The sequence below is a fragment of the Vombatus ursinus genome, unplaced genomic scaffold (assembly GCF_900497805.2).
Source record: "Vombatus ursinus unplaced genomic scaffold, bare-nosed wombat genome assembly UNPS02015255.1, whole genome shotgun sequence".
In the NCBI taxonomy this organism is placed as follows: Eukaryota; Metazoa; Chordata; class Mammalia; order Diprotodontia; family Vombatidae; genus Vombatus; species Vombatus ursinus.
In genome coordinates, this window is record NW_020955033.1 from 22,431,615 (window position 1) to 22,503,703 (window position 72,089).

The 72,089-nt window shown below is 37.2% G+C and overlaps 2 protein-coding genes across 3 annotated transcripts in view; one reads left to right on the forward strand and one right to left on the reverse strand.

Annotated features, from left to right (window-relative positions):
• Window positions 1–15,032: 15,032 nt before the first annotated feature.
• On the reverse strand, window positions 15,033–39,819 carry LOC114031699 (protein IMPACT-like). The gene is made up of 11 exons (XM_027846852.1): window positions 39,709–39,819; window positions 39,011–39,139; window positions 37,136–37,188; window positions 35,753–35,815; window positions 26,450–26,535; window positions 23,821–23,943; window positions 22,912–23,009; window positions 21,773–21,846; window positions 20,206–20,296; window positions 18,837–18,971; window positions 15,033–16,656 (listed from the first exon to the last, which is right to left on the reverse strand). The coding sequence occupies exons 1-11, from the start codon at window positions 39,742–39,744 to the stop codon at window positions 16,582–16,584; spliced, it is 963 nt and encodes a 320-aa protein (XP_027702653.1). The 5' UTR covers window positions 39,745–39,819; the 3' UTR covers window positions 15,033–16,581.
• Window positions 39,820–62,527: 22,708 nt separating this feature from the next.
• The window catches only part of LOC114031829 (oxysterol-binding protein-related protein 1), a 305,142-nt gene continuing 295,580 nt past the window's right edge, over window positions 62,528–72,089 (forward strand). The window contains exon 1 of one of the 2 annotated variants that reach the window (XM_027846969.1): window positions 62,528–62,626. The gene's annotated coding sequence lies outside the window, so the exon portion shown is untranslated. Of the gene's footprint in view, window positions 62,627–62,876; window positions 62,952–72,089 lie in introns of those variants that run through there. The other variant, XM_027846970.1, reaches the window with a different exon arrangement.

Genomic DNA, 72,089 nt, shown 5'->3' on the forward strand with positions numbered 1-72,089 from the left:
AAGTGAAATGATGTAAGGTAAGGCTGGAAAGGAAGCATGGAGCTAGATTGACCTATTTTTACTTTATCCTAGAGGCAGCACGTGGCTTAACGTTTTTGAGTAGGAATGGACACTGCCAGACATGGACCTTAATATTATTTTGGGAATTGTGTGAGGAATGGAATTGTATTGTAGGAATTGTAAAGAGGAAAGTATGGGTGCAGAAAGGCCAATGAGGGAACTATTAATAATCCAGGTAAGAGGTGATGAGAACCTCAATTGGAATAGTAACTGTATGAATGGAGAGAACTGGGAGTTATCTCACAGAAGGCCAACAATAATGATTATATTAATTAAAATAATAGCTAATATTTATATAGTGCTTTAAGGTTTACAAAGCATTTTATAGATGTTATCTCACTTGATCCTCACAACCACCCTGTGATATAGACACTATCATTATCCTCATTTTTCAAATGAGGAAATTCAATTAACCAGACTTGATCAATAATTGCATATGGGCAGGTGAGGGAAAGGGAAAAGTTAAAGATGACTCTAACTCTACAAACCTGGAAGACTAGATAGATGTTAGTGGCCTCAAAAGAAATAGAAGACAGAAATATAAAAACATAGGAGGAAGATCCAATTGGATGGGGTTGAAGGGGGGAAAAGATGATTTCTGTTTTGGACATACTGCTGAGTTTGAAATAACAGCAGTATACCCAGAGGGAGATAGTCGTCAGACAATTAGTGATGTAGGACTACAGTTCATGAGTGAGGTAAGAGCTGGACTTTGGAGTCGACTCCATAACTAAATCCAAGGGAGCCAATAAAGTTATGATGGGAGAGAATGTAGAGAACTATTAGTGATCAGAACAGGACCTTAGGAGACACACATCCAGAGATGATGGGAGATGAATGATGAACCCATCAAGAAAACTTAGAGGAGTGGTCAGATAGAACAAGAACCAGGAGAGAAAAGAATCACAGAAGTCAAGGAAGAAAGAGTATCCAAGAGGAGAAGGTAACCAGCAATGTAAAAAGCTACAAAGAAGTCAAGGAGAATTAAGACTGAAAAAAAAGACTACTGGATTTAGTAGTTAAAAATAACTAGTAACCTTTTGGAGTTGATAGCCAACTCAACTCAACAAATATGTACTCATTAAAATGCCTCCTTCTGAGAAGCCCTACAACTTCCACTCACAAAGTGGGTCCCTAGCAGACTACCACAGTGTTCATTCTGTGACTCCATGCTCATGAGCTCATTGTTCATAGAACACATATCAGGACATATACTTTTAACAGTTAGATAAGTGGTTGTTGTTGTCCTTCATTCTCGAAGAGGACCGAAATGACATCACTATGCCAGAGTCAAGTTTTAGTGTGTATGGCAGTGGCTGATCAGACCAATACGAGCTCAGGACGTTCTACCACAGGTTGGGCACAAATAGTCCACGTGAACCTTTGGGGTGGATTCTCTAAGTTTGAATATCTTGTGTTTCTCTTGAGCTACCTCAATACTGCTTTGCTCATAGAGCACAGCACATTTTCTGATGGGGGCTCACCATGCTGAGCGGTCCTGTGCCAGTGTCTCCCAAGTCACACAATCAGTTCCAAAGTTCTTAAGAGAGACCTTGAATGTCCTTGTACTGTTTCTTCTGACCACCATGTGAATGTTTGCCCTGTGTGAGTTCTCCATAAAACAGTCTTTTTGACAAGTGTACGTTTTGCATTAGAACAAAGTGGTCAACCCATCAGAGTAGATAAGTGGAATAAGTAGCTCAAAGCAAAGTCACCTACTGAGATGTCATTGTAAGAACAACAGTTACAAAATATTCCCTCCATAAACCTAACGTACACTCTCCCACAAATACACATAGAATCAGTGTCAGCAATGCAATAAACACCTTTAGAAAGAAGGGAAGGTAATCTGGATCCCAGTAGATTACAACAAGGATAAGGTGCTGTAGACGACTGGAGGAATCTCAAAGGAAGAGAGCTTACAGAATGTTAACAGCAAAAGGAGGGTCTGGAAATGGTCACGGGAAGCAGGGAGCAAGCAGATTTCTCCTGGTCTAGTGTGTTGGAGAATATAAAAGTAGCAACCTCAGTGGAAAAATCTATTGGAGAAGACTGGAGGGGATGGAATTAAGGGTGAATGTAGAGGGGTTTGCTTTGCCAAGAAGGGCTACCTCTTCATTAGATACAGGTGAAGGAGGAGATACTGAGTGAAGATGTCTGAGGAACATGAAAAAAGAGGAAACTCTAGGTAAATGGTCTCCATTCTTTCAATGAAGTACGAATCATGGACCTAAGCTGAGAGGGTTGAGGGATGGTTTGCAACAGAAAGCTTCAGTAGTTATTTTCATGGTGAAGATACTAATCATCTCCATTAGTCTCTTATATGTGATAAAGTAAAAAATGATGTGTTTAACTTTAAGTGGTTTTCTGTAGCTCAAATCTATAAATATTGGCTTGTGGCAAAATCAATGAAATCAAACTAAGCTGCTTCTAAGAAAAACACTCTATAAAGAATCCCAGGCTGGTTTTAAATAAATAAGCCTTTGAAAACAATATGAAATTTCATTTGAACCCCCCTTGGCACAACTTAAAAGAATATGAAGCATAATAAACGAATATGTATTGTTACTTGACAAACATTATGTTCACAAATGAAATTCCTTGCAAACTATTCCAAGCTAATCATCCGAATAGAAAGTCTCCAAACTAAATGATCAGCCTAGACCTAGAAGGGACCTCAGAGATCCTCCAGTCTCATCAATTTTACAGATGAGAAAACTGAGGCCCAGAGAGGCTGAGGCTTGCCCACATTCTCAGAGATGGTATGTCAGAGGTCTTTCACTTAAGAGCCATCAATTTTCCCACTGTACCACACTGCTTCAAGTCCTTGGATACTTCAAACTATAACATATGTAGATAGATTAGATAGATACATAGATAGATTTACACACATGCATACATACACATATACATACACTTACTATAAGATATACGTCCTAAACTGAATTATGTAGGACTATGTGGTTTTTGAATGTATATATGCAGAATGAGTCTCATTAAAAGAGCTTATTGGCAAACTAATTTGAAAGACATGATGCCACCAGCAAAAGACACACAGAAACTCTGCTATGAACCTCTATTCCTGCTTGATCTTATTTGGTTAACATTCATTTTATAGAGTATTATTCAATACAGCCAGACTGTATTGTGACATGACTGTTCCCACGTTTGAGGGCACATACTATCTGCTTCTAAACTGGCCTTTAAAATATTTTGGGGGGCAGACAGGTGGTGCAGTGGATAGAGCACTAGCCGTGGAGTCAGGAGGACCCGAGTTCAAATCTGGCCTCATACACTTGACACTTACTAGCTGTGTGACCCTGTGAAAGTCACTTAACCCCATTGCCTAGCAAAAACAAACCAAAAAAATGGGGTTTTTTTGTATTTAATAAATATTTCAAATTATATTCTTTACAGTATAGACCTGATCATAAAAAAATTATTTTGGGGAAACTAAAAAATTCCATTTATCTAAAACTCTTCAGAACTACAAAAGGATACTGATATTTTAATACTATTTTAAAACTAATTTAATACTATTTTGTACCATGGCCAAATTTGGAACTTTACCTAGTCATTTTGTTTGTATTTTTGTGTGCGGGCATTATATATACAGGGCATAATGGACAGAGTTGAAGTCGAAATGACATGATTCAAATCTCACTTCTAACATTAGCTGTGTAATCATGAACAAGTTATCCACTATGAGCCTTCAAATGACTTACTGAAGTCTTAGTTATAAACTAGCTTGCCACCAAGCTAGCTTGTCCAATGTGGTCTGATCAGGGGTGAAGGAAGAGAACATTACAGAAAACTCCTAGCCTAAGTTGTAAGCTAACTTACCTACTGAGTTATAGGCAAGTTTCAATATGTACTGATAGAAGAAATTCTCATACTTAAAAAAATCAAATCTTTGATGTGCTGATCAATCAAATAACTAATCAACAAGTATTTATTAAGAATCTATAATGTCAGGCATTTGGCACTTGGGATACAAAAACAAAAAATTAAAGAATCCTTGAGAGGGTGAAGAGAGGGGGTGCCATGGAAGGCTTCAGTAGAAGTGTAAGATGGGGGACACAGAAGTAAATGTTGGTTTATCTGAAAATAATCCAAGAGGATTTTTTTCCCTTTTTTTTCTTCCCTCCTCCCACCTCCACTGCCCTAGAGATGACTACAATTAGACACAAATATGAATGTATATGTGTATATATATATATATACATACATATATGTAAAATCATTCTATACATACTTCTATTTATCAGGTCTTTCTCTGGATGCAGATAGCATCTTCCTTTATAGATCCTTTGTAGTTCATTTGGGTATTCATAATAGTCAAAATGACAATTGCTCAAAGTTGTTCCTAAAATAATAATTACTGTATACAATATCCTCTTGTTTCTACTCATTTTGCTCTTCATTAATTTGTGCAAATCTATGTTTTTCTAAAATCAATGAGCTCATCATTTCTTATAGCACAGTAGTATTCTATCATGATCATATACCACAACTTATATGTTTCAAAGCTCAATATGAGTTGATAGTATAATATGATAGCCAAAAAGTTCATGGGATCTTAATTTGCTTTAATAGAGTCATTGGTCCCACTGTACTCTGCCCTGACCAGAACACATCTGGAATATTGTATTCTGTTCTAGGCACTGCACTTTAGGAAGGGCATGGATAAGCTGAAGAACGTCCAGACAATAGAAAACAGAATAGTGAAGGGCTTTAAGATCATGCCACATGAGGATCAATGAAAAGAACTAGGAACATTTAACTCAAAAACTAAGGAAGAACATGATAGTTGTCTTTTAAAAACATAGAGAGGACTGTAACATGGAAGAGAGATTCAATTTGTTCTGCTTGGCCTCAGAGAGCTGAATTAGAAATAATGGGTGGAAATTGCAAAGAAACTAATTTGGGCTTGATATAAGGAGGAAAAAACCACCAGTCTAGAACTGATGTCAGAGTAATGGGATGCCCTAGTTAATATCAATTTGTTAATTAACACATTGGAGGCTTTGTCTTAGAGGAGACTCTTGTTTGATGCAGATTGGACTAGATACCCTCTGTGGACCCTTCTAACTTTCAGCTTCTGTGATTCTACATCACAATTCCACATGAATGATACTCCCCAAACTCAATTTTTCTCATTTAAAAAGGTCCTTAACTTTTTTTTTTAACAACTGAATCCTAAAGAACACACCTGTCCCTTCACTGAACTTATGAAGAACAAAATTACAGAACACATCATGAACTGCAGACAAAAACCATATTTAATATTTGTAACCTTAACATTTTTTAATTCAATTTGCTTCAGAGAGACCCTTTAAAGCAGCTCTGTTCAGAGTACTCTTGCTGAAAGAGCCTTGACTCACAAATCAAGACTCTTGTTCGTCAGGTTCCTAGCTATGAAATTTTCTGTCTTTGACTTAGGATATAGCATCTAAAGTAACACAGAATCACATATTCCAATTTTAACAAAATTTAGGAGACAAATATGTTCTTGTGAAAACTTACACATATCTGTTACCTTTATAATATACATGTCAAATCAATCATTCATCTATGTGAAGGAGTGAATGATGCTAGAGCCATGGGGGAATTTCAGATCTTATTAATACTTTTATTTAAAAAGGCTAATGATGGAACATCAACAACTACCGAACTATATGACTGCTTTCCCATTTATATATACTCTTTATCAGAACTACCTATACATGAATTGAGGACATTTTTGATGTGTCATCCTATCATAGAAGGAGAAAAGTGTAAAGAGTGGTTAGTGCCACAGAGATGCCCTGGGAAAGAATTAAGGGGTCAAGAGAAAGGAGGTCAGTGTGGACAGAGAGCAGGGTTTTAGTGAGGGAAGGCAGAGGGAGAGGTAGAAAGCCAATAGACTATGGTCAGATAAGGGGATTTTTGAACACAGAAGTGGTACATTTGTGAGTAATGGCAAGTTCAAGGGAATGATCATCTTTTGTGGGGCTAGGCATGAAGCAATGGTGAAGCATCACAGGTAGAGAGTTCCACTTCTAAGTCTGCAATTTCAGGATGGTGGCTAGGTGGTACAGCGGGTAAGAATCAGGAAAACCTGAATTCAAATCCTGCCTCAAATGCTCACTAGCTATGTGACCCTAGGCAAGTCACTTAATCTACCATTTTTCTCAGTTTTCTCATCTGCAGAATGGTGGTGATAATAGCACTTATGACCCAGGGTTACTGTGAGGATCAAATGACCTAGCATATGTATAGCACTTTGCAAACCTTAACACACTACATAAATGCTAGCTATTATTATTATTATCTGGAGAAATTAAGAAAGGCCTCGAGTATATTGGATGGACTTGTGGGAGAACATGGACAACAGTCAGACTAGACGGACAAGCATGGATGGGTTGTGATCTGAAAATTGGAGGAAACAACAAACTGATGAGGTCAAGAATCACATGAGCACGTTCTCATGTCTACCATTTCCTTAACTGAGATGCTATTACAAAATGGCATGCTACCACATATATTTATTTGATTTCATTAAAATTGACTACACTTTCCACCCATGACCAGACTTTGCTAACAATAATAGTAATTAAATAATTAGGTCTTGAAGCTATTGTCCACAGACCTCTAGGTCACTCCCCTTCTTTCCTCAACGAGATAGGTATATGGCTCACAGTTTTTATCTCCTCTCTAACTCCTGCCCTCATACTAGGAGACTTCAACACACATACTAACTCTGCCTTGAACACCCTGCCCACTCAGTTCCTCAATCTACTCCTCCACCCCACCTCAGCCACACACAAAGAGGTCATACCCTTAATTTTGCCATTACCCACAAATGTACCACTTCTGTGTTCAAAAATCTCCTTATCCGACCATAATCTATTGGCTTCCACCTCTTCCTCTGCCTTACATCACCAAACCCTACTCTTTGTCCACATTGTGACCTCCAATTTTTTTATTTTCCTTGCAATAGATACTCTCTACTCTTTTCCCCTTGGTGAACCAATCCAACTTTAAACTGTCCTCTTGAGTCCCTAGCTCCCTTATCATTTCACTGATTTCAGCCTGGCAAACCTCAGTCTTGGATCACTCCCGTTGCCTCTGGCCTCTACTCCTACACATGTGATACTGAACTAAGAAAATCATGCAACCAATCTGACTGGGTCCACTATAAACTCATGTTAGATAACCGCAAGTGAGCCCTCATTGCTATTAGACAATCCTTCTACACCTGCCTCATCAATTCACTATCTCACTATCCACAGTGGCTCTTCCAAACCTTCTCATTCCTCCTCTCACAGCATTCTGTCCCCCAACTTTCTCAGCTGAGAACCTTGCTTTATATTTCACAGAAAAAAACTGAGACCATTCACTAAGCCCACTGAATAATTCTTAAAGTTCAAATCCACTATACTCTTATAAAACAAAACTTATCACCAAATGACACTGTTTATAATTTAGATGAGTGAATATTTTAATCATAAATCAGTACATAGAAACCATGTGCAACAACAGCTTTGTTTTTGGTAAAAGAGGAAAATCCCACTGAGTTAGATCATTTAGAGCCTTGATGGATAGAAGTTACTTCTAAGAAATCAAGTTAGGTGAAAAATACTTATTATACTCCAGTAACCTAGTAATTTAATCTTCTTGGAGAGCAGAATCAAAGAATTTCAAATGTAGCAGGTACCTCAGAGGACATTTAGTCCAACCTGTAACTGACAGCACTCCTCTCTACAACTTCTCCAACAAATATTCAGATAGCCTCTTCTTGAAAACCTCCAATACTAAGTGCCTACTATGTGTCCCACACAGTGCTAAGTGTTTTGTTTTTGTTTTTCAAGTTACTGTTAATAGAACATCAGAACTCCTACATCAGGTCAGCCCCATTTCCAAGCCAGGGTCCATGCTCTGCTCAATGATGTTCCCTCAATATTGAGGGAGGTCCTCCAAAGCACTCCTAATTTTCTTTAATGACACAAGAGACCTATCTTTCACGCATTTACCTAAACTATTCCTGATCCTCAATTACATGTGTGAGTAGGACCACTTCCAGACAGTAGCAAATTTCTTAAGCTTGCCCTGTGTTGTGCTAAAGGGTACTTGTTTTTAATTGCTCCATTCCAGCTTTTAAAGGAGTCTACTCTTCTGACAATTCTGGAGAACAAATTCATGTGCACCCTTCACAGTTTTACAGATTTTAACTGCCATATTTTTAACTTTGCTCTCCAACCTGAAGAACACTAATTTTTCTATTAAACCAATATTCTTTTCTAGTTCTGTCATGCCTTTCTCAAGCCATGGCAATGAGAAACAAAGAGGATACTGTCCATGTATGGACAAATCGGTTTTTTTTCCAGATTATCTCATTTGATCCTCACGACCCCAAGAGATAGCTGCTATCTAATCCTAATTTTACCACTGAGGAAACTGAGTCACCCAACGTTTAAGTGACGTGCTCTGAATCACACAGCTAGTAACTGTCTGAGGATGCATTTGAACCAGATCTTCTCTCTACCTTGCCACTTACCTGTCTTCCACTTGGGATCAAGTAGAAGTCTCTTCCACATGAAAGCCTTCTACGAACCTGAAAAAAACGATCATGAGTTTCCTAAGTCTTTTCTTCTCCAAGGTTAAATATCCTGTCTCTTCAATCAGTTCTCATGTTGAAGGTGACTTGATTTTAAATGTCCTTAAAGTGAGACACCCAGAATGGAACATATTTCAGATGGAGCCTGACCAGGACAGAGTAAGGAAGGGGGAAGGGAATTTATTAAGCACCTCATATGTATGTCAGGCACTCTACGAAGCACTTTACAAATATTATCCCACTTGGTAGATCAGAATTATAACACCAATTATCCAGACCTTATTAATCCAGCCTAAGATAGTGTTCTTTTTTTGGCTGCCATGTACTGTTAACTGTTGTTGATCTCACTGTCTACTAATACTCCCACAGCTTTTTTCAAACAAACGGCTGACCAGCTATAGATCCTCTTTTCTCTACTTTCGAAGCTCATCCCTTTAGCCTAAGTATAGCACTTCAGATTTATCTTTATTCAATTACATATTAGGTTTGGCCCGACAGCCTAGCCCGTTGGATCCAGAGCATACTGTAACGTATTAGCTAATCCTCCCAACTTCATGTCATCCTTAAATTTGGTTTACCGTGTGTTGGGCACTGTACTAAGCACTGGGGATATAAAGAAAGGCTGCCCTCAAGCAGCTCACAATATAATGTAGAGACAAGATAAGACATACACAGGATAACTTGGAGGTAATCTCATAAGGAAGGCACTAGCATAAAGGAGGACTAATGAAGGCGTCTTGCAGAAGGTGAGAATTTATCTGAGACCTGAAGGAAAAGTAAGAAAAAGACAAAGGAGCAGCATTAGCATATACCTTCTCTCCTACAGCAGTGATAAAAATTCTGAATAACATAGGGCCAAAGACATCTAGATGCCTTGAACGTTGGCACTATGGACTTCCCCTCCAATATCACATCACTTCGTTTATCAATATAATTGGATCCAGTCATTTAGTCTTAAATTCACCTTCCTACCCATACTATTATCTTACCTACATTTCTCCATCTCTTCCACAAGGTTAACATCATTATCACAGCAGCTAACATTTAGACAGCACCTACTGTATGCTAGTCACTGTGCTAAGTGCTTTATAATTATCTCCTTTGATCCTCACAACCACCCTGGGAGGTAGCTGCTATTATTATCCCCATTTTGCAGATGAAGGAGTTGAGGAAAACAGAGGTTGTTACTTACCCAGGGTCACACAGCTAGTTTGATGTCTGAGGCAAGATTTGAACTCGGGTCTTTCTGAATAGATTCTGATGCTATACCACCTAGCTGCTCCTAGCAAATCTGTCAGAACTTGTCAAATGCCTCACTGAAATTCAGATGTGTTATGCCTACAGCTTTGCCCTGATCTAACAGTCCAGCTGTATTCAATCATTTCAGTCACATCCAACTCTGATTCATGACTCCATTTGGGTTTTCTTGGCAAAAATACTGGAGTGGTTTGCCATTTCCTTCTCTAACTCATTTTACAAAGTAAGGCAAACAAGGCTAAATGACTTGCCTAGGGTCACACAGCGAGTATGTGTCTGAGACCAGATCTGAACTCAGGAATATGGGTCTTCTTGACTCCAGGCCTGGTACTCCATCTACTATACAATCTAGCTGCCCAGCAGTCTAGTAACATTTCCAAAAAACCCCAAAAAACTACAGTTACTATAGCAGGATGTTTTGAATAAATCTATTCTGGTTCTTAGTGAGTCTTCCCTTTCTGACTCTTCTTAAACCACTACAAAAATACATCCATTTCCTGACAGTAAGTCAAGCTCATCAGCCTGACCTGCAGATCATCTGCCAGTTTCCATTTTTTCTGGCACCTCTCCCTTTCTCCAGTTTTTCAAAGACTGCTGACAACAGGTGAGTGATCACATCCTTACTGTAATGTTTATACAGACCAGGTGACTCAAGCAAAACAAGGACTACTCTCTTATCATCCCTTCACTTATCTTAGATCTTAATTACTTTTTAACTTTTTTTTTTTTAAATTTCCTACCTTGCCCAACGTGGAGCTCATTCTCCTTGGCAAGGGAAACAGATACAAAATAGCGGAGTCCTTCTGCCTTCCCTCAGTCACCTAGTAACACAGTTCTGTCCACTCTAATCATCTTTTTTTTTTTAATCTCCTTGCTCATTTACATAGCTACAAAAAAATATTCCTTTTTTGGTGCCCTCGCACTCATTTGGTGCCTCAGCTCATTTTAAGCTTTAGTATTCCAGGCAATGATCTAACATGTCACTAGTCTTGTTTTTATGTTGGTATTTGCTCTCTTGGTTCCATATTCTGTACAAACCTGTTCCACCTCTTGGTCAATGAGTTCCCTGCGCATTAACATCAAGCATTTTAAGTAGCTCTTCCTCTTTTCTTCCTCATTGGAAGGGTTTCGTTTGTGATGTCTGTGATGTCGGACTTTCACCTGGAGAACTTCCCAACCCTCTTTGGGACTATTTTGCCTGTAGGCAATGGGATCATATCTTTCCTATGACCTTTTTGAAAACCTCTCCCAAATCTAAAGCATACATCAGGTCTGGGTCTCCCCTTCCTTTCATTAATCATAATCTTTCTTTTTTTGCATGTGTGAGGCAAGTGGGGTTAAGTGACTTCCCCAGAGTCACGCAGCTAGTGAGTGTTATGTGTCTGAGGTCGCATTTGAACTCAGGTCCTCCTGACTCCAGGGCTGGTGCTCTATCCACTGTGCGACTTACCTGCCCCCATCAATCATAATCTACAAAACACACCTGACCCATCTTGTGGGTCAGAACCACATCCATAACAGCAGTTTCTTTTGTTTGCTCTACCTTTTAAAGAATGAAACTATCATCAAGCTAAGTCGAGAATGCATGAGCCACTCTGCTTTTAGCAGGGAAAGAGCCCCAACAGATGTCCCAGTAGTCAGCCAGAGGTGGAGATGAATGAATTTAGAGTTGAGAGGGACTTGAAAGGTCATCTAGTTCCACCCCTTCATTTTACAAATGAGGAAACTGAGGCCCAAATGGATTAAGTGATGTTCCCAAGGTCACCCAACTAGTTAGTGGCAGAGCTGAATTCAGACCTAGATTCTATGACTCCAAGTTCCAGTCCCTCCCTCTCTTCCTACTACACCATGCTGCTTCCCATCATCATCACTTTGTGTCAGGTACACAGCCTTTTTCTGAACACATATCCATTTCCTCCTTCCGGCTGGATAATCTGTCCTATACTCCCACTACAATATCTCTTCTCCTTCTGCCTCACCATATCCTCACCTAAATGTTCTCTACCATGCTTCTCCCTCATACTATGTAATGAGACAGAAAAATTGCTCATATCCTATGACCCAATAATTCTATTCTGAAGAGTATACTCCAAGAAAATAACCTAAAAAGAAAGATAATTAATTTGTATAAAGATCAGAGAACTTTATACAGAGAAGACTGAGTTCAAGTTACACCTGGCTACATAATTCTAAGCAAGTCATAACCTTCTCGGTACCCCAAAAGAATTCTTGAAGAAATTGTAGAGCAAGCACCAAACTTCAGATATTTTTATCAGGACTTTCCATAACAATGAAATCACAAATCCAATCTAGAATGAAGTTAATATTGTTAAAAATTTTAAATGTATTTAAGGGTTTTTTTTTCAACTGTAAAAGAAAGCACTATATTAAAAATAGGCTATATCACACCCTTTATGAAGATAAGGTCAAAATGGGCACATGATTTAGACCAGCGCTTCTTAAACTGTACCCACAGTTTAAGAAGTGCTGAAGGGGTCACGAGTGGGAAAAGTTTAAGATGCCCTGATTTAGACATAAATGGTGATACAATAAGCAAATGGTGATACAGCAAGGAATAGTTTGCCTGTCAGATCAATGGAAAAGGAAAGAATTTATGAACAAACAAGACTGACATTATGAAATGCAAAATGGATAATTTTGATTACACTAAGTTAAAAAGGTTTTACACAAACAAAACCAATACAACCAAGATTAGAAGGAAAGCAGAAAGCTGGGAAAATTTTTACAGCCAGTATCTCTGATAAAGGCCTCATTTCTACAGTGAGAAGTATATCAGATTACAAGTTGTTCCCCATTTGATAAATGGTCAAAGGATATGAATAGGCAGTTTTCAGATGAAGAAATTAAAGCTATCTCTAGTCATATGAAAAACATGCTCTAAGTCACTACTGATTAGAGAAATACAATTACAACAACTCTGAGGTAACCACCTCACACCTATCAGATTGGCTAATATGACAGAAAAGGAAAATTATAAATGTTGGAGATGTAGGAAAATTTGAACACTAATGCATTACTGGTGGAGTTGTGAACTGATCCAACCATTTTGGAGAGCAATGCAGAAGTATGCCCAAAGGGCTATAAAACCGTGCATACTCTTTGATCCAGCAATACCACTTCTTGGTCTGTATCCCAAAGAGATCATAAAAAAAAAGGACCCACATGTACAAAAATATTTATAGCAGCTCTTTTTGTGGTGGAGGGGATGCCCATCAATTGGGGAATGGCTTAACAAGTTGTGGTATACGAATGTAATGGAATACTATTGTGCTATAAGAAATGAGCAGGCAGATTTCAGAAAAACCCGGAAAAAACCATGAACTGATGATGAGTGAAGTGGTCAGAACCAGAACGTTGAACACTGTTAACAGCAACATCGTGCGATAACTATGATAGATTTACCTCATCTTAGCAAGACAATTCCAAGACTCATGATGGAAAATGCTTATCACATCCAGAGAAAGAAGTATGGAGTATGAATGAGGAGGGAAGCATGCTATTTTCACTTTTTTTGTTTTTTCTTTCTCATGGTTTTTCCCTTTTGTTCTGATTCTTCTTTCACAATATGACTAATGTGGAAATATATTTAACATGATTGTATATGTATAACCTATATCAGATTACTTGCTGTCTTGGGGAGGGGGGAGGAAAGGGAGGGAGAAAAATTTTTAACACAAAACCTTACAAAAATGAAATGCTGAAAACGATCTTAATTGGAAAAAATAAAATACTATTAAGAAAAAAAAAGGCTACAGTAAGTAGGTAGACAGATTAAATTCTAAATTAAACAATCCTTTGAGTTTCTCTTCCTATTTTCCCCAAATGGACTTTCAACAAAGATTTTGTAATTTCCCTTTTTTTTATGGTGTCAATCTTTACTGCCTGACTCTACCTACTGCCACTGAAATATTTTACTGTTTTTCTATCACTCCCAGCTACTACCTAAATTATTCCCACTGCAGATATAGAAGATAAAGTGATGATAACTTCCTCTTCTTCCAAATCCCTCTGATATTCTTTCCAGGATTTTCAACAACCTAATAGTGGCATAAGGAAGCCACCATTTTCCTCACCCATAGATAGAGACAGAGATCTATGTAAGATACGTATATCATACATAAGATATATCTTTCTCCTTATCTCTCTATATTGCATTCTATACAATCTCATGGTTCACTGGTAAAAGGAACAAAAGTGAACCTCTCCAAGAACAGGGCAGAAGAAGGTGCCAGAGTTCACTTCTTTCATCTCCAGTTTTTTCAGAATTGCCTCCCAATCTCTCCTTTGCCTCATCTGCTGTTTCCGCTTCAAGGAAAATTAAGGGTAGATATTTTACTATCTCTGACAATGCTCTTTCTCATTAGCATAAGTGATTAAGAGTCATTTATTTGTTATCATATTTCAAAGGCCTTGAGTTACTGTCAAAAAGGTAACATAAACTGAAAGCTTATAAACCAGGGAAGAAATTTTAAAATTTAATGATAAGTAATACTAAGATTGATATTTATTCCTTTTATTCCGATAAGAAAAAAACAGACGAAGCACTTATGTTCCCAGATGAATGGGCAACTGATTATGTATTTCTTAGGTAAGCACTATAGATGGACAATTAGCTGAGCCCAGAAGCAAAAAGGAAGAGGAAAGTGGGCTGGACTAAACTTGAGAAAACATAAAGTACTTTCAATGATATCCAGATGCTCCCTGACACACACAAAAAAATCGCTGTTTCAACATCAGTATTTTCCTAGTAATGCTGTATGTTTTTGAATTTAAATTGCAGGTGATTCAAAGGACAAAGTACACAGTTTCTCCCTTGGCTACGGTGTGTTACCAAAAATGACTTGCATGTAGGAAGTTTTATAAAAAACATAATCAAGCACACTCATAACCAGAAAAGGAGGTGGTCATGTAGCAAAAGCAAGGGATAACAGACAGTCCAAATGTTGCACTTGTTGAGTTGTTCAATCATTGCAATCACGCCCAACTCTTCATGACCCCATTTGGGGTTTTCTTGGCAAAAATACTAGAGTGGTTTACCATTTCCTTCTTTAGTTCATTTTACAAATGAGGAACTGAGGTAAATAGGGTTAAGTGACTTGCCCAGGGTCACACAGCTGATAAGTGTCTGAGGTCAGATATGAACTCGGGTCTTCCTGACTCTAGGCCCGGCACTCCATCTACTGAGACACTTAGCTGTCCTGCAATATTGAACTAGCATCCATAAACTATTACAAGATCAAGAGCAAGGTTTCTTAACCCTTTTTGTGTCATGGAACCCTTTGACAGTCTGGTAAAGCCCATAGATCCTTTCTCAAAATAATGTTTTTAAATATATAAAATACTTAGGACTGATTACCAAGGTTTTAACTAGTTATACTTAAATAAAGATGTAATTTTTTTCCCTTTTAAATTTTAGTGGACCCCCAGAAATCTAAGAACCCCTTTTATAGAGGAAGGTGTTCAGTGTATTAGGCTAGGAATTTACTGAATGAAATAAACAATGGTACATGTGAGGAAGTCATGGATGGGTTGCTATTTGCCCCACGGATAGAACACCTATATACTTATGGAATCACAAATCCAACAAAGCAGTGACATTTCCAGTCAAAAAGATTTGCTCTTTTTCTATCCAAGACCTTGTCTAACCTCAATGTATGGAATCTTAGTAAATTATTAACTAAATATTTTATTTTGTATCCAAGCAGAGAAAAGGACAGTACATTGAATGCCACTGATGAAAACTACAGATTACTTATGGGTACCAGATCCATTTCAACCCTACCTAGCCCATTCACTAGGGGCTATCTTCTAGGGTACTCTAAATTTCATAATGAAAACTATAAAGAAAATACTTTTAGATTTTAAAAAGAAATAGAATGCTGCATTTTCATGTCCCATTAGGAAAAAAGGCCTGCTCATAGTGCACTTTTACTGCTTTACATTACTGGTACAAAAACCAAGATGTAGATCTGAAATGTCTTCTATGAATTTCAATACCACAGATTCTCTACCAAGTCTGTTATGACATCTACATAATTCATTTTAAGTTAAACAAATGATCACTTCTAGTATTTTTCTACTGATAGATATTAGCTGAGTTTTCACTAAATGTACACTATTCAGAAATGCACACTCGAACTAAAGTGAGCTTTCTGAACTACAATTAAAAAAAAAAAAAAGGTAGCTCTCCAGGAGCTCATTCAAACTTTCTGTAAAGTATTGTAAAACACAATATTCATTTAACTCAACAAGAATCCAGGTGACAAGACATCAAGTATTTAAACTCTCCAAAGATAGTTTCCGCCACATAAGAAAGGCACTTGACATGTAATTTCAAAAGGACAGGTAATTCACTTGATACTTAGAGCAACTGCTACCTTCCCAAAATTAAAAGCAGTGATGATTAGGTCTGATTAATTCTTCTGAATCATCCTCAAATACATAAGAGTACACAAGTTATTCATTTTTGAGCAATTGGCACAATCAAGAAATAAGTGAAAATCCTGGCTGGCATCCATGTCATGCTTCCTTGAACTCCTGGGTTAAGTAGTCATAAAGTATGTCTTTCAATGATCTTCCCTACAGAAAGTATTTCTGAATGATTAATGATACAATCAGAACAAAAGTATCTAAAAGCTAAATTTTCAAGTATAATGTTCACTCTTCTTCTTGTCTTTTCTTACTCTTTTGCTCTTTCCCAGCTGCTTGGATGATTCCTCCTGAAAAAGGCAAAAATCAACATGGTCTTCTTCAACAAAGAAGATGGATCAAGGGCATAGTAAATACATAATTTTTCAGAATGCTAATGTGCTTAATTTTCTTCTATAATAAAAGGAAAACTCACAGGTAAAATACAAATAAGAAAAAAAAATTAACTGGCTCAAGCATTTTTTCCATGACTAATTGAAATAACCAAATTTCCTCCAGAATACATTGTTTTACAAAAAAACATAATACTGAAGGATCATAGAGGTAATCATGGTTAGGTCAAAACCAAAAAAGTTTTAATGAAAATCAATTATGAAGATGGTAGTGATGGTGACAACAGAGATAAAAATATAAAAACCCCACAAACTCCTCACACCTCCCTTTCAAGTGGAACGTCCATGAAAAGAATTATCACTGATTATCTACCATTGATAATCTTTCACAAGCATCTATAAGATCACATTTTTGTGTTCTTAAAAATATTTAAAATCGAGTTATACTTCCAAGAAGATATTTTCTAGATTCCACAACATTTTCCAAGAATTTTTGTTGATTACCCTAATATGTAACAAGCTTTAGTAGGAATAATAAGGTTTTCAGAGCCATAGGAAAAAATACAGTAGTAATAAGTGATTAGTGAACTTGTTCAATATGTACTAGTTAAACTGTAAAATGGCATAACTCCAACAAAAAAGTCATATTGGTACGTTTAGATTAGTAAGTTATTGCCAGGAGACATGAATTCTACAATAAAGTAGTTCATATTTGTGTACTGTCAGAAGGGTACTGAATACTGTTTTGAGGATAATAGGATAATCTTTAATTGTGGATCTTAGTTGTTCCTACTTTCTCTTCTCTGTTCAGGGAAGAGGGAGGATAGATAATCAGTTAAATGAGTAATTCATTAATATGACAATATGACTATAGCATCATAAGTTCCCCAGCAAACAAGGGGCTTTCTGTGTGGCTGATAGTCAGCCTTGGATTGTAGAAGGGACCAAAAAGCTTGGGCCAGAGAAATGAGGAGACCAATCCAAATTTAGCAGAGGGTGTTCTGGGAACCAAAGATTTTACAATTGTGTGGAAATCACAAGCAAGATTAATCTTCCCAACCTAAAAATGATGATGAAGACAAAGCTAAGCCTAAGCAATTTTAGTCAGAGGTCAGAAAACTTGGACACTGTCTGGTGTGGTGATTAGTAGTTTTCTTTTACTTCCAAAAGTTATTTTTATGTACTTTTAATTATCTTATCCTGCTGAATTATTTCTGAATCCGTACATTCTCTTTTCTCTTGTACATCACCTTAGAAAATGCACTCTAGTGGTTTGGAATGTGTTTTAACAGGAAATAGACAGTCAGGAGGGAATATACTCAGTTGTAATTACAGGAGCAGAAAAAGGTGGTTAAATATAAGGTGCAGCAAATCTCTGAACCCAGGGATTAAGAAGTTTCAAGAGGTTGTATTCCTTGGCCGTGAGGTGGCAGTCAGTGATCAGGAAAGATGTAGCAAGTAGTGAATAATGAAAAGCCCTAGAGGTAGAGCTCTAAAGGAAAGTCTTCTAGACCAATTCCAAGATGGGGAACAGGGATACACCAGAAGTTGGCTGAAATCATCAAGGCTTGACAACCAGGGCTTCATCTTTTATATGTAGCAGTATCCCATTTGCAAGACCAGTGTGACCAAAAGGAAAGTAAGCTTATGAAAACAGAAAGGGATTATTTGTAGGTACACACCTATTTTGGGCAGATATAGTGTTATCACATCCCTCCACACAAAAAGGCAAGTTGCTATAGGAAAAACAAAAAGAGCTTGTTCCAGGAAAAAAGGTAGCTCCAAGTGACATAGTTAAATCCAGATTCTGAAGGTGGAAGGGACTTTAGCTATTACCTGGTCCACTCCCTCACTGACCAATAAGAAAAGTAAAACTCAAAAGGGTGGTGAATTGCTCAAGGTCACTCTTCTAGTTAATGGTAAAAGTGTAACACAGTAAGCTTCACTCTAAGCAAAGGCACATTCCACTATACCACACCACTTTTGATTCTACACTTAAAGAATTTGTGACCACAAAGGGCCTGAGAACCACACAAAATAAAATACATGGCTTAAAGGTTTCAATTCTCTGACTGTGCTTTTTTCAAACCTCACAGGACATGATAAGATATCTTTAGATACTATCAATAACAACTTACCGGTGAATTTGTATAGTTCTCTTCCACTAGTATGTTTCTGGCACAGTTGTTGATGTGTTTAAAGCGATCTGGTCCAAGTAAAATACCGCCATACCAGCGTGATACCACCACCAAAACATTCCGTACGTTTAAAATCTGTATTTTTAAAAACATATAATTATTTGTTATTAGGATGGATCTGTGATTTCATCAGTGCAGGGCACTCCTCAGTGTAGAAACTACCTTTAACAATGCAAACTGAAAAGTGTCCTTCAATCTATAGTTTTAAGAGAGTTCACTAAAGCCCCTGACCTAGTAAATGACTTGCCTAGGGTCATACTGCTAGCATATGTCCACAATGCACTTCAAATTCATTCTTCTTGACTTTGAAGTTCCAGCTCTCTATCCACTACAGCAGACTGCCTCTCAATTATTTATACATTTACATACATAAATACATGCTTTAAAGAAAAAAAAAACTGTTCATATAAAATACAGCATGACAGTATTTAGAAGTTAACTTTTGCAGGCATAACATTGGGAGTGGAGAGATGATCAGATTAGCAATCAAAGAGACCTGTAGTCAGGATACAGAATTATGCAATTTTTGAGCTAGAAGGGGTATTAAATTTGAGCTAGAAAGAGAGCATCTGGCCAACCTCCTCATTTTACAGATAATGAAAATGAGGCCCAGAAAGGTTAATTCAATTCAGTTCAAATAAAAAAAACAAAACACTTATGAAATTTATTAAATTCAAAAATTTTGTTCTATAAAACTATTTAAAAGGAAAAAGGACAGATTATCAGTCTTAAAAGGACAAAGGACAGCTACATCAAAAATGCTTTTAAAATCCTGAGTGTTCATCTTTCTTCACAGAATATTCAGAAAACATATTAATATTCATTTTTTCTCTGCCAAATTTTTATGAAACATAAAAACTTTGATTTTTCCCAAGCTGAGCATAAGACACATTTTCAAATTGTTATAAAATGCCAAGTTTTTCAGTTCACTCAAGGTTCTGAACAGAGTTCTATAACTTTTTCATTGAAACTGAGGAAACGAAAAACTTTAGATTTTAAAAAGAGGAAGCAGCAGTAGAGTTGGTAAATTGCACACAGAGCATCAGTTCCAGCTGCATGAACGGATTTCAAAGCAATTCTGAGAATAAGTTTTAGTTTTCTGTCCCTATTAGAGCGGTAATGTATTCTTCCTCTTTTTATCAAGTTATAGGGAACAAAAATATAACTCAATCTATGTAAAAAAAAAAAACTTCACTCAAAGGTTAGACTAGAGATGGAGTAGACTGATTTGCTTTTATCTCAATACATCTTTTCTAGTACTGAGAATACTGAAAGTACAGCGCTCAGAAAGGTTTTCTCTTATTTCTACCTGCATAAGGTGAAGGAGACGTCCACCTGCTGCTGTTTCCCCATCATCTTCACAGTCCTGCAAGAAAGTCTGCCTATCTTCACAATATATTCTGCAAACATATATACTACTGTTAAACTCTAGAGCCCCCAAATATCATTTTCAACAAGATTAAATAATTACTGCAATACTGGCTAATGTTTCCAAGGTTTCCAAATTAGTTTGTAAATAATTTTACCTGGAGCCCTAAATTGGATTACTCACTTCGCACTGTTTCTTATTAGTAATCTATTTAGCATATTTTTAGGGATAATCCCTCTGCTAAAGTATAACTATGATGCCTTATTGTAGCATGGAGAAATCCTTAGATTTTCAAGGTTATGCCCATGGAATACAAGCTGTCAGGTCCTGCTAAGATGTTAAGGTTTTAAGTACAAGCTCATTCAAGGTCCATAACCAATTTAAGATCCAATTCAGAGAGGATCATCAGCTAAAAGCTGGTTTCCAGGTGGCAAGCTTTCTTGGACAGACAACTCCTGAAGACTATCTGCTAAAGCCTCAAGGAGCTGTGATATGCAAACACAGAAAGGATACCCACAATGATGAAAAAGCAGGATAAGGTAGATACTAAAAGGTACCTCCTTTAGGCTAATGAAGCTACTGTTACCTTCAAAAACATAAGATACCACTCCTGATCTTTCCTGCTTCTCATAACCACATGTAACTTTAGAAAAGTCTACTGAGAACACAGCTGATTAGAAGCAACAAATTAAAAGGAAAGAATTGGGTATACTGACAGCAGCAAGAAGTGATAGCTGACAGTTCTACAATCAATCTACAAAAAAAGACACTAAAACTCAAAAAGCATACAGTGTCAGTCTAACACTGCCATATGAAACTAGTTCTTGAAGTAGCATGGCACAGTGGAGAGAGTGCTGGACATGCAGGAGACTTGAGTTCAAACCTTGCTAGCTTACTAGCTACATGACTACAGGCAGGACGCTTGAACTCTGTGCACTTCGGGAAAATCTCAAAGACTACAAAAGTACTGATATGGTGGCAGTTCCAACACAGATGAAATCACAGGTTTCCAATAAACCAATATTTATAGCTCATAATCATAATGAAGATATTAAATCATCAAATAGAGGTTAAATGGTATTTGGTAAGTTCTACTTAAGGAGTCAAGGAAGTATGCAATATATTTAGAAAGATTTCCAACAAAAATTATGTAAAACAAATCCCGGTTTTTCATACAACTTTCAAATCTGAGGTTGTTAAGCAAACCAGAGAGATGAGAGTAAACCTTCAACAATATGGTAAACAACTCTTCCAACCGCCTCATTCCTTAAAGGTTATAGACAGATAAGATTTTACTGTCCTAGTCTGTTCATTTGGATTTTGATGATTGAAATTCTGGTTTGTTTGCAATTTCATTTACTTCATACACAGATGATTCTGTTTCAGATCTGTGGTAGTTTGCCTGGCTTTCAAAAACAAAAAACAAAAAACAAAACAAAAAAGAAATGCCCTTAATGATCTACCCCCTTTCACCAATTATATGTGTTATGTTCTGGTTATGACTCACCTGTAAGCATAGATATTGTGGGTGGCATTGGCTATTTTCTTATTTTCATATAATTTGGCAAGAACCATTTTTACCTTGAAAATAAAAATGATTATTTTTTACCTCATACAAGAATAATTGTAAATGCTATATAAACAAACGAGGAAACAAGTTCATCTTAAAGTATTTTACTGTAGTCTGTCATGCTAATAAAAGTATTCAATGTTTAGAGGTAGTCTTTCATCATTTTGACATTATTTTTCTACTAACTCAGATACTTTACTTGAGATTTCAACCAGGCAGGATCTCACAGGACTTTAGATTAAAATATTCTCTATTCTGTTTTTATTGGGTATGGAAAGAAGGTTAGTACTATTGTCTGGAATGGAGAAGTTGAGGTTGGTATCTTCGATTCCATCTCTGAAGTCAAATCAAATGAAATCAACATATTTATTGGACACCTACAAGCGGAAAACACGACACAGTACAAATTTTACTCATAATAATAATATTATTACTATGGCTAGTATTTATATAGTACTTTACACAACAACCGTGGGAGGTAGGTATTATTATTATTATCATTCCCCACTTTACAGATGAAACTAAGGCAGACAGGTTAAATGAGTCGCCCAAGGTTACCCAAGCTAATAAGTGTCTGTGGCCAGTTTTTAATTCAGGTCTTCCTGGACAGGGCACTGAACCCTATTATACTAAGGCTTGAAGAGACTGTAATTTGCCTAAGTAGAAGCAATAGCTCGAGATGAAAATACAGAATGCTTTGAAACAATAAACTCTACAGAGTACTATGTTATATGGCTTTTTAACAATGCACATAAAGTGTTTTCCAAATTAGAAGACATTTAAGAGCAAGGTTTAGATAAGGAGCCAAAGACAAGCAAATCTAAATGATTAAGGTATCTTTGACAAGTGCATAAATACATAAATATATGTGTGTATATGTGTGTGTGTGTGTGTGTGTGTATATGGATATATAGCATGAGTCAAAAATAATCTTAAGGTAGGAAAAATGGATTAAAAATGTGCCATCTAATAGGAAAGCTATTAAATAAAAAGTAAAAATAAAGATTAGAGTTAAATTTCATTCTAATTACTTTGGCATAAAAAAGGAAATATCAATTTTAATACTGTATCCTTACCTGCTTAAGGCAAACTACAGGAGCTAAATGTGCTTGAAAAGTGCTTCTCCGGTCAGTGATTGGAACTCCATGCTTGATTGGTGGTACTTCTTCTACATCTATATGGTGAAAACATGGCTGGCTTTATTTTCTTCAATAAGTACTTAGTTTCAACTTCTAAGAAATACTACAGGGCTGGGGGGACCTTAATTAACACTAAATTCCACCTCACTTTCCAAACTCTTTCCTCTTTCTTCGAGTCCCCATACAACATCTATTCTCCACATTGACCACAGACTAACTGTTGTCTACTTCACTGAGAATGAGACCATATAAAAATTCATTTAAACTTGTCTATTCGTTAGTAGTTCTACTAATTTTTCCCAAATTATTCCTATCTAAATTTTCAAATAAAAGCTAAAAAAGACTTATTATGGAAACTATAGATTTTCAAACAAATTTTAAAATATAACTTTGGAAACTGATGCAAATAACAGTAAACCACTATTAAGACAGTTGTTTAATTGAAATAAGAATTTAAGACAAAAAATTAATGAGACGGCAAAAATATTACATTGTAATGAATTAATGTAAAACCAGCCTGCCAAGTTAAGAATAATAAAGTTCCTAAAAATGCTTAGCTCTGAGATTCTCAAATTTCTGGAGTTTTGATACTATCCTGCTACAATTTTTTTTACTTCATAACCCTTCTCACTCCTTCAAAGTGCTAGTGAGCTTCCGTTTCCTAATCTGTAAAATGGGAACAACAACAGTACCTACTTTGTAGAATTGTCGTAAAGTTCAAATGAAATAATGTATATTAAGTATTTTACAAAACAATAAATCACTATATAAATGTCAGTTATGATGATGGGGATAATGATGCAATGGATCTACTTTCCAAAAAACTTAATATTCATGCCAATATACCTGACTGGCTTTCAGTGATAACAAAATCCAGGGCTTCAATTCTATTTTTTGATTGACAATCAAAAAGATAATCATCTTCACAGTCAACATCTTCCTCTTCAGTTTTCTTGTTTATGTCTGGGCCTAGGTGGATACATACAAGACATTAAAATTCTTAGTTTCCAATGATTAGTCAGTAAATGTGCATAACAGGCTTAGCTGAAACTAACTCAAGTGTGTGGCCTACACATGAAAATCAACAAGAGCTATCCAGGCTCTTCTTCTCATAAATTATTCCTCTTATTCTACAAAGTAATTTCTGTATTTTCCAACAAAATCTCCAAAACAAGCTCATTACAGAAAATAATTTTTTTTTCCAAATGAAATCCAAATAAATTTTAAAATATCATTATGGAAACATGGACAGATAAGAGTAAACCTTTACTTAAAGAACTGCTAATGAAGTAGAATTTAGGTAAAAGCCTTATGGAACTGTAAAAATATTTTAAGACAGCTAAGTTAAGATTAAGGCAATTCCCAAAGGATGCTAGATCAGTGGTTCTCAACCTTTCTTCAATTTTTAGATTTTACTGTTGTGTTTTTATTTTACAACCATTTCCCACTGCTAACAAAAAGTGTGATATAGCACAATCCTAACAATTAAATTTAAATTAATTTTTTTTACTTTGAGAACTTTGAATCACTTGCTAGGATAACTAGAAATGTTTTATAACATTACAGGGGGAAATTTTGAAAGAGTATGAAAAAGTCAAAAGTAATATTCATATCAATAGGACAGCCTTAAGTTAATCATACATTTTTCTTAAAAGTACTAAAAATATGTGCACCTATAGCTATGATGTGAATACTTATTATTAGCACTAATGGCTGAAATACTTAGAATAATTACCTCATCTTTTTTTTTCCTTTTCGTAGCACATAACCATCATGCTAAGGCTGGCTCTGTTACTGATTTTCTGTGGAATTTATATTTGAACTGTTACTTACATAATTACTCATTGCAACCCTCAACCCAACTAAAAATAATTCTACCAGTTGCTACAAGGTTATAAATTTCATTACAAAATCATATTAAAGAATTTTCCAGTTTATATGAGCTTATTTCGGTCAGCAGAAAAAAGACTGGAAAAGTGGTTCTAGTTAAGGCATTAGAAATTGACAATGTTAACACATATTAAAGATTCAAATACAGTATTCCATAAAATATATATCTGTAATGTCAATTATATTACTTGAAATTAGTCACTATAGTTTTCCAAAGTTCTTTTTCTAGAAATAGGAAACTGATTTGAGCTGACACAAGATCACACATCTAGAGATGGAAGGGATCTCAAACACCATCTAGTCTAACCCCCTCTTATACTGATGAGGAAACTGCATTTAAATGATTTGCCTAAAGTCATACAGGCAGTTTGTGGCAAAGGTGGGATTTAAACCCAGGGCCTCTGACTCCATGGCCACTGTGTTCTTTTCACTGTAGCATGATGAGTTTAGTATTTCCAAAAGCATGGTCCTTGGAGTTCTATAGTTCCTAGAGAGCTAAATAGGGCTTTTCTTAAAATAAAACAAACAAAAAATAATGGTAGTTTTATGAGATTCCAATAAGTAGAGTGGGATGACTACTTTATGGAAGCTTTGTTCCTGATCAAGAGCAAGCTATAAAGAAAGCTGACCAATGTGAAGAGAATGATAGAGTGAGGTGAGAAGAAAAGATAAGCACTGAGAATAACATTATTTATATAGTACTTTCAGGTCTATAAGCATTGGCAATAATAACATTTCTATAATGCTTTCAGTTTACAAAATGTTTGACATACATCATCTTATTTAAGCCTTCCAACAACCCTGTGAGGTAGAAACCATGTGATTTGCCCAGTGTCACAAAGCAAATCAGTACCTAAGGCAGGATGTGAACTCAGATCTTCCTGACTTCAAGTGCAGGGCTTCATGATTACTATTCTGCTGCTTATCAGATGCAACAACAATGGCAAGGCTATAGTAAGGTGGGGGCCAGGGGATTCCAAGGATCCCACCCTGCCTTGCCCTGAGATCTTAGACTCTGACAACCTTTCCCTCCCACTCTTCCCCTTTCAATAATTACTATCTTTTTTGCTTCCATCAATATTTTTCAACCCCCAAGTTTTCCAAACCCAAATTATTTTAAGCAACACTGCTAGAGTCTTCTGTTCTTTCACACAATACCTAAGTCCAAAAAATCACATTCAAGTATTTTGACGGAACTGAGGAAAATCTAACAGGCTCAAATTACCAATCAACAATGATAAGGTACATAAAACAAACCTTAAAATGCTACACAAATGTCAGTTTTTGTTGTTTTTATTAGTAGTCAAAAGATACGCAATTTATAGCATGTTCTGTAAAGTGCCTATCAAATTGATGAAATATGAAACTGTATACGGCTAGAAATAATCATAGGAACACGTGTGTGTGTGTGTGTGTGTGTAAGTAGCATAGGAAATGGCATAAGCAGATAAGTTTCCCAATAGAAACTTCTCTCCTAATTCTTAAGTTGTAATTCAGACAGTCATCCTTCTGTGTTTGGAGGCCTATGTGAATTTTTAGTCACTATTACATTAAAAACAAACTGAAGTCAAATTTTAAATCCTACCTGATTCTGATAGCTGAGATTTTTCTATTAGAATTTCTCGAATTTTCTCCACCCACAAATAAAGAATACTTTCACCAATGTTCTGTCTGAAAAAAAAATCCAAAACAAAAAAGTAAGCCAATTATTTCAAAATACTTCCTTCTCATATTCAAGAAAATTATTTGAGCACATCTAATCCTAACAGTCTGTAGGTGTTTTACAATCTATAGTAACAAGACTTCCATACAATGGCTTATGTGGGTATTATGTAATCTTTGCTTCAGAAATAAACATGTAAAGTGTATTATTTTAGAATTCTGACATTTAGATGTTATAGCCCTTTTACAAAGTAGACAAAGAGATGGAGTTAAGTGAAGAGATCTGAGTTTAGGACTTGATTATTCACAAATGTGAAGAACTATGCTTAACTGCTGAGTAATTAATTACTACCATCTACTTATCAGAAGTTTTAGAGTATCACTATTAAATTAAAATTACTGCAGATTTTTCAACCTTTTTGACAGACTTTCAACATCTTTCAAAGAGGCAATTAGATAGAGCACTGGGACTGAAGTCAGGAAGGCTTGAGTTCAAATCCAACCTCAGACATGTACTAGCTGTGGGACCTTGGGCAAGTCATTGAGCTCAGTTTCCTCAACTGTAAAATGAGGAAAATAATAGCACCTACTTCCCTGTGTTATGAGAATTAAATGAGATGACAGCTGTAAAGCACCTGACACATAGTAGGTACTTAATAAATGCTAGCTATAATTATTATTATCATAAATGTAATAATGTATCTTTTCTTTCTTTGGAAAACTAGATGCATGCTTTAGCATATTGATTTATGAATTAGTTTTTATGTGCCTGGAAAAAATGGAAAGAGGGGTTGGAGACTTTACAAATAGAAAATATATTACCAGCACTTGACTCCTGCCCTGATTAAAAGTGAGAAGAAAGGGAAAAAAAATCCACAGAGGCAGAGATGTGTTCATTTATTTATTTTGCCACTTCAGGGGCACTAGGGCTTGGGGATCCTGGGCAATAATGGTGCCATTCCTTAAAATGTTTTGGTAACACCTCTTTTGGAACTGTCTTCAGTAGTCAGTAAGTCAGACAAAAAACATTATATAATCACACCTCATAAGCAGTAATACAAATGATAATCAGTCTATGGTGTCAGTCAATAACCATTTATTACCGTATACACCAGCACAGGAGATACAAAGAAAGGCAAAGCCAATACCTGCACTCAAGGATCTTTACAACCTAAGGAGCAAGGGGATCTTGGCAGTAGTGGTGAGGCTGGGGAGGGGAGAGGTATAAAAAGATAGGTAGAGGATGAGGGGGTAAAGGGAGTAGTGAAGGACTAAATGCTTAATAGAGGATTTTACATTTGATTCTGGAGGTGGTGATCAGGCATCACTGGAATTTACTGAATAGGAATTGACACAGTCAGACCTGTGATTTAGGGAGATCACTGTCACAGGATGGAAACAACAAAGGAGAAAAATGATGTGTTGCTCATTATGTATGTTTACATTATTACTTACATTATCTTCAACAGTTTTTCCATCAATACCATCATAATCACAAATGGAAAAATGTGAGACACTTTAAATTTAAACAGTATTTTTATAATTTTCTTCCCATTATTAATATGAAGAAATAAAATTTGGTTTGAGATTTAATTATGGCAACTCTGTAATTAAGTACTTTTTTTGTACCACTAAATATCTTTAAAATGTAAAAAAATAGAATGCCAAATAATATTTATCTGATGATGGTAAGAATTTAGGCAATTTAGAGTCCCGAAATTTAAGATGCAATCCATCTTATCAAATTCTTTATGGGGATTCAAAAAAAAGTTCTTTTTAAATAAATTGTTTTTACATGATAAACTGCATTATACTTATAAATTAATTTATGTTCTTTTATCTTCACTAGCTGTGATTCCTTTGCATAAAGCTCCCACTGCTGGTATTTCTCAGTCAAGGAATATAAAAGAGGCTTTTGGCAATTCTTCTTGTAAAGATTTAACAACTATAAATATTATTAATATCACCTAAATGATATTCACATCTCATTTTTGAAATTTTATGATACTCTGTGAGGTGCTCCTTGTGGAAGTTTTCAAGAAAAGACGGTATGACCATTTGTCAGGCATGTTATATGGAGAGTTCTTGTTCAAGTACAGGTTAGCCTAGATAGTTCTGAGATCTCTTTAGGTCCTATGTTACTTTTAATATAAATAAAATATGTTATGAAATTTGTTATGTACAATCAAATTAAATTATAGACTATATAACATATTTTAATTTATTTTCCCATCCATATTATTTTTTTTCAGAGGCACTCGTCATTTTCATTGGGACTAAAAATTCATCTGTTTCTTTTACAATTTTTTAGGAAAATTACAATAACATGGTTCTCTTTGTTTTGTGAGAACCTATTTAAAAGACCTTATTTGTAACTGCTATCAAATAACCAGCAGGGGGAGTTCAACTGCTTTTCAAGATTGTTACTAAAAGGTTGAACAAGACTGGATTCCATTCTTAAAGAAAATAAATAATTTACAAATCACCTTACGTGCTACCAGAAGTGAGCAAGCCAAGACTTTACACCTGATGAGAAGTTTTATTACAGAGAAAAAGAAAAGTAAATGAAACAGAATTTATTCAAAGAATGAAGTCTGTCTGAAATGAAGAATGATGTGCTTTAACAAGTTCTGTGAATATTTCCTGGGTGGTAGCTCTTTGACCAAATACAAGTTTATAGGCACAACAAAAAGATAATGGGTTGAGTTAACTGTAACAGTATTTTTATATTTAAGGAATCAAAGAAAGATATAAAAATGGACACAAAGGAATATGGTCAAAGTAAATTAAACAGAATTTTTCTGGTATTTCAACAACTGATGTAATGGACCATTCTTAGTCTAACTTGGCTCCTCAATTTTTAATCTTCATTTTACATTAAACAATTTCAGAATCAAACTACAGGTGGTTTTGTGCACAATTCCCAACATACTGCTTTTATTTTCAAGACACTATAAACTTCTTTGCATTAGTTAAAAACATTTGCATGCAACATAATAAATGAAAAGGGAAAAAAGTGAATTCTAGTAAAAAACTGAATGCTGTAGATTCTACTTTTCCTTCTTTTACACTAGGACATCAATCAATAAATATTTATTAGGCCCCTACTATGTTTCAGGCACTCCATCAACACATCACAAAAAATAAGCCTGTGGGGGGGTGGGAGGAGCCAACATGGCGTAGTAAAAGCAGTGACTTGCTTGAGCTCTCCCCCAAAGTCCTCCAAATACCTGTAAAAAATGCCTCTAAACAAATTCTACAGCAGTAGAACCCACAAAAAGACGAGTGAAACAAATCTCCAGCCCAAGACAACCTGGATGGTTGATTGGAAAGGTCTATTGTGCCAGACTGGGAGAGGAGCACAGTTCAGCGTGGGTGCACAGGCAAATACCAGGCCTCAGCGAACTTGGGACAGGCCTCAGAGGACTGAATCACCGTGGTGGTTTCCAGACTTCTCAACCCACAAAGGCCAAAGACAACTTAGAAGGTCAGTAGGAAAGGTGTATCAGACCTCGGTGAGAGAGAAGCTTGGGTCAGTCTTGGGTCAGTCCCAGGGTGGCTGCTTCTGGAGCTCTCAGCCCACGGACAAAGGGGGCATCGAGTGGCTGATCAGAGGGGGACTGCAGAGATCTCTTTGCTCGTAATGAAGCAGGAATCTCTTACTTGGATCTGGGTCACAGTTTTGGGTAGCGGTCCTGGGGCGAGGAGGAGCACTGGCATGGCGGAGCTTGTAGTGGTTGGCAGTGGAAAGGTAATCTTCCTCACAGTTTCAGGGCAGAAAAGAGTGCTTGTGGTCACTCACAGACCAGAGCACAGACCAGGAAAGGAGTAAACACCTTGCCCTTAATCATACCACCTTGGAAGAAATTAAATTTTACAGGTCCCTAGAAGTATCTCTGAAAACAGCTGCATAAAACCCCTGAAGCTTAGGACAGTACATTCTCCACACTGGAAGGAAATCCCTACCTTAACAAAGAGCTTAAAACTGAAGTAATTTGCTGGGAACATGAGCAAACTGAGCAAAAAAAAATCAGACCACAGAATCTTTCTTTGGTGACAAAGAAGATCAAAACATACAACCAGAAAAGACAACAAAGGAGGGCAGCTAGGTGGTGAAGTAGATAGAGCTCCAGCCTTGGAGTCAGGAGGACCTGAGTTCAAATCTGACCTCTGACACTTGATAATTACTAGCTGTGTGACCCTGGGCAAGTCACTTAACCCCAAGTGCCTCACCAAAAAAAAAAAAAAAAAGAAAAGAGAGTGATGCAAGAAAATCATGAAAAACAAGTCAACAGCTTGCTAAAGGAGACCTAAAAAAAATACTGAAGAAAATAACATATTAAAAAATAACCTAACCCAAATGGCAAAAGAGCTCCAAAAAGCCAATGAGGAAAATAATGCCTTAAAAAACAGAATTGGCCAAATGGAAAAGGAAGTCCAAAAGCTCACTGAAGAAAATTATCAAGGAAAATTGCCCTTGAATATCAATTCAAGAACCAGAGGGTAAAACAGAAATTGAAAGAATCTACCAATCACCTCCTGAAAGAGATCCCCAAAGGAAAACCCATAGGAATACTATAGCCAAATTCCAGAGTTCCCAGGTCAAGCAGAAAATATTGCAAGCAGCCAGAAAGAAACAATCCAAGTATTGCAGAAACACAATCAGGATAACACAAGATTTAGCAGCTTCTACATTAAGGGACTGGAGGGTTTGGAATATAATATTCTGGAGGTCAAAGGAGATAAAATTACAGCCAAGAATCACCTACCCAGCAAAACTGAGTATAATCCTTCAGGGGAAAAAATGGACATTATGTGAAATAGAAGACTTTCAAGAGGACTCTCTTGATGAAAACACCAGAGCTGAATAGAAAATCTGACTTTCAAATACAAGACTCAAGAGCAACATGAAGAGGTAAACAGGAAAGAGAAATCATAACGGACATAAGTTAAACTGTTTACATTCCTACATGGAAAAATGACATTTGTAACTCATGAGACCTTTGTCAATATTAGGGTAGTCGGAGGGAAAAAATTAGATAGTTAGATAGACAGATAGATAGATAGATAGACAGACAGACAGACAGACAGATGGCACAGGGTGAGTTGAAGATGAAGGGGTGATATCTAAAAAATAAAATTAAGGGGTGAGAGAGGATTATACTGGGAGAAGAAGAAACAGAAAATTATCTCACATAAAACAAACAAGAAAAGGCTTTTACAGTGGAGGGGAAGTGGGGGAAGGTGAGAAGGAATGAGTGAATCTTATTCTCATTGAATTTGGCTTAAGGAGGGAATAACATACACACTCAATTGAGTACGGTAATCTATCTTACCCTATAGGAAAATAGAGGGAAAGGAGATAAGAGAGCAGAGAGGTGATAGAACAGGGCAAATTGGGGGAGGAGGTAATCAGAAGCAAACACTTCTGAGGAGGGACAGACTCAAAAGAGAGAATAGAATAAATGGGGGTGGGATAGGGTGAAGGGAAATATAGTTAGTTTTTCACAACATGACTACTATGGAAGTGTTCTGCATGACTACACATCTATAACCTGTATCGAGTTGCTTTCCTTCTCAATGAGGGTGGGTGGGGAGGGAGGAAGGGAGAAAATTTGGAACCCAAAGTTTTGAAAACAAATGTTAAAAATTGTTTTCACATGCAACTGGGAGATAAGATACACAGGCAATGGGGTATAGAAATCTATTCTGCCCTACAGGAAAACAGAAGGGGAAGAGGATAAGAAAAGGGGGGAGAGATGGAAGGGAGGGCAGATTAGAGGAAGGGGTATTCAGAATGCATACCATCTTGGGGTGAGGGGAGATATGAGATGGGGAGAAAATATGGAACTCAAAATCTTGTGGAAGTGAATGTTGAAAATTAAAAATAAATAAATTAATAAGAATAAGCCTAGGAATCTCACACCCTACAAATTAGCAAAGATGACCAAAAACAGCAACAATCAATATTGGAAGGTTGTGGAATGATAGGCACAGTGACATACTGCGGTGGAACTATGAAATGGCATAATCATTTAGGAAAACAATTAGGAATTACGCAAATAAAATAACTAAAATGTTCATACCCTTTAAACCAGAAACTCCATTACTGGGCTTATATCTCAAGGAAGTCATTGATAAGAATAAAGTCCCCACATATACACCAATTATTTAGAGCAGCACTGGGATAGTAAAAAGATGCCTGTCAACTGGGGAATGGCTAAACAAATTATGGTAAAGGAATGTAACTGGAATATCGCTGTGCTGTAAGATATGATGAATGTGTTGAATACAGAGAATCATGGAAAGACGTACATGAACTGACGCAGAGTGAAGTAAGCAGAGCCAAAAAAAACAACATGCCCAGTGACTATAATAATGTAAATGGAAAAAACGACCATACACCAAAAAGTCAAGAGTGAATGTAACAAAATTATGAAGCTCAAGTATGATTCAAATGAAGAGATATGAGAGGACACTTCCAATTCACTACTTCACAGAGACAGGTTACACATTGCACATGTTTTTGGACTTTTTCAATGTGCTAATCAGTTGTGTTGATTTTTTTTTCCTCTTTAAAAAACACTATTTTTTATGTGAGCTTGCTCTCTGAGACAGAGTAAAGGAGAAATAGTAGGAATAACTATAAGAAACAAGACATCCATAAAATCATTTTCTAAAAAGCATGGGTTATTTGCAGCTTATTCACCTGCCTAAAAAATGATTTAGATATATAAAAGGGATTAGCTACATAAGGAGGGAAAGTATGAGGTTACTCACAGCAGAGTATTCTTTGATATTAGGAATCATGAAATAATGAAATATTCAAGTTGGCAACAAAGAATGGTTCCCAGGCAGTCAGACCTCCAGGCTTATTATCCAGTGTTCCATGAGAGTTCCTCCAACTCTTCTCAGCAGAGGAGGCAGCTTCAAGCCTCTCTGTGACCTTCCAGATGCCAAGCCACTAAGAGCCAATAACAAACTGCCCCTCTGTGGGTGGGGGCTGGGCTATTATGGCACACCTACTGAAACTCAGCACATATTTGGGGGAAACATTTGTTCAGTAATCCCTTCTTCTTGGCATTAAATTTTCTCTAATTAAGCATTCTAAGAAACTCTTAGAATGATCCACACTGAAAAAATATGTATCTATCCTGATTACAACTATACCTGTACCCAAGTGATGCTCAAGCTTGGCTGAGAGACAAGTCACTGAAGCCTCCATCAGACCCAAGCTGGACACCCTCCCAAAAGACTGGCCTCCCAGACACCGTCAGGCTCTACCTTATTCAAAAGGCTCTATACAGGACATGTGAGACTGAAGGAGATCAAGGTAGCTATAAATCAGCCATTTGCTAAGAGGATATCACAAACACTACCCTCCAAGTACCCTTACTCAAATTAACCTTTATTGGTAATCAAAGGGGAAAGAGGAAAGAAATAAGCATTTACACAGCGCCTACTACATTACAGGTACTGAGCTACACACTTTTCACAAACGTGGGCATGTTTGTACACAGTAGAGAAAGTGACAAAATGGAGTACATTTCTGGACCTGATTTTGAAGAACTGACTGCTGAATCAGAAATGGTAGGAAAAGTAAGGCCAAGTCACTGCTCCATCTTAGAAGGCAAGAGAAGGAAGGATAAAAGCTGGGCTGTCTAACAAACATGTTAGATCTTAGGAGAGCAGGTTTTCATTAAAAGTTTAGGAAAAAAAGAAGAGCTAAGATCTCATTGCTAAAAACTCTACAAGAGAAAACAGTGCAAAAAGCATAAAAAGCTTTCAACAAAAAAATTCTAAAATTGAAAATAAAAACAATCACAATGATGAAGAAAAGGAAGCTATCAAAAGAGACCAAAGTGATATACATTGATCAATTCAGATTTTTTAAAGATGTGTAAAACAATGAAAGCAGAGGCAGATAGTTGAGGATGAATACAAAAAAAATTAGCATTCTTCTTTAAGAATGTTGTCAGAGGCACCAAAATCAGAATGAGCTAAGGCTGTACATAAATCCTAAGGACAATGAAAACAGCTTATTAAGACCTCTGTTTGTAGTAGATGGAACAAGGATAGCACACAACAGAAAAATGACTCTGTCAAGGAAAACTGTCTTTCGAATAGGTGGTATTGGTTTCTAGGAAATATCTAAAGATTTCATAAAATACCACCCCACTCAAAAAACTCTTTAAACAAACAGGGATTAAGGGTTGCTATCACACAGGACTTTTGTATGACACCCAAGGAAATTCTTCTTGTTGTTTAAAAGATTTCATTGAAGTTTGGATCACAGCTCTGAAACTTAGAAATCACTTCTACTTCCTCATGCATACAATGAGAAAGTTATATTCCACGGTCTCTATGGTCTCTCCCAACTCTAACATTCTATGTTGTACTCTTTATGGGGCTTTTTATTTTTTTTTTTTTTACAGAAGCTGCTGAGTTCTCCAGCTTTTTCCTGATATCACCAAGACTGGTAACCCAGGGTGGATCTAATAACTATATACCATACTTAAGTACAAATACCTGAATGAGTGTCGGTAGATGCATATTTGTTTGTATGGATATGAAGATTAATGAAGCCCCATGATTAACAAAGTCAAACGATCTTTTAAAATTGAAATTCCGTCCTTGAGACTCTATCCTGGTCTTCTCTCTTTGCCAGTTTATAAATAGTGCCATATTCTGAAGCGTTGCTAATTTGTTATCAACAGTACTAGAAGAACAATAGAACTTTAATCTGATGGCCCAATATAAAAGTATTAAAAGGAAAATTATTTTTCATTTTATCACACAAACATTTATTAAGTACCTATTATTTTCAAGGCACTAAGCCTAAATATTCTTATATATTTATTACATACGCATTACTTATAAACTATTCTTACATGCTTCAGTGAAATCCATAAAAATATCAAAATGAAAGAAAATAAAACTTCACTGATGTTCACTACCCATAGCATGTTCTTATAGATATTAGGTATTTAATTATCATACTCTGACAACCAGATAGTATTGCAAAATAAGACTTTTTTTCCACTGTCTTTCAAGTTTTTATCAGAGATTAAGCCTATATTTATCATTCTTACTGGGAAGGTAGTTTTACAACAGTTTTTAAAATTACTTTTACATACCACAGTTCTTAAAAGAATGCACTATAAATAACAAATATTAATAGAGGATTCTTAAAACAAACCAAAAAAAAAAATGATGCCTTGCTTACATATATATTTCCTCAAGGCTGTTTGCTAATTCCACACGATCTCGTCCTGTAAGCCATGGAGCACTGTAATTAAATAAATATAATGAGAAGCACATCACTGAATTACTTTGTGTTCAGATTTTTTTTAGGGAACAAAGATCAATTTAATCAAAGGCTTTTCATTTTACTTTCCAGATGCATTTATCTTATATAACAGATATCTTTACATGGTACCTATGGCAGTATCTCAAAATCACAGAATGGGATCAGCACTGGAAGGGACCTTGGCGGCTATCTAGTCCAACTCATACCTGACCAAGAATTCCTTCTACACCAGCCTCTGCCTAAAAAGCTCCATGGAAGCTGTTTCCTTTGATAAGGCTGAAGCCTGTCTTTAATCTCATTTTTACTCTGTGACCTCTGGAATTAAGCAAAAAAACTCTCGTTCTTCTTCCACATCACAACTTTTCACATAGCTGAAGACAACAATCACGTTCCCTCAAATCGTCTTTTTCAGGTTCAATGTACCCAACTCCTTCCTCCCACATACAGCACTGTCTCCAATCTTTTCAACATCCCGTTCATCCCCCTTTAGACATGTTCCAGTTTGTCAACATTCATCTTAAAACACGGAGTCCAGAAGTGAACACAGTGCTCCATGTGTGGTCAGACCACTGCAGAGTACAGTAGGACAAGGGTCTCCTTTCTAGATATTCAGTGGAGATTAGACCAGAATTATCTTTCTTGGCTGCCATTCTCAATATGTTCCAGGCTTCCAAAATAACTCAAATTTTAGATTACTATTTTTCTTCCAAGGGGAAATGAAGATTTAATTCAAAGTTGTTTTACTTGCCACCTCAAAACTGCCACCTTGGGGGCAGCTAGGTGGTGCAGTGGATAGAGCACCAGCCCTGGAGGCAGGAGGAACTGAGTTCAAATCTGGTCTCAGACCAGACACTTGACACTTACTAGCTGTGTGATCCTGGGAAAGTCACTTAACCCCCAATTGCCTCACATACCAAAAACAAACAAACAAACCAAAAAAAACCTGCTACCTCAAGTTAAACCTAATCTTTTTGTTAAAGTAAAGCCAAACTCCTTTCAAAGCCAATCAACACTAATTTAGGGTTGGTTAAAGAAAGTTATTTTTCATTTCCAAGGATAATAAAATTATTTTGCATGTTTAATCTCTGTGTTTGTATTATATTTTTTGGACTGTGCTTTTATCTCATTCAATTTTTCTAACTCAATATTTTACAAGTTGATAAAGTTTACATAATTTTATCATCTATTGCTAAATAATATCTTCAATACAAACCCCTGTAAAACATATGCATGAAAACAATCTTTTAAAAAAGCAATTTAAGTATAATTTCAGAAAATGAAAATAGAAGCCTTGCTTACTTCAGTTGGTAAATAGGTGGAGCTGTATCTGGATATTCAGAAGGCAGAATCACCTGTAAGGCAATTTAAGTGTTTATTTTTATTAAGATCAAGGCTCAAAAAATTACATGAAAATATATGCACTAGTCAAATTCCTTAATTACTAACTCTGGGAAATAAATTCATCCCTTTTTTAGACATTAACCAATGAACTTGATCTTTATCATTACATCTCTGAGCATAATGGGCAGCAGACAGAGATCTGAGCCTAGAGTAAGGAAGACATGAATTCAAGTCCAGTCTCAGATATTTACTAGCTGTGTGATGATTCTGTAGAAGTCACTTAATCTCTTAGCCTCATTTTCCACAACTGTAAAATGGAAGGATCAGGACAGCACCTACCTCACAAGGTTGTTGTGAGTATCAAATGAGATACAAATATGTGAAGTGCTTAGCACAGTGCCTGGAACACAATAGATACTTAATACATGCTTGCTCCTTTCCCTTCCCCTCTGAATAGAATTTTATTTGAGTAGTCAATTTAATAAACATCTATTAAAGGCAACTATGTGCAAGGTACTATTCTCCATCCCACAACTACAAAAAGGACTGTCTTAGTCCGTGACCTCAAAGAGTTTACAATTTCTATTGATATGTTGCCGTTTCTTTAAGAAGATGTGAGAAGGGGTCAATTACTTTCCTGAAAGAAGCAATGACATCTGAAAATAATATGATGAAAAGCATAACATTCAAGAGATCTCTTGAATCTGTCCCTTTCTGTCCATTTACACGGCCAACCTTGCTCATGACCAAATCATCTTTTGTCTGGACTATTGCAAGTCTCCTAGCTGAACCCCCAGATCCTGGTCTCTCCTCTGTATGAACCTGGCCTTCACACATCTGCTAAAACCATCTTATCAAAAGCACAAGTCTGACCATGTCAGTCTGTTGTTTGTAGGATAAAACACAAAACCACACTCTTCAGTCTGTCACCGAGAGCTCTTCACAGCCTGACTCCAGGTGTGCCATACTTGACTCTCCTCCATCTAAATTGATCTGTTTGCTATTCTTCCAATTCAGCACTTTATCTACTGACTGCAGGCTTTTGCCCAAGCAGTAACTCATCCCCAGAGTGCACTCCTAATTCACCACTACCCCTCAGCTCCCTGGCTTCCCTCAAGCCTGTTCTATTCATGATCTCTGTAATATCTTCATTTTCTCCCTCATTCTCAAATTACCAGTATCAATCTGTTTACATCCTGCAACCTACTCAGCACAATGTGACCTCCTTGACAGCAAGGGCTGTTTTTTTGTTTTATCTTCCTAATACTCAGCATGTTGCCTAGCTCATAGGTGTCACTTAATAAATATCAGCTGGATTTAATTTAAAGGATAATTGAAGAACCTAGCTTAATGCCAAGGGTATAAAGAGAAGTAGGGCTGATTAACATTTGACAGAACTTTTCCTAAGATACTACATATGTACTATATGTACTATACATTTGTGTAAATATTTATACATGTATAATTATAAGATAAAAATCACCAAATAAAAAAACAAATTTTGATAAATACATGCTTGAAAATAAGCAAAGTATTTAATAAGCAAAATAGCATTCTAAGAGATTTTCAAGTTTCCTTTCAAATCAATAATGGGTTCAATACAAAAGCAAATGCTGTTAAATCATCCAACTTCTCTCATTTTATTAGAGTATACTGTTTAAACCATTAGGTAACATAACATTCAAGAACAAAATGAAATCTGACTATTCACATGCAATCAAGAATTGACAAAAAAAATTTAGCATGCAAGAGAAATTATTTTTAAAAAGCATAAAAAACTGGAAAGACATAACAAAGAAAGCACAGCAACTTAGCAAGAAAAGGGAAAAATACCTGTAAGCAGAGTGTCCATTTGGGTTTTTCTAAATTATCACTAATCTTAATACAAAATATTCTCGTAGCTTCATCAATAACACACCACTCATCTCCATATATAGATGAAAGTGCTTCAATTTCATCTATCTGAAACAAGTTAAAAACCAAAACAGGTTTTAGACAAAAATTTGTCAAAAAAAAAGCAAAACAAAACACGGCTTAATTGCATTCAGAACCTGTGCTTTAGGATTATTTCCAGCCCTAAAATCCCATTAAAAATAGTGCCATTTTAGGGTGGGCTCCTTGAAAGGGTTCTCTCCATGACAGGTGTCATATACCTGTCACCTTTGATACAGATTCTGGCATAGCAACTCTAGGGTTCGACAACCCTCATTTTCATTGGTTTCAGCCAGCGTGCATTAGCATGCATCATAAATTTCGAAGATGCACAGGGACGCGCAGGCACGCGAGGGTGTGGATGCATTTCACGTCCGTTTTACGGAAGCGCTAAAAGAGCCTGAGCCGCGAAGGAGCTTAGGCCCAACTCGTTCCTGGCCAGGCGGGGAGAAGCCCTGGCCCCGGGGCCGGGATCCGCACACCTCCGGCAGCAGGGACCGGGCGGGGCTCGGGCTGCGGCCTGAGGTATCATCCTGCCGCCAAACGAGCGGAGCCGCCGGTCCCTTCCGCCTCTCGGACCCTCCCGGGCCTGGCCTCACCTGCCGCTGGCTACTGTCGGACTCCGCCGCAGCCATGGACCGTCGCTCGCCCGCTTCCCCGCCGGCTCCCAGACAAGAAGGAGACCGAACAGACCCAAGCAAGCGTCGCCAGGAAACCCGGAACTACTAACCCGGGGGGCGGCTGCTTCCGGATCAGGGACCACCGAGGCGGAGAGATCAGGGCCGCGCCCGGGGCTGCGGCAGTCGTACCTGCGCGCCTCTGCTTGCGCTTTACGTCTCTTGCCTCCCAGATCTGGTCATGGAGAGAACGCTGGGCCTGGAGTCATGAGTTCAACTGTTGGCCCAGACACGTAGCACCTGTGGGGGCCCTGAGCAAGTCACTTAACCTCTGCCTGCCTCTTTTTCCTCCATAATAAAATAGGAACAATAGTAATCGGTAGCATTGCTATAGGTCTTTAAGGGTTGCAGAAGCGCTTTACAGATATCCCATTTGATCCTCATAACAACCCTCAGAGGTTACAAATGAGGAAACTGAGGTGGATAGAGGTTCGAGGCCACTCACTATTAATTATCTGAGGCAGGATTTGAACCCAGGTTTTCCAGACTCCCAGTCCCCCAGGCCTATAATATAATATAGTGGGACCTTTTTCCTGTTGTGAGAGATGAAAGAGTTAAGTTTCCACATAAGAAGATAAGAAATCTGCCAGACAGGATAACTTCTCCGTGGGAGGCGAGGGGGAGGGGGGTGATAACACAATTCTAGGCACATAATGTATGTTAGGGGTGGGCCACATAAGGAAGATTGTAACCCAGAAGGATCAGGACCAATCCTGATCCAGAAGGGAGGAGTTAGGCAATTACTAACCATAAAGCTTGCACTGGTGTCTTTTACCGGGTGCATTTTCTCTCCTCCCAGGGAAGTGCGCCCGCTTCTCCCGAGAATCAAAATGGCGCACTTCAACCTTTTTAATAAAAAGTCTTTGAGACCCCAGTCTTCGGAACTGAGGCTGGGGTCGTCTTTATAACACTAGGGTCGTTGGGTTCAAATGAGAGACCAGGCTTCTTTGCCAACCTTAAAGCACGTTCTTTATGGATGCTGAAGTGGCTCTTTGCCCCAACGGGCCCCTTTCTGGTATTTTACCTAGCTAAGGATAAGTTTATGAGAAAAGCAGAAGACAGTCCTTGCTCTTGAGGAGCTCGGTCTAATGGAGACCACATGCCAACAGCTGCATACTAATAAAATATATACAGGATAAATTGGGGATAGTTTCAGAAGGGAGAAACTTAGTTTGAGGAGAACTGAGAAAGGTTTCTTGCAGAAAGTGAGATTTTAGCTGAGACTTGAAGGAAGCCAGGAGACAGAGAAGAGGAGAGCGAGTTCTAGGCGTGGAGAACAGCTAGCAAAAACACAGTCTGGAGAGAGAGTGTTTGGTTCAAGGAAGAGCAGAGAGGCCAAGTGGCATTGCATCTTAGGGTATCTGAAAATTTAAGAAAACTAGAAAGGGTTCAGGACCTGGGTTCTGGTCCTGCCTCAGATGCTTACTACTATATGAGGCTGGGCAAGTTATTTAACCTCCCCAGGACTAGGTTTCTGGCTATACAATGACCATATTAGATTAAATGGTCTTTGAGGTAACTTCCTGCCTTAGCTCTGATGGGATTGATGGGGTGCTTGGGTGCCTGTGCTTGGACCCCAATTTCTCCCTGGCCTCAGAAGCACAATGCCTGGCAGTTTTTCCCCAGCCCAAGGACACTGTGCCTAGCAGTTACTCATGATTGGGCCTCAGCAATACACTTATCTCTCTCCCTGGTGACACAAAGCTGGGAGAGAGAGTGCTGGGCTGCTCCCAGTACTAAGATCATGTCTCTGGAAGCCTCCCAATTCCTTAGTAAGCTCCTGTCTTGTGAGAAAACTTTTCCTCATTGCAGAGCATTCTCTAATCAGGACAGAGAAAGAGGTGTGCCTGGCTCAAGGAGTTTTGTCCCTGGGTGGCCCAGGGACTCTTCCTCCTGCCAGATTCCCAAGATCCATGCCTCTGACATCTCCCTCCCTGTCTGGCATACTCCCTACACTTTCCCATCCATAGCTCCCAAAGACACCTGGACCTTTAGATGACCTAATCAGTATCCCTGGCATTCCTTTCCCATGCCCTTTTTCAGCTCCATCCTCAGTCTCTCGCAGGTTCCTTAACAATCCTTGCCCACTATATAGTGTAACAATAAATCTTTGTCAACTTGAGTCAAAGAATGCTTGAATCTGTGAATTCATTCCAGACAACCCCATCCTGTACTCCAGTCTTTGAGGGGTCTCAACCTCTCAGACCACAAGAGGGTCATGAGATCTGAGCCCCTGAAAGGAAAAGACCCTGTCTTTGGGATCTGGACCCCTAAAAGGAAAAGCCCTAGAACTTTCCCACAAATTTCAACAGTTTATATCCCCTCTGTTCTCCTGAGGCATCCAGCCAATCCCAGTCAATAGTCCTTTTAACTGCCCTTTTACTGGGGCTCTCTGGGCACTAAACTCCTTTCATTGTCTACACCAGGCTCACCCCAGGCTAATTGCCACTCCTTAATCCCATCCAGATTTTCTCACTGTTTTTTCCTGTATAAAATTACCAATCTTACCCCCATTAAATTGCCCAGATTCTTAGAATCTGGCCCGCTTGTATTGGCATCACAAATACCACAGATTTACTAGAAAACTTGCCCACCCAATCAGTGAGTGTACAACAAACTCACTACTTGAACTGAAAGAAGGCTTAAGTGATTGAATTCTTTCGAGGCAGACCCATCCTAGCACCCACAAACTACATCAGCTCCATGATCATATTATTCAAAGTACTTTTCCAGATGTGTCTACATGATATCCTTCCCTCCTTAAATCATGGGAGTAAAAGAGTTTGACTGAATTCAGTTAAACATTTTATTAGGTGCTTGTTATGTGCAAATCACTGATGATACAAAGACAAAAATAAAAGTCTCCTTTGGAAGAGTTTACATTCTGGGTGGAAGGTGGAGGGACAGCATGTATACAAACAAGCATGAAAAACATACAAAGTAATACCAATATCTATAAGTAACTACGTCTAATCAGGGATCAGAAAACTTCTCATGTAAAAGGTGGCATCTGAGCTGTGCTCCCAACAACCCTGTGAGATGCTAATGTTACCCCATTTTATAGATGAGGAAACTGAGTAAGTGTCTAAAGTAGAATTTGAACTGGTCTTCCAAGGGCACATATTCAGCACTGGCAAAGACTAAAACTAGCTCTTCATGTGAGACTGGAGTGAAAGAAGAGATAATGGGAAAAAGGGGAAGGAAAGGATAATTTTGTAACCTCTTAATTTTAAGGAAGTTGGACCTGGACAGCACAACCCTGATGGTAAAAAAAATATTCCACATACCACTGAAAAAAATTCACCTCTGGATTGTCTTTGGTACCAAAACATAGATCAACAAGGGCTCCAGGAAAATGTTAAACCTATAATCAATAATATCTGGCAGTGATCATCTGAGTTTTGCCAATTATAAAATTTTACCTCAGACTCTCTTCAGATGACATTATAGATTATTATTTTCTCATGTTCATGCCTTTTGGGATTGTTTTATTTTCTCAGAAATATGGAGCCTAACAAAACATCTATTCTACTACTTTAAAGTTTTTCTGTATCCTTTATACAGAGTATCATCTTGCTATGTATGAGTGCTTTTGTTCTAACTTCTGTTCTGAAAATTTCCTTGCATATGAAGAGAATTTCTAGCTCCCCTTATCAAAAGGTTGCATAATATTTTATACCTGGAAATCAAGCTGAAGCTGAATTCAGTGCCCTTTGTAGAATCATTTCACACTGGTTATGTTCCATAAAGAAATATGTTCAACAAAGAAAAATTAGCATTTTGAAGAGAAACATTTCATGCATTCTTCCTATCACAATGTTGTTCAGTCACTTTTCAGTCATGTCCAACTCTTCATCACTCTCTTTGGGTTTTCTTGACAAAAATACTGGAATGGTTTGCCATTTCCTTTTCCAGCTCATTTTACAGATGAGGAAACTGAGGCAAACAAGGTTAAGTGACTTGCCTAGGGTCACACAGCTAGTAATTCTTCATACTATATCTAGACTAAAGAATTGATGGTTTTCAACAGTACAAGTAGATAGATGACACATTGAAATGTTTGCTCTTAATCCTGTAGTGTCCCATACACCTGTTTCTTGCAAGAACCATAAATAAATGTTTCCTTCACTCACGTCAGTTTAAGTTTTGTTTCTTAAAGGAGAGCAGAACTCTGACGGTTTGCAACTAGGGAGCAGTGGGCTACTACAGCTCGCCCGTCCCTCCCTATCTCTACAAGGAGTGTCTGAACCCCGTTTCTAACACATACATCACAGACTGCATGAAAAGTCTTTCAAAACCACTAGACTTAGAGGACATGACAGAAATCCTTCAATCATTTGGAACAGTCTGTTCCAATCATAATAGATCTTTCAATTGCCAAAAGTCTGTTCCAGGTGATTGAGGGATTTCTATTATGCCCTCTAGGATCTGTATAAAAAGCATTATCTGGAATTGGGAAGTTTTTGAAGGTTGATTGAGTATGGCATTCTAGCTAAACCCCCTAAGAAAGTAACCACCTGGAGGGAGGTGGAGGAAGGAGAGGCCTCAGATTTGGCTTTGACCTTGTGAACTTTGAAGTATCTAAACCAGTATCAAACTAAAATAGGATCCTCTTAAAAACCACAAATTAACATTATATATGTTGTCATATGTTCTTATTTATTTTGTTGAACATTTCTCAATTGCATTTTAGGCTAGTTCGGTCTAGAATTTTGTGGTAGCAACAATTTTGGACTTCCCATTTTCCAATAAGTGTCCTGTCATCATCCCCACCCCCCCTTACATAGTAGCAGTCAGCAGCAGAATCTCCACTGGGAGCCAAAGACAGACTAGATGCGTATTTGTCATGCTTACGTGGAATTTCTTGAGCACCCTATGAATGGGAGAAAAGTACTTCCAGAAACCAGGAACTATAAGTTTCTACTTTGCCACGTGTGCTGTCTGAGCTTACGTCCACTCTCCTCTGGACCCCACGTGAGGAAGTGTACAACAGACCTTTGGAGGGATATTTTTTTTATGCTTCAATTCTGTATTGAGACTCAACTAGTACTTTCTCTGGATATGCACAGCATTTTTCATCATAAGTCCTTTGGAATTATCTTGGATAATTGCATTTCTGAGAAGAGCTAAGTCATTCACAATTGATTATCTATTGCTTATACTATGTATAGTGTTTTCCTGATTCTGCTCATTTTGCTTTACATCAATCCATGTTTTTTTCAACTTTTTCTGAGAGCATCCCGCTCATCATTTCTTATAGTACAATAGTATTCCATCGCAATTATATACCACAACTTGTTCACTATTCTACTAACAGTGCATTAATGTCTCAATTTTCCCACAGCCCTTCCCAATATTTATCATTTTCCTTTTCTGTCATATTAGCCAATCTGATACATGTGGGGAGGTACCTCAGAGTTGTTTAATTTATATTTCTTTAATCAATAGTGATTTAGAATATTTTATATGACTATGGATAGCTTTATTTCATCTATAAGCTACTTGTTCATATCTTTTGACCATTTATCAATTGCAGAATGGTTTTTATTTTTATGAATTTGACTGAATTTTTTATGTATTTGAAAAATGAGGTCTTTATTAGAGAAATTTGCTATAATTTTTAACAGTTATGATTACTAACAGTGTATTTCACTACATCCTATTCCCCACACCCAGCCCATTTATCCTACTTTCTCCTTTTACCCTGTCCATCCTTAATAATGTTTTGCTTCTGACTATGGTCTCCTGTACTCTGCCCTGCCTTCTATAAGCTTTCTGTTTTCTTATCCATTTGCCCTCCTACTTTCCTATAGGGTAAGATAAATTTCTTCACCCAACTGTGTATACATGTTATATCCTCCTTGAGTCAATTCTTTTGGGGTGGGGGGAGGGACTTGAATTCTTTATTTCATTTTTTAAAATTAATTAATTTATTTTTAGTTTTCAACATTCACTTGCACAAGATTTTGAGTTCCAAATTTTCTCCTCATCTCATCCCTTCCCCACCCCAAGATGGCATGCATTCTGAGTACCCCTTCTCCTAATCTGTCCTCCCCTTTATCTCTCCCCCCCTTCTCTTATCCCCTTCCCCTCCTATTTTCCTGTAGGGCCCGATAGATTTCTGTACCCCATTTTCTATATATCTTATTTCCCAGTTGCATGTGAAAACAATTTTTTTTAACTTTTGTTTTTAAAATTTTGGGTTCCAAATTTTCTCCCTTCCTCCCTCCCCACCCACCCTCATTGAGAAGGCAAGCAACTCGATACAGGTTATAGATGTGTAGTCATGCAAAACACTTCCATAGTAGTCATGTTGTGAAAAACTAAGTATATTTCCCTTCATCTTATCATTTATTCTTTTCTCTCTTTTGACCCTGTCTGGAGGTATATTTTTGTACCAATTGTTCTTAACGCTACCATCTTAGTAAAAAAAAAAAAAAAAAACCTTTCTAAAAAATTACCTAAGGCTCACTAAGTGATTTTCAACTGATAATCTTTTCTTAAAGTTGATTAACTAATTTATTTTTAGTTTTCAACAATTACTTCAATAAGCTTTTGAGTTTTACATTTTCTCCCCCCCCCCCCCCCCCGCCACCTCTCCAAGATGTGTGCAATCTGATATAGGCTCTACATATACATTCCTATTAAACATATTTTTACATTAGTCATGTTGTAAAGAAGGATTAGAACCAATAGGAGGAACCACAGGAATGAAAAAACAAAACACAAGGGAAAAAAAGAGCAAGTTGTATTCGATCTGCATTCAAACTCCATAGTTCTTTCTCTGGATGTGGATAGCATTTTCCATCATGAGACTTCTGGAGTTGTCTTAGATCCCTGCATTGCTGAGAAGAGCTAAGTCTATCAGAGTTAGTCATCACACAACATGGCTATTTTTGTGCACAATGTTCTCCCGGTTCTGCTCACTTCACGCAACATCAGTCCATGCAAGTTTTTCCAGGTTTTTCTCAAGTCCGATTGCTCATCATTTCTTTAGTATTCCATTACATTCATATACCTTAACTTGTTCAGCCATTCTGCAATTGATGGGCATTCCCTCAATTTCTTTGCCACCACAGAAAGAGCTGCTATGAATATTTTTGTACAAGTGGGTCCTTTTCCCATTTTTATGATCTCTGTGGGTTACAGCCCTAGAAGTAGTGTTGCTGGGTCAAAGGGTATGCACATTTTTATAGACCTTTGGGCATATCAACTGATAATCTTGGCTTTAGGCTATAGCTAATGGCATTAGAGAATCCTCTATGCCATCCCCACCCCCACTTCTTAGTAGCATCGCTAGATACCACTCCTGGGAGGGAGATGTAGCCCATGAAAGGGGATGGGGGAGAGAGAGAGTAGGAGTTGGGATAAGAATCCTCCAAGCATATATGGGTTACACAAATACCCATCCTCATTTGCACAGGCCTAGTAACAGTTAATTGCAAACCAGTAGTTTAAAATGCTGGATGAGTTTAGTTTTATTACTTATGTATCTTCAATAGAAAGGGATTCATTGTTTAAAGAAAAAAGCTTCATTTATGAAACTTGTCTCAACAACCAATTACAATGAGGAATGCTGAGAAAGTGAGAACGACTTTTAAAGAAAACTAATTAAGAGCTATTTCCACCTTTGAAAAACACTCTGAATTCCCCCCAATTTGTAATTACAATATAACCACTACTATAAGCCAAGAAACTTACTGCTAAGCAGTCAACTACTACCTTCATAAGCAGTCATCTCCTCATAAACAATGCTCTCCCTTGTGGGGAAGTATATATTACTAAGGCCTTAGTTCTGCTAAAAGAAATTAAGAATTCATGTTGTAACAGTATACCTTGGCTATTCTTAACCTCCACTGATTCCTTCAAATGAAGACCCATAACAAGATAAAGTATATCGATGGTATCAAGATAAGGTAATTGCTCAGTTCCTCAAAGAAATCAAAACTACTCATTAAATGGAAGAGTGTCCTTTTGCTCAGTGAGGCTTCTTAAACTTTTTCCACTGGCAACGCATTTTCACTTGAGAAATTTTTATGAGAACCCAGGTATACAAAGTAAGTATACAAATCAAACATTTACTGATAATAAATCACAAAGAAATTTATTTTAAAACAATTCTTTGGTATACATATAATTTTACCATTTATTAAAGACAAAAGCAAGTTTGCATACTAATGAGATGGATGTGCTTGTTTATTTTTACATAAAGAATTAAATCTTGGAGGAATATTTGATACTGCAGGACATAGAGCACCTTCACATTTTTCAGAGTTAGTCAATATTTTGATTTTATAATCATCATGCTGAGAATGCCACTTCACATAAATATGTAGTGCAAAAAAAGGAAAACTCTCATAACAAATACGCACAGTCCAGAAAAACAAATCCCTACATTGACCATATCCAAAAAGATATTTCTCATTCTGTATTTTAAATAAACCACATTTCTGGCAAAAGAGTGTTTCATCTAAAGTCCTCTGATTTTGTAGTTTATCATTGCATTGTATTGATGATTTTTCTTTATATTTTGTTGTCACTATATGAATTGTATCCCTAGTTCTGCTCATTTCACTATCCACCAATTAACAGAAGTCTTTCTAGTTTCCTCCAAAACTGTCCATTTTGTCATTTCTTATGGCAACAAAATATTCTATTAACATTCATATTCTATAGTTTAGCTATTCTTCAATAAGTGAACACTGCCCCCAGTTTCCAGTTTTTGTCTGCCATGAAGATAACTTTTATAAATATTTTCACACATATGGGTCAAATAGATCTGAGAATCATCTGCATAGATATGACATTAAAATCTTGGAAGCTGATGAAGATTGCCAATGCATTACTTTATAGAGCTAGAAAAAAATTAATAATGAAATTCATAAGAAGAGGGTAAAGTTGAGAATCAAAGATAAAATGAATAAGTCTAATTATAAAAAGATAAAAAACTTCTGAACAAATAAATATATAAAGTAAGCTTATAATGGAAACATTTTGGGAAAAATTGCAAGAAGTTTCTCTGATAATAAATATTAGTTTATTACAATTATGTTATTTAGACTCCAAATACTTTTTAACTTTCTTTTAAAGGTCTTTTCTTGAATATAACTTTTATTGCATTGTGATCAGGAAATTATGAGGTTAGTATTTCTGGTTTCTACATTTTTGACGAAGTCTTTTTTACCTCAAGACATGACTGATTTTAAGATATTTTTTTTTGACTTAGAACTCTGAATTCTGACTATGCCATTCCTGAGAGTTTTAATTTGGAGGGTTCTTAAGTGACCAGTAGATTCTTTGTATTTTCACTTTGTCCTCTCATTCTCGGAATTTTGGGGCCATTTCTATTTATAATTCCTTGAAATATCCAAGCTTTTTTGCCACAATTTTAATGTAATTCTTGAATATCTTGCCTTGATCTGTTTTCTAAATCAGTTCTTTTTGACATTACATTTCTTGCACTGTCTTTTTAAAAATTTATTTATTTTTGGTTTTCAACATTCACTTCCATAAGATTTTGAGTTCCAAATTTTCTTCCCATCTGTCCCTTCCCTCCATCCCAAGATGGCATGCAATTTGATATAGGCTCTACATATACATTCATATTGAACCTATTTTCACATTAGTCATGTTGTAAAGAAGAATTAGAACCAATGGGAGAAACCACAAGAAAGAAGGAACAACCAAAAAAAAAAAAGATAGAGAGAGCAAATAATATGATTTGATCTGCATTCAGACTCCATAGTTCTTTTTCTGGATATGGACAGCATTTTCCATAATGAGTCCTTTGGAGTTGTCTTGGATCCTTGTATTGCTGAGAAGAGATGAGTCTATCAAAGTTAGTCATTGTACATTGTGGCTGTTACTGTGTATAATGTTCTCCTGGTTCTGCCCACTTCACTCAGCATCAATTAATATAACTTTTCCTGAAGTCTGCCTGCTCATCATTTCTTATAGCACAATAGTATTCCATTACATTCATATATCATAACTTGTTCAGCCATTCCCCTGCTGATGGGCATCCCCTCAATTTCCAATTCTTTGCCACCACAAAAAGATATTTTTGTATATGAGGGTCCTTTCCCCATTTGTATGATCTCTTTGGGATACAGACCTAGAAGTGGTAGCTGGATCAAAGGGTATGCACATTTTATAGCCCTTTGGGCATAGTTCCAAAATTGCCCTCCACAATAGTTGGATCAGTTCACAACTCCACCAACAATTTTACATTGTCTTTTGTTTTTTCAAGCTTTTAATTTTGTTTTGATATTTCTTGGTGTTTCATTAAGTGACTTTTTTCTGTTGGCCCATCCTAATTTTTAGGGCCTTCAGCTTTGGGCAATGTTTCCTATTGTGTATTCTAAGGTACCAATTCCCCTTGCCATTCTTCCTTCCACTCCCTCTCCCAGTTATTTGATTTTGAGTCTCTTATTTCATTTCTTCGTGGTGCCATGCTTATAATTCTTATGACTAGGACATTTTTTTTTCCCTGAGGTTCTCCTTGGACCTGTTGTGGGGTAGTTCTCTTCTTCAGGGTTTATCCCTTGGGCATTTCTCAGTTCATAGTATTCAGTATTGTCTTTGCTAATATCAGCAGCCTCAGTGTCTAGGTTGAGGGGCCTCTGCTTGAGTCAATATCCCATCCCATCCAACAGTAGTAGGGACAGGCCCATCTTGGTCCTAAGTGGAGTGACTAAAACTAGATCTCTCCTTCTATAGGAATTGTTTGGCTTTTTCTCCTGCTGTGGTGCAGGCCTAGACTTCCTGGAAGCTAAATTGGACCAGGAATGCCTGCAATATTCATAGCCTTTCTTCCACTGTGTCCAGGACTCCAAATGACCCTTACCAGTAGGGCCTTTTATTCCAAGTGGTGTGGGACTTCTGGGCTAACCTCTGGGCTCTAAATGGAGGTTTTCTCTTGTTTCCTTGAGGCTTGGGGCCACCTCCCCCCCCCCACCTTGCTAGGCTCCATATCCTTTTTTACCTTTCCTCTTCTATTGGACTCGGTTCTTGCCTTAGGGCTGTTGTCATAGGACCAACCCCTAAACTGGTCTCCACCTGGGGCCCTTCCTCTACTGTTGGGTTCTTGTCACAGAACTCAGAACTGCTCTCCTGCTGAGCTCTGTCTGGGGCCTTCCTCTTATTTAGAGTTGTGTATCTAGGCCACCCTCCTAGACAGGCTCTCCCTGTGACTGCTCCGCACTTGGGAGCTCCTGCATTCCCTTCTGCTGTAGAGCTCCAGAGCCACCTTAGGCTATTCTCTGCCTCAAGACTTTCTCCTGGCATTGAATTCCCAGGCTACCAAATCGTACTGCCAAGAACCCTCCCCCATACTGAGTTCTGCTTGGCTTATTCCTGGTCATTCCATTTACCGGGAGTCCCTCTCTGGTTCCTGTAGGGCTGTCTTGCCTACCCAGGCTTGTCAACTTCAGGGGATCTGCAGGATCTGCAGGATCTTCACCATAATTCTGTGAAGTCCTGGGCTAGGGAGAGGAATCTACAGCTGGTTCTCCTCATTTCTTTTTAAACTGTTGTGGGGGATTTGGATTTTTCTAGGTCCTAATACTCCACTATATTCACCTAAACAAGAAATACTTATATATTAACAAATAGTCTTTGACTATTGGATGTTGGATAAAATAAAGAATATAGAGTTTTTCTTCCACACTTTGTAGATACTTAAGATATATAGATACAAATATGTGCATATGTATGTATATATGTATTCACATGTGTGTTCTATATATATATATCTGCCTATATACACATATATTTATATCTCTGTGTGACAGAACATATACACACATACATATATTCACATCTCTGCATGATAGGAACATATTTCACTGTAAAACTTCTATGAATTTTGACCTTGTATTTACTATACCAGTGTCAGCCGCACATTGTATGAAAATCATTCAGTCAATCAATAAACATGTATTAATAGCAATCCTACTATATGCCAAGCATTAAGCTAAGTGCTGGGGGTATAAATAAAGGTAAAAGATAGTCTTTGCTCTCAAGGAGCTCACTTTCTAATGGAGAGAACAACATATAAACCATTGTGTACAAACAAAATATATAGAGGTTGAATTGGAAATAATCAAACAGAGGGAAAGTACTAGAATTAAGATGGATCAAGGTAGATATCCTATAGAAGGTGGAATTTTAGTTGGGACTTGAAGGAAGCCAAAGAAATTAGGAGGCAGAGATGAGGAAGGAGAAAATTCAAGGCATGAGGGACAGCCAGAGAAAATACCTGGAGTTGAGAGATGGAGGGTCTTGTTCAAGAAACAGTAAGGAAGCTGGTGTCCCTGGCTTGCAGAAAATGTAAAAGGTAGAAAGGTTAAGGTGTAATAAGATTAAAAAGATGAGAAGGGGGCAGATTTTAAAGGGCTTTGAATGCCAAACACAGAATTTTTTATTTGATCCTGGAGGTGATAGACAGCCATTGGAATTTATTTATTGGAATTTATTGAGTAACACATGTAGTCTCCTTGCCAACAATAGTAAGAGACTACATGTGTTACTCAATAAATAAATTATTAATAAATAATAAAAAGCATGATGGAAGAAATATACATGTAGTGAGCCAGAGCACATATTTTGAAGGAGAGCCCACAAATCAAACAGAACTCAGAATTGAAGAACCATGTTCTTTGTTCCCAAGTACCTTGTAAACTTGTCTTACCAACTCAATCGATGAGTCTCTCTCTATCCCTGTTGTCTCTGCTACATACATTTTTATGTCAGCCAATCACCCTTTTTTCTATTTCATCAAGTCACTTTGGTGTGGAAGTAACTAAAAACCTGGGCATTCCATCCATTTATTGAGAAGTGATAAGAACTTGGCATAGACTGGGTATGCTAAGTCTTAGTGGTCCCTCACAGCATCATTGCTAAAATCCTTTCCCTTCTTGCTGTAGCCTTGAATTCTTGAATGAATAACACACTCCTGCTTCATGTTATGCTGTAATGGTTTCTTTGTATGAATTTAAATATACTGCAATAAAGGTTTATTCCTATAAGAATTTACTGCCTCTCTGTTTCTTTTGTGAAATTTCTTTTATATCTGGAAAAGGCTGAAGCTGACTGGATAACATCCTATTCTTTTCGGACTTACTCACCCTATAGAATTTTAAGCTATGGAATCATTTATTTTTTCTCTGAAAACTTTGAAATCTGCTTTCCCAATCTTGAGAGCATGGATCATACTATGCTCAGTTTCCCCTCTGTTCTGGTCCAGGTCTGACAAATCAGTTCACTGACCCAAGTTCAGAATTGCTGTGAAATGGGACCATATGACATATGTGATCAATCAATCAATAAACATTTATTAAGCACCTGTTATGTGTGAGGCATTATGCTAAGCACTGGGACTACAAAAAGAAACAAAAGCTAGCCCCTGCTCTCAAGGAGCTTATGATCTAATAGGGGAGAAGACATGCAAACAAATATATGCAAAGTAAGTGATGAATAAGATAAATAGGAAATAACAGGGAGAAGGCACTGGAATTAAGAGGGGTTGGGGAAGGCTTCCTGTAGAAGGTGGCATTTTAGTTGGGACTTAAAGGAAGCCAGGGAAGTCAGTAGTCAGGGTGTAGGAGGGAGAGTGTTCCAGACTTGGGGGACAGCCACAGAAAATTCCCAGAGTGAAAAAATGGTGTGTCTTATTTATGGAAAAGCAAGGAGGCCAAGGGGTCACTCGATGGAAGAGTACATGTTGGGGAATAAAGTATGAGACTGGAAGGAAGGAGAGGACTAGGTTTTGAAGGACTTTGAATGACTAATAGAGGGTTTTGTATTTGAACCTGGAGGCGATAAGGAGCCATTGGAGTTTATTGAATAAGGGATTGACACGACCCAACATGAGCTTTAGAAAAATCGATTTAGTGGCTAAATGGAGAATGGATTGGAGTATGGGGAGACTTAAGGCAGACAGACCTACCAGTAGGCTATTGCAATAATGAAGGCATAAGGGGAAAAAAAAATCAAGGCATGAAGAAATGAAGGCTTGCACTAGATTCCTTAAAAAGACTAATAAAATTGTGTAAATTGGTTTATGTGGGACCTTTTTTCTTTTTTTTCTTGTTGACCTCTTTGGAATATATGTTTAACAGTGAGATCTTTGGGTCCAAGGACATGGACATTTTAATTTCTCTGTCTCTTCTCTTTTTCTATCATTCTCTCTGTCTCTGTCTCTCTCAATTTTAAGTACATTTCCAGAAAGGCTGTACCAGTAAACAGCTCCAACAGTGTAAAGAGTTCCTGTCTTCTGGACATTCTAACTCCTCTAACATTTTTTCTTTTTTCATTAAAATTCAATTTTATTTTCAGTTCCAAATTTGCTCCTTCCACCTTACCTTCCTTGAGAAGGCAAGAAAATAAAACTCATTACAAATATTTTTAATCTCGTAAAACAAATTTCACCTTTAGATATAACATACATTATTTCCATCTTTCATCAATATTGTCAATTTCCTGGGGGTGAGGTGAAATCTCAGATGTTTTAATTTTATTAGTCTTACTATCAGTGATTTGGAACAATCTTCCATATGGTTGTTAATTATTTGTAATCTTTCTTTTGAGAACTGTTTATTCACATTGTTGCACAAATTTTCTTTGGGTCCTGAATAGCTGTTGTCAATAAATAAGCCAGTACAGGATAAAGACACGGGAAAACTGGCTTATTCACTTGAGTGGGACTCACTTCATCAGTAGGTAATGGCATGTGTGTGTCTGATACATTGATAGATTGTGTGTGGTGTGTGTGTGTGTGTGTGTGTGTGTGTGGCCAGAACAGGTACATTAGGCAAGAACAGGCACTTGTTACAACAAAAGAGAATACTTATCACACAAATAAAGGAAAGAATGTGTCTTTTTTGCACAGTCATTTGCACAGCACCAATGGAAGCAGTACCTTCTTTATCACCATTTAATAAACCTACTGTGTGCTTTATCTGACAGAATAAAAAGTAGGGGACAACTTCCTTGACCTACTATCAACCTCTGAGTTTTCTTCTGTAGTCATAAAACTTGAATAGGCTGAAGGGAGATATTGAAAGAGAAGTTTGCTTTAAGCTTTTCCAGCAGTAAGAGTCTGAGGCATCACATAGTTAAAATAAGGATAAATACAGAACAGAATGGAGTTAGTTACTTCACCTACTATGTGCCAGGCACTATACTTACTACTGTGGACACCAAGAGGCAAAAAACAGTCCCAGCCTTCAAGGAGCTCACAATCTAATGAGGAAGACAATAAGCAAACATATGTGTGCGTGTGTGTATGCATGTATATATGTACATATACAAACATGCTCATACATATACATACATATATGTATACACACATATACAGGATAAATAGGAAATAATTAAAAGAAGGAAGGCACTAGAAATAAGAGGGGTTGGGAAAGGCTGCCTGTAGAAGATGCGATTTTTAATTGCAACTTGAAGGAAACCAAGGAAGCCAGTGGCTTTCTTCCAGGCATGGAGGATAGCCAGAGAAAATGCCCAGAGCTGAGAGATGGAGTGTGTTGTTCAAGGAACAGCCAGGAGGCCAGTGTCATTGGGTCAAAGAGGGTGTGGCAGATAGCGAGGTATAAAAAGATTGGAAAGGTTGGGAGGGAGGGATGTGGGGAAGTGTTGATTTTTAATTACTTTAAAAACCAAACAGAGGATTTTATATCTGATTCCGGAAGTGATAGGGAGCCACTGGAGTTTTTGAGTAGGAGGATAACAATGGTTGCATCTACACTTCAGGAAAATCACTTTGGTAGCTTAATGAAAGATGGATTGAAGATGAGGTGAAATGAGACAGGTAGACCCCACCAGCAGGCTATTGCAGCAGTCCATTGGTGTGGGGGTGGAGGATAGTGAGGAGTTGAGTATGACATTTAGGTTGAGTTCATGAGGAACTGGGAGGATGGTGTTGCCTTGGAAGGTAATAGTGGGGGTGGAGATGGGGATTCTGGGGGAAAACAATGAGTTCAATTTCTGAATTGAAAGGAGCCTTAGAGATCTTCTAGTCCAACACTCTCATTTTATAGATGAAGGAACTGAGGTCCAGAGGAGTTCATTGACTTTTACAAAATCCTACATCAATTAAGTTAGGTGAGAATTAAATCTTAATCATCTGACTCCAAATCCAGTGTATTTTCCACATTGCTGGTCTAAATCTTTTTTTCCCCATGTTACATTAAAATTTTCCAGTAGTTCTTGTTACATGAAGAATTCCTCCCTAAAGTCATTGATGCTCTTAGGTTTATTGAACACAGGGGTTATGGAATTTGGTTCTGATTCTTATTTGCCTAGTCTATTCCACTGAGTGACTTTTTTATTTTTTAACTGGTACCAAATAGTTGTGAGGATTACTACTTTATGATATAATTTGAAGCCTGGAAGTGCTATTCCTCCTTTATTCTTGCTTAAGAAAAACTACTTCCCTTGAGATATTCTACCTTTTGTTCCTCCAAAGGAATTTGGTTATTATTTTCTGGGGCTTCATGAAATAGCCCATTTGTAGTTTGATTGGTATAGCAATAAATCTAAGAAATAATTTAGGTGGAATTATAATTTTTTAGTAATTTTGGTGTGGTCTAACTATGATTAATAAATATTCCTTCAATGATTTAAGCAAGGTCATTCTTTATGTCTCTAAAGCAAAGGGTTTACAAACTAAACTCTGGCCAAGGGCCAAATCTTGCCTTCTGCCTGTTTTTGTAAGGTCGAGTAGCTAAGAATGTTCTTTATACTTTTCAGTAAAATAAAAATTTGATTAAAAAATGTAAAAACCCATTTTTAGTTTACCATTCAAAGTGGCTGATGTGTTAAATTTGGCATAGGATGATAGTTTGCAGGCCTCTCTGCTTTAAAGAGTGTTATTGTTTTTTATATATTTTAAGTGTGTCTTTGACTTTCAGATATCTCATGTATTTCATAGTTATTTTGAGTGAGAGATCTCATTCTATTATTTCTTCCTGGTTTTTGTTAAAGTTAGTTAGAAATGCTGATGGTTGTTGTGGATTTATTTTCTATCTTGCTACTTTACTAAAATTACTGGTCAAATTTATTTATTTACTGATCCTCTGGCATTCTCTAGTATGCCATTATTATCATTTAGAAAGAAGGATAATTTTGTCTCCTCTTTGCCAATATTCTTGTCTTTAATTTCTTTTGTCTATTGCTGTTGGTGTTTCTATGTCAAAGAATAGTGGCGAGGGCTCATCTTTACTTTACCTTGTATTATTGGAAAAACATAGTGTTTTCCCATTTTAAATAATGCTAGCTTTTAGTTTTAGAGGCATACTCTTATCATATTAAAACAGGGCCTTTCCATGCCTCCCGCAAAATAAGTGTTGTATTTCTGTTAAAGGCTTTTTAGTAATCTTATCACTATTATGTGGATTTGTTTGTTTTTGTTTTGATATGATTTTTTATATTAATTGGTTTCTTCATCTATGGATTCTATGCTCTTCAATTCATTCAGTACACCTCTCCTAACAAATTACACTTCTTAAAATACCATATTATCCTGCTATTACTGGCTCCAAAATCCTCAATGGCTCCTCTTTGCCTTCAAATAAAGTTTAAATTCCTTATCTTGACATTTAAAACTCTCTAAAATCTGACCTAACTTTCCTTTCTAGTCTTACTTCTTGCTGTTGTCATATATATATATATATATGAGAGCTTAGAGTTTGATAAGACCTTCTATTTAAACTATATATCTTTGACAAGGTTTTTTTAAAAAATAAACTTTTCTTTTATTCAATTAGTCAAAGTCTGCCATCTCTTTCTCCCCTCTCCCAACTGAAAAAGGAAGAAAAACAAAACTCTTGTAATAAGTATGTAGAACCAAACAAAACAAATTCCCACATTGACCATGCTAAAAAAAAACAAACCAAACTCAATCTTTGCTGAATTTATCTCTTCTCTATGTTTCATCATAAATCCTAAGGATTTGTGTTTGGTAATTGTGTTTATAAGAGTTCTCAAGTCTTTCAGAGTTGCTTTTGCAATAGTGCTATATAAATTGTTCTCTTGATTCTGCTCATTTAACTCTGCATCAGTTAATACAAGTTTTCCCAAGTCTCTCTGAAACTGTTCTCTTCATCATTTCTTACTGTGCAATAGTATTCTATCACATTCATATGCCATAACTTGTTCACCTATTCTCCAATTGATGGGCACCTCCTCAATTTGCAATTCTTTGGCATCACAAAAAGAGCTGCTACAAATATTAGTCCTATTCCTCCTTTAATCTCTTTTAGGTACCCAAAGGCATTAATCTTGACATATGGTTGTCTAGTCTTTGCTTGGAAATGAAAAAAGGCTTATTCTATTTTAAAATAGCTGTAATAAAATGTTTTGTTATACTTAGAACATTTCTCTAATCTATGAGTCTAGTAGTCCTTTGAAAAATGAAATGATTTTAGTTTGGCAAGCCTTTTATTAATGAGCCTATGATGACTCCTACTGATAATTGCTTCTTCATCTAAGTACTCACCAACCAACTATTCATTTATTTTTAACTTTTCTTGGATATATGTCAAGCTCATTGGTCTTCCACTTCTAGTGCCCATTTTTCCTTACTCTCTTAAAATGGGGAAAATGTTTGCTTTCCTCCAGTTTTTTGGTACCATTTCTATTCTCTACAGATGTTACAGTAATCACCAAGCTCAATACATGCAGGCACATGGAACATCTAATTTCCCTTTACCTCAGCAATTTATGTGGATTTGCTTGGTGACCCTTGACCTACTTTTCAGCCAGTTTTCTAGCCAGTCATTATTTCCAACCCTCCTCAAAGTCCCAGCCTATAAAATCCTCCTTTCAAATAACAAGTGTAAAGTATATTTTTACTGGTACTTCAAAGATACACTGATACGTAGGGAGTGTCCAAAAAACTGGGGAAGCATTGTGGGTTGTTTCAGGCTTAGGGACAACATTGAAGGGGATACAAGCAACAGGTACTGGGTTTTGCAAGGAATTGAGGGGAATTGTGGGAAAATGGGAATGGTCAAAGTACTCCTGAACCAAAGTGTTCCTAGCATGCTAATATAATTCCTAAGATTTAGTCATCTCATCTCTGAAAATTTTATGGAAGGCTTCCTGGATTTAACTAAATATAATTTTTCAAATTCTGCTGGGGGCAAGATTAGTTGTTCTCCAAGTACTTGAATAGTGTTCTCTTTAAAAAGTCTCATGTTTTAGAGGAACTGGTTCAAAGCATTTGAAAGCATGAAAAGTAATACTTTTATTAATTTACTAATTATTCCCGGGCTATTTCAATAGCTGAAACTTTTATAGTTTTTTTTTTAATGTTTACAAAGCAATTCACATATGCTGATTTAAGTAATATTCAGAAAATGACCCTTGGAGGCAATTAATTATTATTTTCAACTTATGATGAGGAAACCAAGGCTTAGAAAGATTATGTGAATTGTTTATAGTTACACAACTACTAAGTGTTGGAAGCAGGATTTGAATGTAGGTCCCTCCTGGACTGAAAGTCAATTTTATATTTATCATCTCAAGGTAAGTTTGAGGACTATGATTTAAGGATTGAAGAGAGTGTTATCAGTGCTTCATTATCTTGAGATAACTACTTCTTGTTGCATTTCAAAGAGTTCAGTGATAAAATATGGAGGATATAGAGGTTTGAGAGTAAAGGGCAAGTTTAGCAGAGGATAGAAAGTGATAAGGAAAAAGAGAAGGATGTTCTTAAAGGAATCTATGCAGATGAACATCTGCAGACTAAAATTTTTAAAACACACACGAGAGATAGAAATGAGGGCAATAAACTGTAGACATATAGGAAAGAGAAGCAAGGTGCTCTAAGTATAATCAGGAAGGCTCAAACTAGTATGAACTGAGGCATATGATAAGTCCGAAAAACATTTTTTTTTTAAAGGCTTTTAAGGTTCTGGTCAGGGTAACAGAAAGATTTGCAAAAGGATACGGCCTCTGTGTGGGAGTGTATGGGAAGACAATAATAGATCACAGAGCTCTAGCAGAAGTCTTTAACTATTTATTTTTTTCCCAAAGAGAATTTCATCTTCTGGATGGGAATTTTGGGACAAAAAATAGTTAAGGGGAATTGATTATGCAAATTTCATTGACAATTGTCAAACACAATACACATAGCATTTCGAATGGAAGAAATTGCGTAAAAAGTTAGAGTTGCATTATCTTTATTCTCAACTTCATTTCTGGCTTCCCAGATAAGCTAAGGCATGGGCTCTGAGGTTTCTTTTTCTCCAGGCAGTTAAACGTTCTCCAAATATCAATTTAGTTAAACAGTTATGTCAACTTAATATCAAATTAATAGATGCAAGGGACTTTGACAAGTGTTAGAGATATAAAGATCAAAGTGAAACAGTAACTGCTCTCAAAGAGTTTAAACTGTACTTAATGTATGTGTGTATATATGTATGTATATATATATAATTTATCATAGTTCTAAGTGGATAATGTAGTTAGTTATAGAACGTTATCACAGTCAACCACACATTTTATTAATTTGTTATGCCTGACCTAATGCCTATTTTACTTGGATGGAGCTGGCCTTGACTATAAGCATTCTGACTATTCTTCAAAAGTATAATTCTAAGCAATTTGTATCAAAATTAAGTGTAACCTATTTCATAGTGTAGAAAGTAAAGGACATATCATCTGGATTTGTTTTTAAATATTTATTGCTAGGGAATGGAATTAAATGACTTGCCCAGGGTCACACAACTTATGTGTCTGAGGCCAGATTTGAACTCAGGTCCTTCTGAATCCAGGGCTGATGCTCTATCCACTGCACCACCTAGCTGCCCCTGGATTTGTTTTTAACCCAGTGTGTCTAACTATGCTTAATATGAAATATTATTTAATAAGCTGAGGAGGAAGAGAAGGATTTTTCTCTTACCCTTTTCTCTTTATATATCTTTCATTCCTACCTATTTCTAAACTAACTGATACTTCTGCGTCATTTTTTGATGACAGGTAGAATAGACCAGAGACACTGTTGATCAATTAAAACATAATTTGCACACAGTTGTCATAATAAATATTCAATGAATTAAATTGACCAAGTTTCCACTAGTCAAATCTTCAAAACCATAAACTGAGACAGTCTAGAAAATATAGGGAAGAAAACTATCCTCCTAATTGTCTCAGTTGTCTGTTTTTCTTTGGCTTCAGAAATATGTTTACTCTTAACAGGTAGTATGAAGGAATAGGAAGAGAAAGCTGCTATGTTCCCAGTCATTAAAACACTGTATTATGACATTAGTAGGAGTTGAAGTAGACAGAACACACTTTCTGAAGTAAGGAAGACCTGAGTTCAGATCTGGTTTCAGACACAAGCTGAGTGACCTTGAGCAAGTCACTTAACCCTTTTGTCTTTGTTGTGAGTTGGGTTGTTATGAGGATTAAATGAGATGCCAGTTGTAAAGCACATAGTGCTATATAAATGGTAGCTATTATTATTAGTAATTATGGTTACATGTAGTATATAGCCAATGCACTGCTGGGAGAATACTTAACTTGTATTTATGTTTCTGCCAAATCTCAAAGTTTATAAATGTTTGTACTATTTCAATACAATCCTCCTAGTTTAATGCTTTCCACGTTTCTTTTCAAAAATGTATTAATTTAAAGAAGTTGAGCTCAGCTTTGTAATCAACTCCCTTAGGAGAAAAATGATAATTTAGTCTTCCTCTGTTGTCATACTTGTTTACATTTTGTTTTTCCTTTGCTATACAAAGCAAAACCAAACAGATCACTTTACTTGGTACAGACAGAACTAGTTTTCCTATTTGATATAACAATGGTAGGGTGGTAGGATGTTCCAAGAAATTGAGTTTCCACACTCAAGCCTACTCTCCCAGAACACTACTGCTGAAAGACTACAATTAGAGGATCAGAGATCTGGGCCTGGAAAGCCATCTTCTGGTCCAACTCCTTCATTTGACAGATGAAGAAACTGAGGCCTAGGGAGGGGAAATGATTTGCCCAGATAATATTTTTTTTTTTTAATGACAGCAGCCTTCGTTTTAAGACAGCGTTAGGAACCGCAAGCAGCATTGAATTCCCATTTGGATGCAACACGCCATCCTATTGGGTTTGTGCCTTAGTCCACAGTCCTCCTAGGTTCCCCACAGTGGACAGCTCCCCTGGGGTCAGTGTATCCTCCCCTAGGGTGCGGTCTAGCAGCGCCCCAAAGCTTGGTCCTCTTTCCATAACCTAAGGGATCGTCTAAGGCGGCAAGTGCACGGAGGACCGGAACGACCCGCGCGAGCACGCGCTCCCAGTTCCGCCAGCGCCGGGCCTGTCACGTGTCGCGAGGTGTTGCTGGGGTACAATAGAGGGGGCTCTGGGAAGCGTGCGCGAGGCTGCAGGGCGCGCGCCGCGGGAGCGAGGCTGTGGTGCGCGTGCAGGGAGCGAGTCGCGTGCGCGGAGGCCGAGGGAGGGAGGGAGGGACGGACAGATAGACTGAACCGGCTGGGGTTGGAGCCGCCATCCCCAGCCACGTGAGCCCTGGCGCCCCAGCCTGGGGGAGACCTCGCTCTGAGTGTGCTGGGAGCGACTGCAGGCCGACCGCCTTCCACAGGTGGGGGGGGCGAGGCGGGGGGCGGGGAGGGGGCAAGCGGCAGGGAGGCGTCCGTCGGTCGGGCCGTCCCCAGTGACGCCCCCTTCCCCTCCCCCACTCCCGCTCTTTGTCCAGCCTCCGGTCTCCGCCCCGGGGGTCAGTCTCCAGCCCGCGCCTCCACCTGATCGCTCTCCACCTGAGCTCGGCCACCTGCGCCCAGCCGCGCCGCGGGAAGTTAGTTGCCCAAAGTAGCCAGCGGTTAGTATCTTTTGCGGCTCCTGGCGGGATCTAAGGACGGGCGTGTGTTTGTTGTTGTGTGCAGGGGGCCGGGGCGGGGGAGGGGGCGGCTGCCACCACTTTCCGCTTCTTCCCGGTCTGAAGATTGATGCTTCGCTCAGCGGAGTCAGGAGCTAGTCATGTGACCAGTTTCACTTCGGACCCAGGAGTCGGTCCAGCTGGGAGCAGGGTTTTCGTGCGGATTCAAGGGGGGTGGGAGGGGGGACCTGGGGGACCGTGAGGACCGGCGGCAGCGCAGCCACGAGAAATCGGCCTCGGGAATTGTTTCTGTACCTGGGAACTAGAGGTAATGCCTTTAAAACGACCTGACGTGAAGGATTGGAAGGAGCCTTTGAACGTGTTTTGACTAGCTACACCACTTTGCCTGCAACTGGCTTTTTTTGTTTTTGAACCGGACCTTGATAATGATTTTGAGCTGTTAGCAATACAACTTGTAAATTTAAACCCGTACTTTGGAATGTTGTAATGAATTTACTAGGCTTTTGCAATTGATGGTTTCAAATCTGTCTCACTTAAAAAGTGTCACTTAGAGCAACCATGAATTTGTAATTTTTTTTCTGTGTGTATTTATTCCATCCTCTAGCTTCTGCAGTACTGTTAATTAGTGAGTTCTGTTGGAGAGGGAAAAGCCTTATTGTCCTTACTCAGGATTTGGAAAATACTTTTTGCTTAAGAGGTATTTTGTAATAAATATTATAAGGGTGGGCTCAGAGTAAAGAAAGCTCTGGATTCAAATCCCACCTTTGACACTAATTATGTCACCCTGAGCAATTTATTTCATCTCTTCAAATTTGTTTCCTCATCTATGAAATGAAACTAGTAATTCCTGTAGTACCTACTTTAAAATAGGTTGTTTTGAAGCTCAAATGAGAAAATCTAGGTAAAGTGCCTTGTAGATGCCCGCTATTATTGCTCTTTTGGATTACTCTTTCTAATACTGTTGTAGGTATTACAACCAGCATTTTAGCTAGAAATTCCTCGTTCTTATGTCAAAACTTAAGAAAGCTTTCACCATTACTAATTAAAAGAGTTAAGGGATATGCAGTTTCCTCCCTGTGGTAACTACTTAAGTAGTACTTAAATCTATAGAAAGAAGGGAGGAAGTTGGTAATAACGTTCTCTAGTTTTTATTTTTCCTGGTGCAGACCAGAACTGTCAAAGTAATGGACGTCAGCAACTACATTTCGGCTTGTTATCTGGTAACTCCTACAAGTTTAGTGGATTTAGTTAAAGTAAATGTTGGGTATGAATGCAGTTTTTGTGGAGTCTTGAGGTCTCTGATACACTGTAAATAACTTGTTGAATAAGCAAAACCTTCTAGTAGTGTGGGAAGCTCTGATGCCTTTTAGCTGATGTTGTGACTCCTTCAGCCAACATCTTCCTTTTTCTTCCTCTTTCCTTTCCCTCAGCTTGCATGTCTCTGAAGAATTGCAGCTTGAAAGTTTGTAAAATAAAACAAAACAACAAAAAAATGCCCAGAACAAATGAACTACATTACTTTAGTATTATTGTTTTAAAAAAAATAAAACCAATCCCTATTTTAAGTAGTTTATGCTACTTAAATTCTCTAATGTTTTTAATTGAAATATATTTGTTTTGAGGTGCCCACAAAAATAAAACTACCATGTTTTTTATGATTTCACATGTTGAAACTCTGCTGTGGCTGAGAATTCTGATCTATTAGAATCCCTGTTCTATGCATATTTTGCAGGAAATTTAGTTTATAAAAATTCAAATATATGGAAATGGAATCAGTGATAGAATAGTTCATTTCTATTTGACTGTATAATTCACTTAAAAGATTGAGCAAAGGGGCAGCTAGGTAGCGCAGTGAATAGAAGTCCAGCCTTGGAGTCAGGAGGACCTGAGTTCAAATGCGGCCTCAAACACCACTTACTAGCTGTGTGACCCTGGGTAAGTCACTTAACCCCGATGGCCTACGCAAAAAAATGAAAATAAAAAAATTGAGCAAAATACACTTGCTTGAGGAAGTCATACCAGGAGAAATGTTATAAAATATTTGAGAAAGAAAAGATCTCTTATTTAGGGGAACCGGGAAAAGTTTTGTGAAGACAATAACTGACCTGAACTTTAAAAGAAAGGGTCAGTAATTAACAATTCTGTCAGAATGGAGAAAAAAGGAAAGAAGTTGCAGTTGTATCCATTCCTTTACTTATTGACTTAGGAAAGCTGTTAATCTTCTTTGATGATCAGATAGCACCTTGATAAAATTAATATTAATGATAAACTATGATTCATTGTACATCTTGCACAATTTTATAAGAATTAAATATTCATTGTTTTTATAAAACTGCTTTCAATAAAGAAATAGTGATAAGTGCCTAGAGAAGAATCTGTATTTTGAAGATATTCTGGATGGCACTTTGCACATATTACAACAATATAGAATTATTTAATATGTTATCAAGAATAATATAAATCAAATATTTTTTTCAGAGGTTTATAAACTGTAATTATAATTATGGCTTATATTCCTTACTATCTCATCTTTAAAAGACAGATATGTATGTGTTTATGTGTGTTTAAAAGGGTACAAAGGAGTATTGAAGGACTGTTCATTCTATATTAAGAATAAAGTTTAATTGAATTGAAAATTGATTAACATTTTAAATTTTCTTTATTTTGTTAAAGAGGCTAAGTTTTTTTAATTTTAAATTTTAAAATTCTGTTATTTGTTAACTTAAGACCTATCTTAGAAATAAGGGGTAGGATGGGGGAGGGGGGAAGGCATGTTAAACCATAATTAGCCTTTCTACCCTAAATTGTACCTTACATTTACCATAACAATTGTTACTGTCCTCTAGGGACTGATTTCAGTTTCATAGAATTTGAAACCTCAATATTCCTTCATTTTTAGGTATGCATGTTTTTGCCAGGTTTGGTGACTTGTGGTCTATAGGCCAGGATAGGCCCAATATTAGATCAACTCATCTACTTTACTGAAATAATTAAGAACCATCTGTTATAAACGGCCTCATCTCCCTTATTTCACACTTCAAAACACCTGTACAACTTTGTCCATTCTGTCCTGCTTTATTCCACTTGCCTTTTCAGAATAAACACATCTGCTCTGATTGGGGAGGTTGTACTACTGATCATTCCTTTCTATTAATTCCTTCTTTACAAACATTAAAAGATCTTTACTTTACCCTACAATGTGCTCAAGATATCTACCTATATAACTTTTGTTTTTCTCTTCAGAACTCCTAGAATTTGTTTGATTTTGCTTTGTCTACTTCTGTGCCAACCACTTCCCAGTCTCTTAAAGCAGGCTCTATTGAAATAAGTTTCACTAAAATTATCAGTGATTTCTTAACTGCTAAATCCAGGGCTCTTTTCTTAGTACTTTTTCTCCTTGACCCATATATGACTTTTAATATTTTCAACCCACCACTTCCATCCAGAATTCCCTCTTGGCTTCTCTGACATAGTTCTCTCAAGTTCTTCTACCTATTTGACCATGCTTCAGTTTCCTTTGTTGATAAATCATCAATCTTCTGCCCCTTGACAATAGGTATTTATTAAGGCTCTGTTCTAGGACTTCTTATCTTCTCATTTTACCCCCTTGGTTGGTGATCCTTTTAGCTCTTATGTTCGATTATCATCTCTACACAGATGACTCCCAAATCTGCATATCTACTTTTATCTCCCTTCTGAACTCTGTACATCACTAGATATATGCCTGTCATCTTTGCCTGGATGTCCTATTGGCATTTCAAATTACATCCAAAATGGTACTACATCTTTCCCTCTAAACTTTCCTCTAGATTGTCCTTTTTATTCTTTCAAGGGAATTACTGCTGTCTAGTTACTTATTCTGTAACCTGAGTTATCCTTAACTGTCTGGTGCCAAGTTGTCAGTTCTATCTCCTTGTACCATCTCTACTATCTGTCACCTTCTCTCTGGTTTTCTTTCCTTTAAAACAGTCAGTACCTTCATTTAGGCACCTTTCACCTCTTGCCTTTTACGGTAATAGCATACTAATTGTTCTTTTGCTTCCTGTCTCTCTGTACTCCAGTTTTTTGTTTTTTTTGTTTTTTTTGTTTTTTTTGTTTTTTTTACATGCAGCTTCTTCTGTATAGCTGAAGAGATAATCTTTAAGCTCTGGTTTGGACATGTTGCTCCCCTGTTTGAAAGTTTTCAGTGGCTTTTTTTAGGATAACACAGTCTTCTCAGCCTGGTATTTTAAAGGCTATGGGGACAGAATTAATATGGCAGAATGAGAGTGTTTTTGCCTAGCTATGCCAATACACCTCCATAACAACCTAGAAAACATGCCAAGCCAAATTCTGATCAGGAAAGCCAAGAAAAACTCACAGGTAGTCATTTTTCTAGCTCAGATCAGCTCAGGAAGACAACAAATGTCTTTGGTCACTGGGATAGGAGCTGATCAGGAGCACAGTATGGCAGTAGCAGCAGTTGGACCAGGAGCATTCCAGTGCCCAGGTATGGTAAAGGGACAGAGAGAACACTAGTACAGGAAGCACCAAGACAGAGAGATCCCAAGGGAACCCCTGAACTAGCACTGGGAGCAAGAACAGATGTCATGTGCCGACTCTGTCACCCACTGCCCACTTCTAAGTAATAGATCCAGGGCAGAGAGGAGTGGCTGCAACTGAGCTCAGCGCCCTAACAGAGTACTTAACCTAAAACAAATTTCAGAAACTTAACTATGTGGCTTTAAGCTCAGGAACTGAGAGATGACTCAGTTCAAATCCTTGGCCCAGCACAGAAATTTGGTGGAAAAACCAGAGTAGGAAACAAGACCAAAGGGGAGCCAGCAATTCATTTGCTCTGAACCTGCAGAACCTGCTCTGAATCTCCCAGAGGGCAAATAGTGATTGGGTCTACTGAAATTTAACCACATACAAGCCAGCAAATCCAAACCTGAGTCGGGAGCTTGCAGAGCTCAGATCAGGAGGGCAGTGAATAGACCTCTCCCTGGATCATACCACTTTGGAGGTGCTGAAAACTTGTAGGGCCCCATATAGAGCTGTGAAAGCAACAGAACCTCAGGCTGGACACCCTGGCAGGACAGGGTGGGTCCCTCCCTTCTCCTCTATCCCTCCCCTTCCCAATGAGCAGAGTCTAATGTAACATCAAGTTCAAAGTCAAGAAGTAGTCTGGAAGAATGAGCAAACAAAAGAAGAACCTGATCATAAAGAACTACTATGGTGACAGGGAAGGTTAAGACACAAAATAGAAGACAATGACTTGAAAATATGTACAAGCAAAACTTCAGAGAAGAAATGCATATTGGCTGTAAGCTAAACAAAAATTCTTAGAAGAGTTAAAGCAAGAGTGAAGGGTTTTAAAAAGAGAAAAAAATATTTTAAAAACCAAAAAAGAGTGGTAGAAGAAAAAAAGTGGGAAAGGAAATGAGAGCTAATCAAGAAAGCTATTAAATGAGGCAGCTAGGTGGCGCAGTGGATAGAGCACTGGCCCTGGATTCAGGAGGACCTGAGTTCAAATTCGGTCTCAGACACATAACGCTTACTAGCTGTGTGACCCTGGGCAAGTCACTTAACTCCACTGCCTAACCAAAAAAAAAGAAAGAAAGCTATGAAAAGAATTAACAGCTTGGTAAAAGAGGTATAAAACCTAACTGAAGAAAATAACTCCTGAAAAATTAGAATTGTCCAGTCAGTCAACATTTTTTTTTTTGGTTTTTGTTTTTTGCTAGGCAGTGGGGTTAAGTGACTTGCCCAAGGTCACACAGCTAGTAAGTGTCAAGCATCTGAGGCCGGATTTGAACTCGGGTCCTCCTCACTCCAAGGCTGGAGCTCCAACCACTACACCACCTAGCTGCTCCCCAATCAATATTTTTAAGTGCCTAATATGTGCCCACTGTGCTAAATGTTGGGGATACAAAAAGAGGTAAAAGACAGTACTTGCCCCCAAGGAGCTCACAATCTAAATGGAATCTAATGATTTCATGAGACATCAAAAAATAATAAAGTAAAAAGACTGAAAAATATGGAAGAAAATATGATGACCTATTTGACAGGAAAAGCTACTGACCTGGAAAATTGATGAGGAGAGATAATTTAAGAATCACTGGTCTACCTAAAAGTCATGGAAAAAAAAGCCTAGATAGCTTATGCCAAGAAATTATGAAGGACAGCTTTTCAGATTACTTAGAACCAGTGGTTGAAGTAAAAATTGAAAGGATTGGCGGGTTATCTCCTGAAAGAACCACAAAATGAAAACTCCCAGGAATATTGTAGCCAAAATTCAGAATGCCTACATCAAGGAGATAATACTGGAAACAACTAAAAAAAAAAAATCAAGTGCCGTGGTGCCACAGTCAGAATCCCACAACATGTAGGTGTCATCACCTACATGTTGAGGGACTGAAGATTTGGAATAGGATATACCGGAAGGCAAAAGATCTAAGATGAGAGCCAAGAATAACCTACCCAGCAAAACTGAGCACAATCCCACAGGGGAAAAATGGACATTTAATTAAATGGAGGATTTTCAAGCTTTTTGGAGGAAAAGAACAGAGCTGAATGGAAAATTTGGCTTTCATACACAAGGCTCAAGCATAAAAAGGTAAATATGAGTGAGAAATCATGAGGGACCAAAAAAAGGTTAAGTTGTTTATATTTTATGTGAAGAATTGATACCTGTAATCCTCCTGAACTTTATCCTCACCAAGGGTCTTACTAGACAGAATTAGGCAGATAGCCTGGGCATGAATCTTTTATATTTGGTTGATCTCAAAAGACAAATGGAAGGGTGAAGAAGAGGAATGCACTGGGAGTGGGGAAAAGGAGATGAAGAATGGGGAAAACTCTCTCAAATAGGTGGGGCTTGAAAGAGTTTGTACAATGGGGGGAGTGAGAATTTGGCAATTTAAACCTCGTTATCATCTGAACTGATTTAAGGAGGGAAGAACACAGATAAGCACAGTTGGGTACAGAAATTCATCTTATCCAATAGGAAAATAGGAAAGAAAAGGGTTAAGAGGATGGAGGAGGAGATTAAGTGAGAGTGCCAAGAAACAAAACAGACTCTTAAAGAGGAGACCGGGTAAAAAGAAATGAATAGAATAGAATGAAAGTGAATAGTTAGCAATCATAACTGAATGTAAATAGGAACTCATCTGTAAAATGGAAGAGAATATCAGAATGGATTAGAAACCAAGTACAACAAAATCTGTTGTTTACAAGAAACACACTTGAAACAAAAAGATACACTTAAAATAAGTTAAAATAGTTAAAATAAGAAGCTGGAGTAGAATCTCTTATGTACTTCGTGTGAAGTAAAAAAGGCAGGGGTGGCAATTATGATTTCAGACAGGACAAAAGCAAAGATAGACCTAATTAAAAGAGACAAAAAAGGAAATTACATTTTACTAAAAGGTGCCAAAAAATGAACTGATACCAATAAAACATGTGTGCACCAAATGGATAACATCTAAATTCTTAAAGAAAAAGTTAAATGAATTATGGGAGTAAATAGGCAATAAAACTACAATATTTGGGAACCTCCATTTACCCCTCTCAGACCACAAAATTAACAAGTTAAGGCAATGAATAGAATTTTGGAAAAATTAGATATGATAGATCTCTGGAGTATACTGAATTGGAATAGAAAGGAGTATACTCTTTCAGCTGTGTGTAGAACCTTTACAAAAATTGGCCATTTATTAGTACATAAAAATCTCAGAAATATACAGAAAAGCAGAAATAGTAAATGCATTTTATGACCATTATGCAATAAAATTATATCCAATAACAGGCCTTTGAAGCATAGATTAAAAATTAATTGGAAATCTAAATAACTTAATTCTAAAGAATTCAAAGAACAAATCATAGAAATAATTTTATTAAAGATAATGACAATAATGACCCAGCATACCAACATTTGTAGGATATCGCTAAAGCAGTACATAAGGGGAAAAAAAAAATCTAAACCCTTACATCAATTAAAGAGAAATAGCAGATTATTGAATTGGGCATACAACTAAAAAATTCAAAAACTGAGAAATTAAAACCTCCCAATTAAACACCAAAATAGAAATCCCAAAATAAAAGAGGAGATGAAAAAAGCTGAAAGTAAAACAAAAGCATTGGACTGGTAAGAAAACCAGGAGCTGTTTAAAATAAAAATGAAGTACTATATCAGATTGCCAGTCCTCTTGGGGATGGAGGCAGGGAGAGAGGAGGAGAAAAATTTAAAACTCAAAAGCTTATGGAAATGATTGTTGATAAATCAAAATAAATTAATTAAAAAACCAAGTAGATAAGCCATTGGCTATTTTGGTTAAAATAAAAAAGAAATCTAAATTACCAGTATCAAAAATGAAAAAATGTGAATTCACAACCAAGTGAATAGGAAATAAAAGCAATTATTAGGAACTGTTTTACTCAACTATATGGCAATTAAACTGACAATCTTAATGAAATGGATGAATGTTTACAAAAATATAATTTGCCTATGTTGTCAGGAAAGAAAAGAGAATACTTAAATATTTATATAACCCTTATCTTAGCAAAAGAAAATGAACAAGCCATAATTGGACTCCCTGAATAAATTAACAAAACCAGTACAGCCAAAGTTATAGGAAAAGCAGTAAACTGGGAAGAAATCATTGCATCACATTTCTTCGATAAATGAAGAAATAAAATGTCAGAAATTGAGTCAAATTTATGAGAAAAAGAGCCATTTCCCAAATGACCAGTGGTCAAACAGGCAGTTTTCAGAGGAAGAAATGGCTATCGATAGTAGTATGACACAATGCTCTAATCTCCAATAACGAGAAAAGTGCAAATGAAAATAACTCAGATGTATAATCTTACATCCATCAAATAATCTGACAAAAATGAAAAATGACAAATGCTGGAGGAGATGTGGGGAAAATAGGTACACTAATACACAATTGGTGGAGCTGTGAACTAGCCCAACCATTCTAGAAAGCAGTTTGGAACTACACTCAAAAAGCTATTAACTCAAACATTCCCAGTGGTACTGCTGCTAGGGCCATGTCCCAAAGAGATCAAAGAGGGAAAGGGCCCATATGTACAGAAATATTTATAGCAGCTCCTTTTTTTTTTTTTTTTTTTTATAATGACAAAGAATTGGGAACTGAGGGGGTGCCTATCAGTTGTGGAATTGCTGAGCAAGTTAAGGCATATCAATGTGTTGTAATATTGTTGTGTTGTGAGAAATGATAAAGGGAATGATTTCAGAAAAGCTTACTGAGACATACATGAATTGAGCCAAAACAAAGTGAGCAGAACCAGAACAGTCTATATAGTAAGAGGAATATTGTAAAGATAATCAAATTTGAAAGATGGAGTAAGCATTCAACTCAATTATCCACCAAAATTTCAAAGGACACAGGATGAAGTGTGCTATCCTTCTTCAGAAAGAGCATATTTTCTTCTGTGCCTT

Excerpts from the sequence above, each read along its gene's own strand:
- LOC114031699 (XM_027846852.1), bottom strand. The coding sequence starts at position 39,744 with ATGGCTGCGGCGGAGTCCGACAGTAGCCAGCGGCAG. Across the intron at positions 26,536-35,752 it reads AGCCTTGAGGAAATATATAT|ACAGAACATTGGTGAAAGTA; the intron begins GTAAGCAAGGCA and ends TTTTTTTTTCAG. Across the intron at positions 18,972-20,205 it reads GTCTCCTTCACCTTATGCAG|ATTTTAAACGTACGGAATGT; the intron begins GTAGAAATAAGA and ends TTAAAAATACAG.